This window comes from Drosophila teissieri, chromosome 3R (genome assembly GCF_016746235.2).
Source record: "Drosophila teissieri strain GT53w chromosome 3R, Prin_Dtei_1.1, whole genome shotgun sequence".
NCBI lineage: Eukaryota > Metazoa > Arthropoda > Insecta > Diptera > Drosophilidae > Drosophila > Drosophila teissieri.
In genome coordinates this window covers 6,745,033-6,815,912 of record NC_053032.1, presented here as the reverse complement: position 1 = coordinate 6,815,912, position 70,880 = coordinate 6,745,033, and the positions used below count along the sequence as shown (strand labels likewise).

Genomic DNA, 70,880 nt, shown 5'->3' with positions numbered 1-70,880 from the left:
TCCAATTAAACCCAGGTCTTCGGGTCACTTGACGCAATTACAGGGCTGGACAATCACCGCAAGAGGAATCGCCAGCCACTCGGACCCGACAATAAAGGAGCTTAATTTAAAATTTAAACCCTTTTTGCTGGAGGCGGCGACCGCAACGTTTCCTGCCCTATTCCTTGGTCCCGACCCAGGATGCACTGATGAAAAAATATTTTTTTTCCCTTCCGGCTGCGAGGGTTGGACGGAGAGACATCAAGAAGCAGGAGCAGGAGCAGGAGCAGTAGCAGTGGCCAGGACGACAGCAGGGCAAGTAATTTTTACAAATTATACGCTCACATGCCAACTGCAAAAGGAAAGACAAACAAAAATCGAGGAGGCAAAAAATTATATAAAAAAAGCGAGAAGCAGCAATCGGGCGATATCCTTGGAGAAAAGGCAATAACAAGTCGGTTCGATGATTGGGTCCGCTGCCGGACTCCGACTCGATTGACTGCACCAATAATAACTTCAAACAATGGTCGGCCAAGTAGTCCCCCCTTTCCGAGCTCCTTTTTCACCGGTTCCGCAGTCGCCCATGTTTGTTTAATTTTTGCCACCGCTGCGTCTTGATTCGCTTTTTCATACCCTACTCAAAAGGGGAGAATCTTTTAAAGCGTATAGCAAGTATAGCGGCGGTAAGAAATAGACAAACTAAACATTGTTAACAATTGTTCACTTAAGAATGACAAGTAATCATGTAAAATCATTTTAAATTCGACATACATAAATTCGGCAGAATAGTATAGCAAAGTATTATACAAATAAACTTCGAAAAATACCGAGTTTTATTGGCCTTTGAATTTTTGTTTTGCTTGTCATGTGACTAAACAAAGTTTTCTATAATTTAATTGCAATGAAATGAAAGAGTGTGCACCGTTCGAATGAGTTTGGTTATGACTTTTATTATTTTCTTAAATTTTCTTTTCTACCTCCGCTGATGGCTGATGCCTCCGCTGCAATTGTTCCAATCGGCCGCCAACTGTTCGTTTCCGCTTTTGTTTTTCGCTTGGGCTTTCTTCTACTGAGGCAGCAAACAGGCTTCAAATTGAACGGAAGCTGGCCACGAGTTATGCCCCGCTAGCTGGCTACCCTTCCTCCACCACCACCCACCGCTCAGCTCCTGTCCAAGGACGAAGCGGAGGCATTGTTCCATGTCGTGACTCCTTCGGCTTTCCCAGCATCTTTTGTTGTCCTCCGGCGGGGATGGGTGGTGGAAAAGCTCCGGTACCGCCCTTTTGTCGCTGCGCTTCCGCTAACCTTTTTTGTTCTGCTCCCTTTTTGCCGGCCCAATTTTTCCTGCTGCGCTGCTCAGTTTGATTTGCGCCGATTTCTTTTCATCACAGTGTCCTTTAAAGCCTGATCCGTGCTCTGCCTTTTCCATCAATTTGATTTTGTTAGTTTCCATTTCATTGAATTCTCACATATCCGCATCCGCACTCGCATCCAGCTAGTTGGCGAAATTGTGCCATTAGTTGGCGATGTCCCTGCTTTCCTTTTTTCTTATTACTGTACACATAAACAAGAAACGGTATTTAAGAAAATTCTCCGATTACATACATTTACTAGTTAAATTTGTTATTACGTACATTAATTTGAAAATTTGATTTCACAAAATCGACGAAAATAATGGCCTAAACATAAATATTCATGACATCATTTTTATAAACATAACATAATGTGTAAACTTTTTTCCAGTGCACTCTATACTATTCTATTGCGCCGTCGCCTTTTTTGTTGCTGCATTGTCTGCCGCGTTGTCGTGTTACCCTACTACAAAACAACAAAAGGGTTTCGGCCATAAAATAACCAATTTGCATAGTTTAGTTAGTTGGACGCTTCCGCCTGTGACACTTTTTCAGCGGGCCAGCGGAGGGTTAAGAGGGCGTGGGCGTGGCACGTAACCCGAAGGCGGGTCGGCCTATCCCCGGTTATCCTTTGCTGGCCATAATTGATGACTGTTGGTAACGAACAACAACAGGAAGAGCCAAAGCAATGACGAATTTTAAATTGCTTCTTTTTTCGTGTATAGATTCGAAATGAAAGTTAATGGAAAAGTTGCTATAAAAATTGATTGCATATTCTTGTGTTCAAGTATGCGTTCGTCAGCAAAAATATATTGATTTTAACCAGCTTAATTTAAGTACTTGATTAAGTTTGATTAAGGGCTCACAACCAATTTCAAGTTAATTATGAATTTATAAAGGTAATTTTTTACTTTTTCACAGTCAAGCTTCTAAAAGAATTAACTGTCCAGTTCAGAGTTAGAGTTCAAGGGGTGTAGGGTATAATATCTAAAGTATTGAGCATTTATTCATAGACATTTTACGCGGCTAAACTATAATTTAATTTGTTTTCAGTATTCCTTGCTCTTTTAATTTTTTAAATGGTAAATAGTGATTGTTTTGTGCTTAATAATATAACATAATATAATAATAATATAATATAACTCTTAAGTCCCGTTTCCTCCCGGCTTTACAGAAAGTTACACTATTTAAAGCAGATTGAAGTGGTCTCTTGCTGTGATCAATTTGATTTTAATGCACTGCATTAACATAACTATTGATAATAATGCAATAAAAAAAGGGCATTCAATCACTTTTTTTCGACAAATGATTTGTGATGCGTTAGCGTATTAATAAATAATTTAATCAATAAATTACCTCATGATTAATTGTTATGCAAATGTCACGGTGGTTTATTGAATTGAATGATACAGCCATAATTCCGCACTTTTTATTGCGCCTTTTCAAATGCTTCCTCCTGGGCAGTTCTTAAATTCACGGTTAAGTAAAACCCTCGAAAACTGTTTGGGCGTGACCTGCGGCAGCTGCCAAAGCTTGACTGCAGACCATTCAATTTTTCCACTCTCCCTGAGGTCACTGCCTGCCAACAATTTTCATAATCATTTAACGGTTTCGCGGCTGGAAAATGGGGGCGCGGTGTGGCGGTTCAGGGCCACACTCAATGGCCATTAAGGTTATCGAAGAACGTTCGAAGAGGTCGTACTTGAAATGTGGCTGCAGGCCTCTGCCTCACACTTGGAACTAAATTTAAGTAACACAAATTCACAATAAATAGATGAAGTGATTATTTATTAGATATTCTAGTTATACTCGTATGTTAAGACTTAAATTATAAGACTTAATTTCATATGAAATGAGCTTAACTATTGTTTTGAAAATATGTTTTATATCTACATAAAGTTTTAGTAGTAACATTTGGCTTGGACATAATTTCGTCTTATATATACAACATTTTTTAATTCTTACAGTGTTGAGAAAAAGTAAAAATTTGTGAATAAATTTCGAGCATCGATGGAATTGGTGAAGCCGATCATTTTTAGTGGCATTCTTTAGGTGCGAATTTTTTCGAGTGCAGTTCATCCCTGCCCATCTTTGCCCTTTTTTGGCGCGCACAAACCGCACACTCGACTCAACAAGGTGGCAACTTCCACCTGCTCCTGGCCTAATGCGGCTCGGAGTTGGGGCAACTTGGCCACTTGAGAGCCAGTCGACCAGGAAACGCGGAAATGGCACTGAACATCATCGCCGTCTTGGCCCGGCCAGAAGGTTGAAGAAGTTTAAAGCACTCGAGACACTTTGGCAACTTTCTTCTTGGGTGCAAAATGGGAGGCCCCGAGGGTTTATCAAACTAACGACCTTTGTTGATGAGCGGTCGCCCTGCAGGGGGTTATTGATTTTCCAGCTGGAAAACTGAAACTGACGAGCGACGGGGAACTGCATCTGCATAATTGGCAATGAGTTATGCAGAATCAATGGATCTTTCCCAGGACTGACACATTAGAAGCTCGCCTGCGATAAGCTCGACAAATAAATGGAATGAAACTGCACTTAACGTCAACGCGATTGACAGCTCAGAGGTCGAGGAGCGAGAAGCTGTTTAAACTCTTAAAACGCTTTTCCCGCTATGTTACACACCGAAATCGGCATCAAGAATGGGCTGGGCTTACGTCCTCGGTCCGCAGGACTCCTCGCTCTTTCCCTCAGCTTCCTCGCCCTTTTTATAACAAATTGGATTTTGGAAAAATCGCTCACCTTTCATTTCACCTGGATTAATGGCGCCGAGGCGAGCGATGAGTCTCTGGCGCACACAATGGCGAAGTGTCGACGGCTAAGTGGTGGGTTCCAGCGTGTTACACCTGGCAAAATATCACACTTAACTGGATGACTGGGATTTAAAAGAGGGGGACATCCAAGGATTTTGTTTAGATATGGGACAGCCCTTCAACGGGTTCTTTCTACAATTTGGTCCGAGTAAACTGAGTTCCAAATCACATAATTTGTCAAAGAAAACCATATAAAATATAGTTTGCTTGTAGTTCTAGTTTGGGCAAGGGCACCCTAAGAGTTTGTTAGTATTGAAATCACGGTTAAACTTAACAAACTTAAAATAAAAAGCTCTATAATAAATATTGGCAGAACCCGTTTCCTACTGAAACGATTATCCGAATATTTATATAATCGGCTCCATCGCTGTAACGTATCAAATGTCAGTTTCTCTTAGTGTGACAGGTTCTACCAGCAGGGGATCTGAAAAATGCTTTTCTTCACCTGTTTTTTAGCCAAATGGACTCGCCGGGATTTTGCACGCTGATTGGGCGAGCTGCCAGTTTGGACACCTGTAATACGATGAATAAATTAAGTGGTTAAGTTAAAGTAATTGAAAAGCGATTAAGTTGGATACACTTATTCTGCGTTGATAGCTCAGAACGAAGATTGGATTTCTTTGTCTTCACTGCAGATATTTTTAGGATGCTGAAATGCAGACTGCCATAAGAAAGTCACACTAATCGCAAGACTTAGACATCTGAAAATGGCAAACGAACTCCCATCTAAGTACACAAAAGACGTGGAGTGATTTAAAAGAAATGCGAAAACTCAATAACATAATTGTTGCCGCATTATGTGTCCCCGTTTACTTCACATTTCGCGAGCGTATTTGATTACTCCCACACAAAACTACCACACAATGGCCAATATTTTCGCTGAATATCTTCCGCATTTCGTATATTAGTGCAGTCCATGCTAATGGTCTATAACCCATCCCCTGTCGCTGAACTTCCGTCATTGTTGTCAGCATTATTTGCATATTGTGCGGCAAATGTACTCTCCCCTATTCAGACAATTCCGTTGCAAGTGGATGTCCTGAGTAGAACAAGGATAAGAAAAGAAGCACGGCGAGAAACTTCTATTCCAAATTCGAAATTTCCAGGAAAATCCAGGTTAGAAATACATAAGCCACTTATTTCATTTCTATGCATTTTCAATCACAGTTAGATTCCATGAGAAGCAATAGGTCTCTTACGATAAATTTGTTTGGCATTATCAAAATCAATTTAAAATTTACCTAAATAAAGAGTAAACTGAAATAAAACTTGTACCAAACCCCTTTCTAGAATAACATCCATTACTTCTTTCTGTGCAAAGCAACAAAGGGAGAAATCGCAGGATAAAAAAATATGGGCCAAAAAATATAGCCGACCATTTGGGGGGGGCGGCACTGGCAATATCACACTCCCTTTCTCAAAATTCTTCGGAGTTTTCATTTCGAAGGGGGCTACAATAAACTTTGCCTGCCTTCTTATACTCGTACCCTCTAAAGCAAGTGAAGTGAAATAGAAAAACGCATAAATAAGCAACACAAAAAGCAAAATTTGCCAATAAAAGGGGAAGAAAAAGTTTTCTAAGGGCAGATACCGAAATCGCTTGAGTTGCCATTTAATTTTTACATATTTCTGCTCAATTGTTGCATAATCAAGGCATTAAAAGAAACGCTTACACCATTTAGCCTTTGTTTTCCCACTTTCGCCACGATTGCCCCTTCCCAATTGGCAACATCAAAGTCTGGCATAAATATTTCCCTAACCTTTTGTTTTGTTTGTGTACTCAGTTTTGTGTTACAGGTGATTGCATTTGCCTTCCGTTTGTTTCCCTCTTCTGTTTGTTTAGGTTACAATATATTGGCTTGCTGAGGCCAAGAAAAGATGTAACGGGTTGGGGTTAAGGGAGTGGGGAAAAGGGAAAGTCAGTGCAAAGTTTTCACCGGAAAGGGTTACGCGGATTTGGCAAACAAATATTTGCAGGAAATATGAAAATTTAATGGCTTACGTGATCAATTTAACAACCAGTCTTGGTCAAGCTTAAAGTGTATCGGAAAAAATAAAGGCGCTCAGAAACTTGAAATGGTACTGCCTTAAAATAAACAAGAGAGAACGCTGTAGACGAGTTCCCCGACTATCTGATACCCGTTACTTAGCTAGTGGAAGTGCGAAGTTTTTCAGTTAGTGTGAGCGTGGCAGAACGATTTTAGGCAAATCCAGAGAAAGTTACAAGACTAATAAAAAATCAAAAATATCAAAACATTTTTCAAAAGTGTTCCCGAGATCTCGACGTTCATACGGACAGACGAAAAGACGGACAGACGGACATGGCCAGACGACTCGGCTATTGATCCTGATCAATAATATATTATATATATATTTTCAACGAATATAGTATACCCTACCCGCGTAATAGGTATAGATAAGGTTTACGGGTTCAAATAATTTAATTTATGGTTTATTTTAACTTATATTTTTATATTTAAGAATTATTTAAAAAAAATTGGCAATATGAAAAAATTATAGATATCATACTTTTTTATCTGAAAATATAAACCCATATGCGCTTTTTATTTAGTCTGTTTTGATATTTGCTATATTTGATATGCAACGTAGACAGAAATTCAAATGAAAATTATAGAACTCCTTTTTCTCTATTTTTACAAACTTTAAAAATAAAATCAATTAGCTCGTTTCATGGGATCCTTCTGCAGATTCACATTGAATAGGCACATTTAAGTTGCCATAAATCACCTTGGCTTTCTCCATTTCAAGAATACATACATACATACATATATGTATGGTTTGGCCCACAGATGCAATCGAAATTAAACCCACAACGAAAAGTAAATAAATTTAACAAAATGGAAAGCTGAAATTATTTCCTCAGGTTGTGCAGACACACACCCGAACAATCCAGCACCCAAAACGATAAATTGCTGGCGCAATGTTAGCAATTGCTGTTAGCCATTACGTATCCGCCGCGTTGCACCGAAACAAGCAGCAGTAGCAGCAGTAGCAGCATCGGAAAAAGCACACTTGATTGATGAAAAACCTTTGCGAAATGTCAATCCAACATAATTGAGTCATGTGCTGCCTGTTCCACCCACAAAAAATAAGTGTGCACCGGCAAAGGGAAACGTGAAAAGTGGCAGCTGCAAATAAAAAGTGGCAGAGTGAACGCGTATCAATGTACTTTGAGAGTGCGCCCTGTACCAGCCACACTCGCGTTGGCCAAAACCATCATTACCAGTGCCATACGACGCGACGGCCGCAGCTTAAAGTCACTCAGGTGCAAGGTGGCCAAGGCGAAATTCACATTACATTGCCTTCTGCTTCGTCCAAATGCGCCAGCGATGCTCCTGTGACTCACGGGATTTCGGAGCGGTTTCCCGAAAGAAAACGACAAACGGCGGATGCTATCTTTAGCATAATAGTAATATGTAAGGTAGTTCAATTCAAAATATATAAGTCGTAAGCAATATTTGTATTGATGTGCCAGAACTATATAGGATCCTAAATCGTTAAGTCTGCACTTCAACTTCCAAGCTATTTGCTTATGAATATTTCTTAAATCTTTCAATTACTAATATCTCGAAACAAATATTAAATTACCAAGCACCTGTGAATATTTCATATTATATTGTTTATATCTTTCGCGAATTTGGCGATTATAAAAACTGTTTTCTTTTTGGAGCGGGAATATATATCCATTGAAAGAGTACACGATTGACATTGTGGGACTCAATGTCTTAATGAGAAACTGTGAGTAATATTTAAATAATTTATTTCAAGACAATTTTAGATCCGAGCTCAGCATCACGGTGCCATACCGAGGCAGTAATGGCATGAAAATTAATGCCCGCAAGTAAATGCTGCTGACTACAGTCCCTTGGCGGAGAGCAGAACGATATACTTGACGATGATGATGGCAGGGCGATGGAACCAATGAAGGAAATCCAGGAGAACCCTCCTACTTCTCACGGCCCACCTGCAATAGACCACAGAACAAGTGGCAGCCAAAGTCGTTTCAAGTAAGTGTGACAAAATATAAATCTTTGCCTCCACACACACTCTGTGTGTGAGCGTGGTTGTGTGGATGTAAGGCAAAGTAACCTGAACACATAAGCTGCAGTTGGTCAGGACGGTCGTTAAACTGGACAGCCCTGATGGAGCAGGAGTTGCTGCTGTTGCTGCTGTTGCTGATGCTGCAGCCGAAGGACCACCATCCTGGCGACCGCATCAGCTGCAGCTGTTTACGACCTACGCCAAGAGAGTTCAGCTGAGGGCTCTCATTTGTCGCTGTTCGAGGGGATGTTTTTGGGGCACGGCACTTGTTACGACTCGACCACTTTGCCCTTCAGGGGTGGAAAATTCACCGACTTTGTGGGTTCTAAAAAATAAATATGGGGAAATCTTGGAATTTCGAAAAGCGAAAATCGCAAAGCAAACGGGTGTGATGCCCATTTAGAACACACATTTATAGGGTTATCTTACTTTCTATGTACATATGTTACCTTAATATATTAAGATTTACTAAGGTAATAATATAGTATATATATGGTATATATAGTATAATATATATATACATATATAAATATATGAAATTATATACTTATGTATAAGTATTAATATATCTTAGAGCTGCGTCTGTCTCTATTTTGTACTACTTTTCGTTGACACCAAATTTGCTCTTTTGAGATAACTATTTGTTTGGTAATACTTTTCTGTAAACACATCCTAGCTAGCAGTTACCTCTATTTCTCCTGTTGGCATCAGAGTGCTAAGACCACATCCCGAATGGGAAAGTCCCACTATTAACGAAACTGATTCTCAAAGACCTTTCTCTCGTGTCTGTGCGCATGTGCCTCTCCTCTCCGGTTAATGCGAAAAACGAACCACCCGTGGATGGTTGGAAAATTGGCGCTTTGTCCGGAGGAAAATGTTGCTACTCTCTCCGGGGCTCTCAAAGCACCTATTTCCCGTTTGGCGTGGCATTGCATGAAAGTTAAAAAACCAAGGAGCCAAACACAAACATTCAAAAGCAGAGGAACTGAATGGCTTTCTTGCCAGCGAAACAGGATCTCAGAGCTCACTCTCTCACATGTGCTGGTGACCTGGCCAGGACTTCAAGGCATATGCTTGGCACACAAATACGCGTGAAAACAGCGGAGCCAAGAACAGAAATATGCAACGCAATCCCTTTAGGATTTGGCCAACTGTTTGCGCGCACTCTTGAAAACTTGAATGCACCTTAAATGTGGAAAATGTTGAAAATGTGGAAAATGCGGAAAACGGGGCACAACGCGGGTGGGGGCCCAAAGCTCCCCTCGAACTTTGACAATCTAAGCAGTTTACTGTGTCAATATGTTACGTTTGCTGCTCGTCCCACAGCCAAACTTCGCATAACTTATGCATGCAAATTTCCCCGTTTCACCCGCCTTTCGAAGCCGAAACTGAAAAGGTGAAAGACAAAGGCAACCAAATGCGGTTATTGCAGCGATTATTTTAATGGCTCTTCTCGGTTGTTTGATGCCACAGAACTTAACGTACTTATGCTGTGCATGATTTCTCTGTTTTTGTGGAGCTGCCAATGCAGATGTATTTAACACCTGCAAAGTTTTGACTCCGCAAGTCATTCGTGGTGCATTTGCTGCAGCAGAGTCATTTGTTAGCCTGTTCCAGGGAGTACAAGTTGGTTTCATTGGGCAGAGCGATTTGAAATTCAAATTTTTAAGTTGCCGCAAAATCGAAAAGTTTGGAAAGTCCCATTTAAGTGCTCGATGAGAAAGTTGCCGAACAAAAGTTTCGATGGCGAAATACTTTGCGCCATGCAATTGATATATTTTCGCATCGAAATCGAACCAGGCCAAGGCTTCGCCTTTTTTATTTATCTTAATAAGAACGATTAGTACTCCGAAAAATATTAAATCCAAATTAGATAGTTCTAGAAAAATGTACTTTTTCCACAAAATTAAACACGACACAGCTGGAAAATATGCGCGACACCAGCATTCATAATTCACGCGAAAGTTCAGGCGCAACTACTTATTCTTTTGTTATATTTTTTTTTAATTTACACTAAATATTGCAACGACGTCTGAGAAGATAGCAGCACAACAGGGCGCAGCTGCAGTTCAGCGCTGCCACGCCCCCAGGAAGCCGTCTGAGTTTGCTTATTTTTTATTTGTGGCTAAAAATTGCATTCATGAATAATTCAGTGAAGTGAAAAATTTCGGGCTTTCTTCGCTCCTCTCCCAGCGCTTTTGAAAAAAGAACTCTGCCAAAAAAGAATTCATTTTGTACTTTTTCGGAGCCACTTCCGTTAGTTCCGCTTCCCTTTTCGGCACGTTTTGTAATGTGTGCGGGTTATCAGCATTTTGGGTTAATATTTAATGTAAATGACAGACCGACCACAGTGCGGCTGCGTTGATGAAGCCTCGGACACGGGAGATCCGGATACGGATGCGAGTGCGGACCTGGGGCTGGAGCTCAAAACTGGGAACCCCCGTCCAAAAGTTACTCCTGGCTTCCGTAACATCCAACAACGAGTGCCCAACACTTGCAATGTAAATGAGTCGCCGGGAAGCGGAAACTGCTTATGCAGATCGAATGTACCTAAGAACACTCGGAATATTTCTGTCGCGCGATTTATGTTTCTGTTTTGGCCTGCTCCTCGCTTCTTGAGTGTGCAAAACAATCTACCAACTATTCTATAAATTAAAATTGCAAAAATATTCCGTTTTCTTTGGAGTCTGGGCGAACTTTGTGACATTTTGCATTGCAATATATGACTCGAGTTGCAAATCTTTGACTGTGAAATTTGTTATTTATTTTATCTTTAAGTTCCGCTACGCATATTATTGTCGTAAATAATTTGGGCTCTTATCGATAAATATCGGAATTCTTTCCAACGAATTTCTCCAGACTGTCATATCTGACGAAATAATATTATTAACAGATTTTAGGAGAAATTATGGGACATAATAAAGTTGTATCGAGCCTGTTCCTTTTTTGACAGTCGGTAAAATGTGCGGCTTGTGTTGGCTATTTCCAGATTACTATGATAAGGTGGCCACAGAGTGGTGTATGACATCACTCTGTATCGAAAATATTTTAAAATATGCGCAATTTTTAATACGAAACTCTTACTTAACGAAATATGCGGCTTCCAGGGCGTTCTTTTGGTAATCAATAAGATTTGAAATTTCATTCATCAGCTGGTTGTTATATCTGATAGTATCTTTCTTCAATCGTTCCTTACAGTCAATTTCCCTGAAGTTTTTAAGTCAATTAACATATCAATATAAATGAATTAGGTCTTACATGGGACACTTAAATTTTGTATAGCTGGGATCCTTGGGACAAATATCTGAATCGTCAAACAGCGGCGTATACTTGAAAAATTTAGCGTTCTCGTTGTCATCAAACTCTCCAACATACCGCGCGTCATCTTCGTGACGTTTTACATTCCTGTGCAACATGGCTCGAGTATCGTGAATTGGGATATTAAATTTGGTGGTTTGTCTCCCAAATGCAATCCCCATGGTTGTGGTATAGCGAGTAGAAAATACATTCCTGTACGACTTATTCTCTTCCTTTTCCTCATCCCCCGATTGCCGCACAATAGACATTGCAAAGTCCAAAAAAAAAAACAACGAGTGAATCAGAACAAGTGTGAACTTACTTTTAGTTACTTGCAGTTAAATGAAAAGCCTGCTGTAATATAGACAATCTTAATAAACATGATTTCATTTTTTGTCTTATTTCAATATTTCTTATATCAATATTATTTCATCGTTTTCCTTCTTCAATATTATCTTCTTATTATTATTGTTTATACAATTTTCACCACTCCAATTACTCCAATTTCCCTTAACATACGTATATTATTGAATAATAAATGAGAGTATTTTAGTGCACAAAGGCTATATTTCGGTTCCAGTTCCGATTGCCCACGTGGTTAATTGGTTTCAACATCAAACTTTTAGGCCATACAAAACACTGCTAATGAGACCCAATTCAATTTGATACCTTACGAAACTGAATTATTCACAATGACTAAAGGGAAATACACATGTGAACCAAAAGCCAAAAGCTTATGAATATTTCATGAAATACAAAATCAATAAACTAAAGGGAACCATAATGAAATTATAAACTATCAGGCGCACATCCGCGTCGCCATTTTTTCCGCGATTTATCCATCCTTTAACTTCCAGGGCCACCGCCTCAACTACTATACAGCATCCTTGAAGAACGTACTGCCTTCAGGCTCTACATTCAACATACTTTGTGCGTAAAAATATGTAAAATATTTTACCGAAAACCTTTTCAAAAGATTGCAGAGCTGGCGGAACTGCTCGTGTGTGCATACCTGGCGTATGCGTGATGATATTAAGCGGACCAAAAGTCAATTGTTAATGTGTGGGTGTGCCTGTGGGTCGGCTTGGCATTGATTTTATCCCCAATAATTCCGAAGAAAACCCACAAAGAAAGCATTGAACGTTTTACGCGGTGGAGGCAGAATTGCGTGCGATTTAAAGTTAATTTATTTGGTGTTATGAAATCGTAAGGCACTGTGCCAAAAACGCATATCCACTGTACAGATACAAATGCATATGACTATTTAATGTACGTTAAAATGTAAAACCTTTTTAAACTTTTAATAAAACCTCGTCAAGGCTATAGCCAAGGCTGACATTGGCACCATGTAAATATATATATATTATTGATCAATATTAACTTCCAAAAGATATATGTATATTGCAGGAGGTATATATGTAGTTTTTAACATACCGGATCTGAAAACTTTACAATATATCTGAAATAGGAAAAGTAAAAAACAAAAACAAAAAATCGTGGTCTAAGACGTGCGTTTTGGCTCTGTTAAAGTATATGTCATTAAATGTAATTCCTATAAATCTCAATTCTATTTCGTATTCTGCTTCTGGAAAAATCTGTTCCCCTTTCCCACGCCCCAAATTTATGGCTTCAATCTTTTGGATGGAAATTATATTCGCACTTTTTTCGCCTCTATTCAGAATAGGCTTTATGGCACAAGGACGTGGCGTTTCAAGGACTGAATTTGGATTCGAAGAAGGACTGCTTCCGAAAGTGGTTGGCCACTAAGCTGCATTCCTTTTAGCCGAAAATGGAGCCGCACAACATACTGGCAAACAGCAAAACAGAATAAAGACACCGGAAATAAATCAAATTAAATGAAATGAAAAAGTTCAGGGTTTGGGGTCGACTAAGGAATTCAGCTGCCATTTCTCTTAATGCTGCCTTCCATTTTTACGTTCTCGATCTCCTGGGCCTAAGATTAAATGACGACTCATTTGCAATGGTTTCCTTAAATTCAATAATTTGGATCCATCCATATCTGTAACCAATAGGCTTTTACTAGAATATTTGTGATGATATGAGCGCAGATAAAAAACGTATATATATCGTGACTCAAAATGTGTTACACCGCCATTTAATTGACAGTACTGGGCTAAATATGATTGATAAGCTCAAATTCTACACAAACATTGGCCTTAAATTTAATGCCGTATCATGCACCGTATTTAACACGATAACATGCCTTTTTCTCCAGCACTTATCCTTAAATTGAGCAGGCATAGGGCCAAATGCACCGCCAGGCCGAGGACATGGCTCGATCGAGCACGAGGCCCACTTCCAGTGCAATTCTCCGCCAATAGCCCGGCAATTCATATCCTGGCCCTGCACAAATACAAACACAATCGCAATCGGCACCACCACACACATCCTGCCTGCAACGACAACGAGCTGCCCCGGAGGGCAGAAAACACAGCGCAAAACACACTCGAGAATATTAAACAAAATGTCAATTTGGTGATACATTTTCGGTTTTCGAGCAGAGGGCATTGAAGCCGAGCAGCTCAAGGACCTGTCAAAAAATGGCCAAAAATCAAATCAAATTGCACACTTAAGCTGCAATTGCAGTGGCATCGAGAGAAATCAAAGTCCGCTGGCAGCAGGGAGCCCAATCAAAATGGAAATAGTTTGGCCCGACCATCGAATGACCAGTTTTGGGACCTCCTCGGCCCCCAATCTCCTCGGCCCCCACGAAAAGGAACTCGAACGAAGGCCAAGCCAAGGCGAAGCGGAAATGAAATCAAGCAAATTGAATGCGATGAGTTGGACGTGGGAATACGTGCCAACCGTTGCCATAACAGCCGTGATGATAAAAAACACTCCAGATCAGCGGTAATTGCTGCCGACAAACCCGCATCTATCCGCGATACGAGTGCGAGTATCCACAGGAGGCCGGGGGACACACTAGTGGAGCACTCGCTGCCGCCAGCGTATTTGAGCCTGAGTCCGAATCCGAATCCCAGCTCCAGTCCGAATTCAGCCAAAATCCATAACATAGCCACCAACAATGCGTGCCAAAGCCATGCGAACATTTCAAGACATCCGAGCAACATTTGCCGCCAGGCATACACGTTAAAAACTCAAAGTTAGATCCTTTTCTTATTTTCCTCTTTATTCTATGTGATATAGGATATAGAGATTGACAATTTTAACCGAAATCATATAGAAATATCATATACTTTTCTCGATTCTATGAAATTTAAAAAAGCGCAGTTATATATTTTGAGTGACAATGATTTCTCCAATCGAAGGGATTTCTCCAATCCATATAAGGGTGTTTCGGTATAAAATGAAGGTACTAATTTTGTACCTGTGCACTCCTTAAGCTAAAGTTGCTGCGACACGTCCCCGCGAGGCCTCCTGAACAAATGGTCTTTCCATTCGCCATATCCACTGTCCCACTCCCAACGCCAGTCCCATTCGAAGTCCCATCGGGCAGGATTTGGCCCCGACAATTGACATTTGGCCACCCATCGCAGGCGCCTCCGCTCCTGCGTCCCCATTCATTTGCGTGGGTGGATAGGGGCTCTTGTGGAGGGGAGGGCGTGGGTTCATTGGGTCATTGGGTGATTGTGTGGATGGGTGGCTTGTTGTCGCGTTTTGGCCGCTTCCGCTGCCGTTGCCACCTGCTCTTGTCCATCGCCATTCATCAACATCAGAGCTGAAATTAGAAATGTTTTGCGTTTGGCTTCCGGCAGGACTCGGCCGCAGCACCACTCGCAGGACTCGAAAGCTGCTTGGAGCCACCAGGAGCCAGGAGGCCCGACATCATCGACAGGAACCAAGCTGTCGACATAGTTTCATGCCATTCGGACACCTTTTGGCGATGGAACTGCGCTAATGTCGCGCTGTTACCATTTTCTGATTTGTTTACTTTTCCAATTGAATTCGTGTCCCGAACGGCGCACCATTTCAATTACACTTGACTGCAAAGTGGAAATTTAGAGAGAAAATCTTCATACGTCTGGTATTAAAATACCAGAATCTTTTGAGATCGAAATACTAGACCTTTACTTTTGATTAAATATACATCAATTCATGAAGCTTTGTTGTAATTTGTAAAAAGTTAGTATCTTCAAGTACTAAGTAGGATTAAATTTGGAGTCAAACTTTCTGTGTAGTTTATAGAGTACCCATTTTTCCATCTATCTCCTCATGCATAGTGTATCCTGCAAACTGGGTAAAACATCGCTCTTCACCTGAGGACGTGCGAGAAATTCGGCAATAGATAAGAAGAACCCATTAGATAAGGGTGGGGATCCCTTTGTAGCCGATGGCAAATGTGAAAGCCGCTCGGACTATTTATGGTTTAAAGAGTTTGAGCCAAATTTGTAAGTATGTGTTTTGGGCGAAGACATAAACGTGATTTTCATTAGCCACATCAGAATCGATCAGGGCAATACAGACGTGGTGCCATTTGGACAATGAATACCAGAATTTACTGCGATTTCTCTATTAGGCCAAGTGAGTGCAAATTTTCAGAGGGAGTATTCCCATTCAGGGTGCCTAGGAATCTATACTCAATCGACTGGGCTGATTTTGACGATTACGACTGAGTTTTACGACAAATTGTCTGGATGTGCCTGCATCCAAATATGGGATTTCCTCCCACCTCCGGGGTCAAGGACTCGACCTTGCCTTGGCCCGGCCGACGACGCCAATATAAGAGGCTCTCAAGGACACAATTGAAATGGCTTAAATCTTAGCCAGAAGCTGCGCGACATAAAGCAGCGAAAATTTCAATAAATAAGGCAGGCTTGGTGAGCGATATTGGAGGCAACTTCCTACGAATACCCGATGGTAATCGGAGGCCAGCATGTGGAAACTGTTGCTGCAAACGGCAATAAATAGCGGAAGTAACGTTGTGTGAGCTATGCTCGAATTTATTGCCTTCCACATAAAATACTTGAAATTTTTATGTGCAGCCAGCCAGGTGAATGGTATTGAAGGAGTGTTACTTTCATTTCAAAGGATAATACTTCTCAGGTTGTATGGAGGTATAGACAGTTTCGCTTGAGGACTATGCATTACATTCCATAATCAGCATTGGGAGCCAATCTTGCTAATTGGATTTAAAACTATATTCGATTGGTTTCAGGCAGATTAAATATAATATGATTTTAGTATGTACATTAAATGTTAGATATTATTTTTGTTGTATATAATCCTTAAGTTTTTAACTCAAATGTTTCATTACGCAAAACATTACAATACATTTTGAATCTATGTTTATATGCATTTAGAGAGAGCAAATTAACTTTTTCCTATTGATTTCAAAACGAATTCAAATCCGTACTCCTACAAGTTAAAAACTCACTTTATGCCTGTACATTTGGAAAAAAGCACCAAAAAAGGATCCATTACCCACTTGCCCTCTATTTTAGAAAAATTAAACCTAAAAAGTGAGCATAATATTGCTACTTTTATGGTGAATTTTCTTGAGTTAATAAAAATGTTCTTAATTTTATTGTGTGCTCAACATAGGGCGTCTTTCGTTATTTGTTCATTCCTGCTTTCATTGTTTTAGGGTAGTTGACTTTGAACTAGGACAATATTTTTATTAGATGTAAGTAAAAAAATGTTCATTAGATTTAATTTTATAAATAAATATTTCATAAACTAAAACTTAGGCTTAATATTCATTTTATTATTTAATATTTGTTATTGTTGGAGGAAATTGCAAAAGATGTCAAGATGTTACCATAACTGTAACATATGTATGCATGTACATACAGACAGAATGATATTCCTTTAATTATTTGTTCTTTTTCCCCAGCCGGAAAAACTCAACAGCTTCTCCAACAAAATCGAAAGGAATTTCTCATCGTTTCTTAACGATTTTAGCGTTAGGACGCTGAAATTTCGTTCTAAATGCAATGAATATGTAACCATAAGTTATTATACATATGTAACATACTATTATCTTCACATAAATAACCTTATAATCATTATAGTTTTTTATTTACGTGTTATACGTGATATACACCAAATATAAAAAATACATGTACTTACCAGAAAAAATGTTCCTCCCTTTTCCTTATATAATGTTTTCTGTATGTTACTTGTTACATATCTACTGCTTTCTATGTGTGAAGACAAAACAAGAACAGTTTTAGGGTTTCTTTTTTCTTGGGCGACTATCCAATAATGCAAAAATGCACTCATTTTTCTATGAGTGTGCGATTTGAACATAAAGGTCCAAAGCGTCGGCACTAAAACCAGTAAAATCAGGTGAATGAGTACTTTAAGTCTTTGTTTCGCCGAAACGAATCGAAATGAAACAGCAAACAATGCCGGCTGACAGGCTGGAAAATCGGCAGCCGCCGGTGGCAACAAAAGCTAGATAGCTGGCCCTTTAATAGGATTACAACAACGAAAGCAATTGGGTAAGGGAGCCAAACAACAAAAAGCGCAATGCGAAAGTTAGTGAATCGGAGAGCAACCGCCGCTGCGGTAACTCCTCCCCGTAGCCCTCATCCTCGACGTCCGCCAGCAGTCGTTGTTTTCTGTTACCTGTTGGCCAATTGTACCGACTGCTCCTCCGGTTGCAAGTTTGGTTCGGCTTTGTCATGTCCACAGCCAACTGTCAATGGAGGCACAAAACGCCGGAGTGGGAAGTGGCCGGGAAAGGAGATCCAAAACAATTAAACCTGGCCATCAAAAAGGGGGGCTACATTCCAAAATATTTGGCAAGTTGAAGGACGCGCCCAATTCAATTAATTACCGTTTTCCCCGGACAACTCGTATTATATTTTAATTAAATAAACGCGACTAAATGTTGTCCCTTAATGCTGCAAGTATATTTGCTTTGTTGATTGACAAGTTCTGTTTATTGAATGCAGTTAGTATAAACAAATTTTGTTTGCATTGCCTGCATTTCCGAGACTTTACCATAAGAAGTACGTAGCGCATTAAAAGTTTATCAATTATTTTGTTTTAAGTCCGGCACTTACATGCAAACTTAACCTGATAGTCTACCACTAAAACTACTTAATCTGCCCACGTGCAAGCAAATGTTCAATCTAAGTGGAGCCAATTGGTCAACAACTTGGCCCAGTTGTACTCACTCCAGCTGGCCTTCCTCTAGCTGCTTCGCTTTGTTCGCCTGTGAATTTGAATGCTCCACGGAAACGGATGTGTTGATTGTTAGCTTTGGGGTGGAGTAGACCATCAGGGCTGAGTCCCAGCTTTGTTGGCAGAACAACACTGCTGTTAACTAGGGAACTGAAAAGCTGCACAGTAAAAAACTAAACATGAGAGTGATGAGTGCCACATATGAAAACTATTTCACCAATCTCCCACTAGAATCAGCATTATAAAATAAATACCGCCCTCAACTGATAAGGATTTGATGATAAACATTAATTTTAGATATAACACGATATCTCTGTGCTCTGTGTGGGAACCCATGACTGCTCACTGCTCTATAGTCATTGGTCATTGGTACTACTGAGCTTCGACCATTGGACCCGGGGCAATCAACTGGGCCAGTTGTCATCCGCAGAGGCTGATGACGATAATGAGCTGAGGCCTGATCATGGTTTACTGACACGTAATGACAGCTAAACTTTCCACACTCGACAGTTACATTTTCCAGAACATCGTGGGCTAAGGGAGCGGGAATGGAATCTGCAATTGCCAGGGTGGTCGTCAATAAAATCGCTGTTCAGACGAACTGTGGGGTAACAGAGATGCCTTAGAATTTCAATGTGCCAAATTTTGCTTACTAAGATAGCATTTATGACAAACTTAATAAAATACCTTTTCAAAATAACGGAATATATGTGTATACTTACTTCGATATATTTATTTGTGTATAATGTAATATAAACTCTCTGAAAAAATGGCCAGAGTGTCACCACTTGGCTGATACAGAGGCAACGACAGTGGTAGTAGCAAATGACTCGTGCAGGTCAGCTTTTGTCGGTCGAAACTGTAAATGCGTGACTTTTGGCCATTTAATGATGTTTCAACGTCATTGTGCACAAATAAACAATCATCATCATCCGCACTAGGAGGAGTATAAATAGGAGGACGCCGAGGCAAGGAGGATGAGGCTTTGTCGTGGCTCATTTGATGACACGGCCTTTCAATGGCGCTTGTTATTAATGCGCCTGGTTGCTCCCTCGGCCAACAATAACGCATTTAAAACAACAATAACACAATAAGCGAGTAATAGCCATGAACCGGTCTCAAATCCCAGCTACATGCAAGGACTAACGAGGACGATTAGGCGGCGGCAGGAGCAGTGAACGGTTGCCAAATTTCCGTGGGTAGGAACGTCAGTTGGAGGAACTCCTATCATTTGTATGGCTAAAAAGTTGTTGGCACTAGGTAAGCACATGCAAGGCTTCTCATAGCTCATGAGTGATGTGTATTTGCGTATGTTGTTCCGAAAGGCGAAATTGCAATTCATATTACCCAAGATTCGCATACCACACTTAACTGAACGTAAGCGCAAGCCGTAAGTAGGACAACGCTTAAAAATCATATTTAATAGCGCTGGTATAGATTTAATTAAAATGTAAATTTGATTAAAGAGTTATCGCTTATTTTAATTACAATGCAGTAAGGCAAATAAAAAGCACGTTGACATGTTCATGGCACAAAGGCTTTCCTCTTCCGTGTGCCGCGTGATTTATGCCTTATTTTTGCTAGTAATTCATATTAATAAATAAAATATGCAGCTTCCTGCATACGGTTTATAAATTCAACGACACGGATATCCACAGGACAAGTTTATTGCATTGACAGCGCCGCCTGTCAGCCGGATCCGGACTTCTGCAATCGACTTTCTGATCGGCATCTCTGCGTCCTTCGTAATGCGACCCAGAGTCCGCACTTAATAAATACTTTGGCCCTAACCAAAGGTGCACGCTTCACTAAACGCGCTCAAAAATAGACCCTAAAGAATTGAGGAGTGGGCGCTGAATTTGGCCGAGTCCATTGACTTGGCCTTTGCAGCGGGTGAAGTGAAGTTCGAGACCGGCTTACGGCAGCTGGGTTCTTATTTAAAGTTTTGCTGGCCAGTCATGTGTACGGAGGCGAACTGAAGGAGCAGCCAGTGCAAGTGGTAATGGTAATGGAAGTCCTGCAGGAAGCGGAAGTGTAGGTGGAAGGGGAAGCTGCTCTGCAGTTTGTGTCAGGGCCAACGAGCGCATTTTATTTCTTAATTTTGTTTTCGACTAATACTAATTCGATTTCGCTGTAAGCAAAAGCAGCATCAACACTACACAGAAAACAAATACATATCGTGATCATTCTAGGTTCATTATCTCAAAAGTGGTTTATAAACTGTAGGGTTATAAGGAAGCATGTTTTATAAAAATCACTGTTCTAGAAACATCGTGTTCCCTTTTTTTTGTGCTATACCAGCTTAGTGAGCAACAACGATTATGTTTAACTTTTTTTCTTTTCAGTTTCGTTGACTGCCAATTTGCATTGGCCTGGCCATTAGGATCGGGTCAGTCAGTAAGTTGGAGTTCTTTATTGTTGTGTGATAGTCGGGTACTGACAGACAGACAGACAGTCTGTCAGTCAGTCAGTCAGTCGGTCGGTCGTTCTGTCAGTTGTAGGGTCACCCAGTTGGCCAGTTGGTCTTGGCTCCAACCGACTGTTGTGTGCATCGTGGTCGTTATTAGCCGCCCGTGTCAGCCAGTTTGTCGTACATAATGAAAGACATGGTTTTCGTGTAGCGATAGCTCTTACTTTGCGTATCCCTTTTTTCCACCCGGCGGACTTTTCGTCCTTGTACGTAGTCCTGGGTCCCCTTGTCATTTGAATTTGTGCTGCTGCGTTGCTCCTGTTGTGGATGCTGGCATTGCATACAAATACGTAATTGAAAAATGCACATATCTCCGAGATGCTTATTGACTTTTATTGGACAGCCAAAGGGGTGTGGAGTGCTACGAAAAATGCTTAGCATAAGCCACTTTTCACTCGGTTGGGGCAGTCAATTGCATGGAAATTAAATGCATTAACTTGCCCGGAAGACATCTCAAAGTGCCAGAATTTACCCAATGAGTCAAGGGAGGTTTTGACCAGAATGAAAAACGCCTCAGATTCAGATTTGGAATTTTAGAATGCAAGAGATATTCCATTTTCCACAAGACGTGTGCGGTGTAAAAATGTGAATTATTATTGCCATTGCGTAAATAACAATCATTCCTGTCCGAGTGACCAAGCCGGCCGCCCGAGGGTCGCTCGGCCACTGCTTAGGTATTTTTATTAAAAATTTCTACCCGCCGCCGCGAGCAAATTGCAGCAGAGCCGTTCAAAAGGTTACGACTATGGCTATGGCTATGGCTATGTTCTGCAAACAGCGGACCAGACTCGCCCCTGGCTGGTGGGGACAGCAAAAAGTTTTTGGCCTCCAACTTTTAATTATAAATAATTTTCAACATTTTAAATATGTCGCTGGCACGCAAATCTGTGCAGCAAATGTTAGGAATGTCCAACCGCCAGGAAAAAAATTAGAAATTGCAGCAGAGATGAAATTGTGAAAGCAGACATCGAGAATCGGGCTGAACTGGCTTTATATACATACATGTATGTATGTACATATATATATAGGTTTTGGCAGCGGCTGCCAAATGCAGTTTTTTATGGCTTCGAAACTGCTTAAAATAATTCTTTTTCCTTTTCCCCTTTTTTATGCCCGGGTCAGAGCAATGTGAGAGCGACTCCGACTCCGACTCCAAATCCAAACCCAAATCCGAATCCGACTGCGGTTAAAAGTGCGGAAATACATTGAAATGACAATAAAACTAAAACTCGCCTGGTACGCTGCTACTTCGTTTTTGTGCTGGCTCAGTTTTAAAGTTTATGGCCTGACGGCCAGCATGTGCAGCAACAACGCCGTGGAAGTGTTGGCCAAATGTTTATTTTATTTTATATTTACTCGCACTATATATCAGATCTCGCATTTGGCTTAAACGTGCTGCTAATAGCAGTTTGTACCCATTCTGGTTTTGAGGCGTTCATAGCGTCCTGGAGTGCTTTAATGGATTCGATTGACTTGTAAGCTTACAAACTATTTCGAGTAGAGGTATTCAATGAACCTGTTCTGTGACAATTTGTTTTAAAATCAAGCAAGTTATAGCTATGTATATCCCTTATGAGCAGCATTGAATTATATAATCCAAAGACACAATTATTGAACATGTATAGATAAAATGGGGCTTAATTATTTGAAAAGTGTGTCGGAATATGTATTAAAATTCCATGACAATAGCACATTTATATCTTATAGCAGCGGACTTCAATTTGAGGCATTAAGTAGACCGTATTAATGTGATGGGAGGCACCATCACATTGATCAGATTTAATAACAGCATTTTCCCACCTGACACATGAGCTCGAGCTCTAATCATAAATCTGGAGTATCATCTGAAGTGGGGGAGTAATCCACTGACCTATATCCGGTCATGTTCTGTTTACGGGCTTGTACATCGGGAGTCTGTTTTGGTCTTGTGTTAACCGCAATGAGGACAACAACAACTGAATCAGGTAGGAGCCTGCTTCCCCTGGTGCCACTTCCCCATCCTGGCCACAATGCAAACATGACTTTGCAATTAAGTTATTGTCGGCCAGAAGGAACTATCCGGCAGGCATGGTCCTTGGAGTCTCACTTCGCCTCCTTTAAGCTGCTCGAAGGAGAACCACCCCCAGAAAAAGAAGCTCTCGGTTGATTTATGGCCGCTTGCACTGGCTGCAAAAGGACTTTAAATAACAGCCAGCTCCTTGGCCAGTTATTTAACCCCAAATTGTTGCTTATGCATTTACTGACTAATGGTGCCTGTGGAGTTTATGGTGTAGGAAAGTGAATTTCAAATGGAATTGTTATACAAATTTTTGGCCAATAGGTATGCTGTTCAGCACTGATATAAGATCTGCACATGCATCGGCTGCATATGCGTGTGACGTTTGATTGACACCCCCAAAAATATGCGTCTGTTGATACGATTTAATTGCTGAGGCTTTTTTCTCCCCACCTATGAACCGATTTAAAAAACATTGTATCTCGGCAGGTGGCAACATTGTTGCAGGCCCCAGACAACGTAGACTACCGGTCGTCCAACAAAAATTCCAGTTGCAAAGCCTTTAAATCTACATCCAGCGTAACTGATTTATGTTCGTTATCAACTAATTTAAATATGCATATACTATCAGTTACATTGCACAAACAAAAGGTAAATAAATCTTCGCATATTTCATTAAAGTTTAATACAATTTTATTTGCATTTTAGTTGCGGCACATTTTTCTATTTGCATCTCATCGCCCTGCTTTCTATATTGGGACTGGTTTTATTTATCTGTAATTTTTTTCAGCGCCAATAGGACACACGGCGAGCAAACAAAGGGAGACAAAACATGTGCAATAAAAATGTGAAAAATAAAAGAGCGCAATTCCGTAACTAGCTCTCGTTGCTTGCCGCCCATACAAACATTGTCGTTACGTATACGCGCCGTTGGCAGCCCCTATTGCACAGACATTTGCATGCTCCGCGCGACAGCCCAGCATTTGATATATTAAACTTTCGAACTATAACTCAGCATTTATTGTGAATATTTGATTGTTTTTATTGCCGGCGAAATCAAAAATTGAACAAACTTGTTAGGGACAAAATGGAATAAAAGCAATTTTCCTCTGACATTGCAAAGTTTTTCAGAATATACTGTCATTGAAATCGAAAAATCTCAAGCTGGCAAAGCCACTACCTGAATCATTTGTGCTGGCTGCATTACACATTTATTTACACCTGCTAACTAAAATGTAGGTTTAACAATTCGCACAGGCCGCCCGACCTCAATAAAGTGTTGCAATTCACCCAAAAAAGGTGAAAAAACGCAAAAGCCGAGCGGATATTATTGCGGCTCAATAAAACACTGGATATCGCATTCGCGTTAAATAGGGTTCTAATAAGGGCTGCGTATCAGGTGGATCCGACAGAAAGGGCACTGGCAACCGATTGGATATACATTTGTCAATAACCACACAGGCGAAATGATGCTGGATCGGAACGGAACTGCCCCTTGTCCTGGCCCTCGGCAGATGCTGTGTTTTGCGGTGGGAATGGGCGTGTTAAGTTATTGGACGCCTGTTTTGTGGGCCCAACAACTTGTAAGTGCGGTCGGCAAGGGGTTAAACAATAGTGAGAGGCCCATTGTCGCACCTGCGGCAGGAATCTATTATATTTCAATAATGCCGCGACTATCGCATAAATAAACAACCGCAGCCAGCCAAACACATGGCAGCAACATAAATCTGTTTGTTCATTTCCATTACCATGCTACATCATCTCCAACTGTATCTCTGCATTTTTTCTGCAAAATATGGCAGTGGCGATAATGGCTATGTAAAGCCAATAAACTGACCGGAATCCTCGTGTGAAATTAATACAGAAATGGAATTTCATTCATGAATGTCTCCAAAGTTGTCTTTAATTGGTTTATTTATGTATATTTCCCCAAACTTAAAAATGTATCAAAGCAATTCGCATGGATATGTATGAAATTCTATTGACAGTTTTTGCTGTTTCGGTTGTTTGCCCGACTGAAATAAATTCCACGCCTGAGCAGCCATCGACTGTCGTCACCATGATGATGATGGACATCATGATTATTATCTTCATCATCTTTTTCATTGCTGTCCGAGGCCACAGTGCGTATACTTTATTTTGTTTCGTTACGTGCCGTCTGCATCCAGTCACGGATGACTTGCCACTCTCAAACTTTTTCCAACAATGCTAAGGCGTCCTTGTATGGAAACTCCACTTGTTTAAAAAAAGAAAAGGGTTGCCACAAATATTCAAATTCTTCAACGAGTGAATAATAAAACGAAGAACGACCATAAATAAATGACTGGCATTGGGGAAAAATTAACAGCTATAAAAATATCGTTATAAAAAACCAATAATCGTTGGGTTGTAACGAACTGTTTTTCTTGTTTCGGCTCGCTACGGAATGCAACGGCTAGCTCAGAGATTTTGTTTGTTCGTCCCACCAAATTTATGATTTGTGTGATTGCCCGACCAAGAAGAAGACAGATTCTCAGATTTAATCACTTTTATTTATCGTCACTTGTTGACCAGGATTCGGTGATCCTCGCCGCTGGATGCACGTCGTTGCTCCCTCGTCGTCCTTCCGTCGTACGCCTGCGTCGCTGCCGACGGGGATCCGTACCGGCTCGCCTGGGGCTTAGGATGTTATGGGGCAGGGTGTATCGTCCACGAGCTAAGCTAGTGCTCCACTCCGAACCACCGTGCGACCACTGACTCCACCGTCCCTTCCTGCGTATGCCAGGCACTCGTTGCCCTCGCCGAAGGATAACCTGCGGGCTCGATCGGGGCTTAGGATGTTATGGGGCAGGGTGTATCGTCCACAAGTTAAGCTCGCGCTCTCCTCCGAACCACCGTTGCGACCACTGACTCCACCGTCCCTTTCTGACTACGCTAGGTCCTCGCCGAAGGATAGCCTGCGGGCTTGACCGGGGCTTAGGATGTTATGGGGCAGGGTGTATCGTCCACGAGTTAAGCTAGCGCTTCCCTCCGAACCACCGTTGCGACCACTGACTCCACTGTCCCTTTCTGACCACGCTAGGTCCTTGTGTTCGCTCGTCCTTCGCTGATCTTCACGTGCGGCGATCCACTCTGGATGCCCGCCTGACGCACTTGTGTTCCCGTCGTTTCACTGTCACTCGGTATCGACTCTTCGCGTACTTCTTCGCTTTCCGTATGGCTGTAATGCCCTCGCGTACTTCTTCTTGACTGTCCTTGTGTGGCACTTCCGACCGTCTGATCGCACGCCCGTGTCCGGACAGAGCGCCTCGCGCCCGTACTCTGCGCTTGCGCGTATGACCTACGCGTGTTTAACTGACTGACTGTCCCGAGCTGCGCCGGCGCCGTCCCTTATATCGGCTGCGGGAATCCCGTTATTTCCCGTTTTGCACACGGCTCGCTCGGGTACAAGGTCCAAACATGTCCCGTTAGTTCACGGTGCGTCCTCTTTGTGTCTGTCCAAAGTCCGCACCGTTACCGTATGACCTCTACGCCCTTGGCGGGTTCGAGTCCAAGGTCCAGCGCGGTACCGTTAATTCACGGTCTCTCCGCTTTGCCGGGGTCCAAGGTCCATTATTTCCCGTTCGACCTGACCGCCCTTGGCTCCTCTCGCATTCCAGCCGTCTTCGCTGTTGCTATGCCGATCTCCTACACCCGGATTTGTGGGGAGTTTTAATACTCCTCACATCTCCCCCTTTCTTCGGAAGATTTCAAAAGAATGCTGCTTCCGGCGGTCCTCTGCTTCGGTGTCTCCTTGCATGGGCAACTTCCTCAATCACCTCTCGTCGACCCTGCGCCCTTTGTTCTCAGCCTGGCAGTCGCAGCTTATTAGACCCCGTCGTTCAGCGTCTTGACTTGGCATCTTGAACCTCCTTGCGCCTTCCTGATCGCAGCCTTACGTCTCAGCATATTCGAGCATCTCGACGTGGCATCTTGATCCTCAACCTTCCATCCTCCTCACGTCGACCTGCGCCTCCTTGATCTCAGCCCGGCAGCCTCAGCCTAGTAGACCCTGTCGTTCGACGTCTCGACTCGGCATCTTGATCTTTGCGCCCTCCTCCAGCCTCCTGTGTCTGTTGCCATCCGCTTCTCGTCACCAGCTCCGCATTTAAACTTGCCGCCTCTTCCTCGCTTCGCATCTCTGGCAACTCCACCGATACTCACCATGATCGACCTATCGATGTTGGCGACCGGCGTTGCCATCTCCGACTCCTACCGATATTGTCCCATCGCTGATTGCGCGATCGAGTTATCGATATTGGCGACCGGCGTTGCCACTTCCTGTTCCGATGTTCCGATGTCGTGCCGATTGCTGCCAATAGTGTGGCAGCGTGTTGAAAATCAATTTAATATCCAGTATTTTTTGTTCCCTATCGATCTCACTATCGATCGACCGCTATTATCGTAGCGCCCCCATCCCGATTTTCTCCAGTGTTTTGATGCCCACAGCTGATTTGGTTTGTTTTCATCCAAAGAAGCTTTATGGTGTCATCCTTGCATCCTGATGTTGGGGACCACCGCTGGTACGTCCCTTCTTGTTCCGGGGCTGCTGGCCCTGGACTCCAAGCGCCCTGGAGTCCATACTGCGGCAGCACGTGCCCCCCTCGCTTCCGCACCTGCGGCATCCTCGCGCCGACCTGTTGCCGCGGTTGTTTCCGCACCTTCCTACCAAGGTGGGCTGTGTCGTGACCACCATCCTCCTGTGTGCCAATCCACCCGTTGATTACCTCGGATGCGATGCTCAACGATTCGCTAAGAAAGCCTCCTCCTCCACCGTCGCCTCTACCGCGACGATGCCATCCTGGCCCTCGCCATACGGATTTCCTCGTCCGGATTTCCAGAGCCGGTCTCCCGCACCTTCCGGTTGGTGCTCGTTGCGAGCTGCTCCCCCTGGCCTCCGCCCCGCGCTCGAATTCCTCCTTCTGAACGTCGGTTGGGCGTTACGATACCCTGTATCGTCTTCCCCCTTCCTCTTCTAAGAGACTGTCCTTCAGCTCTGCCTCCAAACCCCGTGCTTCAGGTGTCTTCAACCCGAGGCTCCTCCTCCTCCTTGTTGGCTCCTTGACCAGGATTTCCACGCCGGTCTCCTTCCACGATTTCACCATCTTCCCCTCTGTTCTTTTGGCCAGGACAATCACGGTTGGGCGCCAGATGTAACGAACTGTTTTTCTTGTTTCGGCTCGCTACGGAATGCAACGGCTAGCTCAGAGATTTTGTTTGTTCGTCCCACCAAATTTATGATTTGTGTGATTGCCCGACCAAGAAGAAGACAGATTCTCAGATTTAATCACTTTTATTTATCGTCACTTGTTGACCAGGATTCGGTGATCCTCGCCGCTGGATGCACGTCGTTGCTCCCTCGTCGTCCTTCCGTCGTACGCCTGCGTCGCTGCCGACGGGGATCCGTACCGGCTCGCCTGGGGCTTAGGATGTTATGGGGCAGGGTGTATCGTCCACGAGCTAAGCTAGTGCTCCACTCCGAACCACCGTGCGACCACTGACTCCACCGTCCCTTCCTGCGTATGCCAGGCACTCGTTGCCCTCGCCGAAGGATAACCTGCGGGCTCGATCGGGGCTTAGGATGTTATGGGGCAGGGTGTATCGTCCACAAGTTAAGCTCGCGCTCTCCTCCGAACCACCGTTGCGACCACTGACTCCACCGTCCCTTTCTGACTACGCTAGGTCCTCGCCGAAGGATAGCCTGCGGGCTTGACCGGGGCTTAGGATGTTATGGGGCAGGGTGTATCGTCCACGAGTTAAGCTAGCGCTTCCCTCCGAACCACCGTTGCGACCACTGACTCCACTGTCCCTTTCTGACCACGCTAGGTCCTTGTGTTCGCTCGTCCTTCGCTGATCTTCACGTGCGGCGATCCACTCTGGATGCCCGCCTGACGCACTTGTGTTCCCGTCGTTTCACTGTCACTCGGTATCGACTCTTCGCGTACTTCTTCGCTTTCCGTATGGCTGTAATGCCCTCGCGTACTTCTTCTTGACTGTCCTTGTGTGGCACTTCCGACCGTCTGATCGCACGCCCGTGTCCGGACAGAGCGCCTCGCGCCCGTACTCTGCGCTTGCGCGTATGACCTACGCGTGTTTAACTGACTGACTGTCCCGAGCTGCGCCGGCGCCGTCCCTTATATCGGCTGCGGGAATCCCGTTATTTCCCGTTTTGCACACGGCTCGCTCGGGTACAAGGTCCAAACATGTCCCGTTAGTTCACGGTGCGTCCTCTTTGTGTCTGTCCAAAGTCCGCACCGTTACCGTATGACCTCTACGCCCTTGGCGGGTTCGAGTCCAAGGTCCAGCGCGGTACCGTTAATTCACGGTCTCTCCGCTTTGCCGGGGTCCAAGGTCCATTATTTCCCGTTCGACCTGACCGCCCTTGGCTCCTCTCGCATTCCAGCCGTCTTCGCTGTTGCTATGCCGATCTCCTACACCCGGATTTGTGGGGAGTTTTAATACTCCTCACAGGGTTTTATATTATTTTGTACTCGACCACTTTGTGCTATGAACATTTTGAAAGTTAACATACAACAACATATAGCAACATAAAATTTATTTTATTCCTTTTTAATTAATATACTATTTGTGTTGCCCAATTATTAAACTTCAATGGCAATCACAATAATTAGTGGCAATCAAAGTCAAATGGTGTGATTCAGTATTATATTTAAAATCCGTATCTATAACGGACTTTACACACCCAAAACATGAGTATTTTTTCGCATATAAATACAAATATTACGTTTCATAGCTTTTACTACAAAAAGCCTTGCAAGCTGGTTGGGTCAGCCTTTGTCTATTCAGAAGAGAACTCCACGCAATGTCACGTAGCCTGCTCATGATGTGTGGGCCCACGAAGGCACCATCGGCATTCGGATCTTTAGTGCCCCGTGCACCAATTGGCCGCGTCAAGAAGTCCTTATATGTCCTGCCAGGGGTCCTTGCATGAGCCACGCTCTTGGCTGAGTTATTACTTAGCTTCCATTTCGGCACTGTCTGCGCTTAGACCAAAATACTTGTTATTGTTTATCGTGGAAGTAACAGAACATTATAGCTTTTTATATCACTTACGTTTTACGCCATGTTTGGCACAAAGCAAAGTCATGGGGCGAGTGGGTCTTCCGTATCCTTGGGTAGCTTATGACGGATGGGCCTGATATGCGATACTTGTCCTCCGTTGACCAACTTTTTCTCGCCGCCTTTCTTTTCTTGTCATTACCGCCACACGCACCCCAGAATTTGTCGTCTGTTTCATGCCTTTGTTTTATGCCTTATGTCATATTTCTTGGCATGGCTTTTTAATATCATGTGACTGGCGTTGATGTCGTGGCACGTAAATGTTTTTAATGTCCAATAAAATTATCGTTTCAGATAAAGCTGTTCAGCAAAAACAAAGCACTCGACATGTGTATGAACACACAGGGTACTTAGGTTGCGGAAATGGTGCCATTTCATGACAAGTGTTGATTGCCTTTACTCATGCCACCTACGTTTACAATAAAAAAATATGTTAATTTCGATAAAGATTTGCATTCAAAGATTTTCCTTTTGCATCGTTTTAGGCCTTGTTTTGGTCGAAGCATTTTAATTACGCATTTCGAAGTCAACTTTTTTCATGTTTAGATAGATGGCTTTAAAATTATCCAGGGAATAATTAAAATGATTATTCCCAGTTTTATTAGAACATTAAACAAAAAACATTTTAATAAAACCGGAAAAAAAGCTAACCACTCACTTTGTTTTTGTTACTCAATCCATTAAATTACCTTAAATTCCATTAGGCCTGCAGATATATTGTTTTGGGGGCTCGTGCATTTGGCAAATTGTCTCAGATTTTGACAAAGGACTCTCGAATTTCCGCAACACGCATTTTTCGTTTGTGGAACAAAGTTTCAGCTAAACCGCCAAACTTTTTGTTTCCGTCCCAATTTTTTTCATATATTGCAGTGACCAAGCCCAAAGAGACAAACACACACGCATTACGCATACGCCGCGTCAGCCTAATTGACAAGGGTTGAAAATGCGGCGGCAGCACAACTTTTTTGCTGAAATATGTCAAATGTCATGTTTAAAAAGGGACAAACTTTTTCCTAGTTTCGGCTTAACCCTTTCCGTGTCCGCGCCATATACAAATGGCATACAAATGTTCAAGTGTCCAAGGACTTAAGACTTGCGGATAAGTCTTCCGCCGCATTAAATACTTAGAAAATATATCGTGCAGATTGAAAATATCTTAACCCCAGTTAACCTCAGATTTGTTCCAATCTGCACGAAAACTGTGTTGTCTTGAATGACAATTATAGTTTTGTGAGTAAAATGAATCAAAGTGCAGCAGCGAGGTGCGATTGAAGAAAACGGTCCATATCGCATACGCAATTTGAGCAACTTGCCGGAAATACAGAGGTAAACAATATTTTTCAATTCATTGAACGGAATAAGCTTGTTTCCGATAAGGAAAGCTAGCCAGCGCAATAAAACCCTGGCTAACACGTAAACTCCCATCACTGTGGGGTGGGTGTGAGTTGCGAGTGGTCCACAGACATTGTTGTCCCTGTCTGGCTGTCTATTGGCCTCGTTCGTTTTGACCAACATGAAACATGCCACAACAACTGGCAAAAACAGTTTGGGCAACGTCGCAGAGTTAGGAATTTCTCTGTGCCAATAAGTAGCCAACAGGCCATGCTAGACGAATGTGGGTGGGGGAAATTAAAGCTTTTGATATCGAATTCTAGTTTGCAGTTTCGCATTTGTAGTTCGTACTTTGTATTTGGACCCTGGCTCAGTAATTTTATCTGGCTTTTAGTTTTGGCTCAACTGACAGTTGTCAAGGAATTGAGCTTGCGTCGATTGCGAATCCTTCTCGCCTTCGAATGGATAACTACGCTTCAAATAGTTTGGGTGGCAATGCGATACAGATTCGCTCTTGCGTAAACTTTTTAAATTAGGATCAAGTATTTTTATAGGTCGCTTAGTTATTAATGCCAATACGTTTGTCTTTTATTAGGTAAGTGTAAGCCTGGAACTTGGGTTCAGATGACCTCAAATAATCAAATCTAAGCTTGAACAAAAAAATAGACATTATTGCACTCTAAAATTAATCAATTATAGAGACAGTCCTATTATGGAATGAAAACATAGAAATATATTCTTCATCATATTCATCTTCTTCATATTACACTACACGCTCTCCATATTATCCGAACTACGTTCTTTAATACGATTAAATCTCAGCCTAAATTAATGCAATGAAAATTCAGCTGGCACGCTTATATATTTCGACATGCCAGAGCTATAATTTTCAACAGCTGCCATAAAATCCCAGCGAGTTATGTAATCTGCAGAACAAAAGCTCACTAACCAGCGAAACAAATCAGGATGTCACACACCTGTGTGTCCTTCCCCTTTCTCTCTTCCCTTGGCTCACGCTTGCTCCAGTTGGAGTTCCTCAAATAAGCAAATCACGTTCTTTTTGTTAGCTTAACTCAAAAAAAGGATAAAAACACTAAAAATGTGTGAGTCGATGGTACAAGAGGATAACTTTCAAAGCCCACTGGGCTTATTAAGAAGTTTCATTTAAAAATAAAATTGGAACTTAGTTTATTTTAATTCTATAATATTGCTTATTAAAGCTTCCTAAAGGTACTTTTTCTGTACCGGCCTTATAAAATGTAAGTAACTATTAAACTATAAATAAAATATCCATAAGTTTTGGGATAGAGTAAAAGATAGTTGTTTAAAGCAATATCAGTGGATATGGCCGCAATCCGCTGGCTTCGCAATACTCGTACGTAATAACCGAGTGCGGCAATTGCTGCGTATACTTAACGTGAGCAGATGATGCTGTACGAGTAGGATCCGCGATGTAAACTGGTGGCACTCTATTCTGTAGGGGTGTTGAATTCAACTGATACGACACGTTGCGGAACTCGCAAATTTATCAGTTTAATAATAGTCGGGCAGAAGCAGCAGTTGCCCTTTTAAGTTTCTTTTCCGAAGGGAAAATGGGGAGAGGATTGAATGCCTGCACGTCCAACTCTAGATGTCCAGCAGAATAAGCAACATTTTAAATTCGACTAAAAGCATACAAAAAGAGGGGCATTGAGGATATGGGGCGAAAGTTCGGGCGGGCGGAGCGTATATGTTGCGTTGCACATGTGACAAGTTTTTGTATGTGATGCTGTCGTCGAAAGCGGCAAAAACAGTTCAGCTGGTTTGAGTTTAGTTCAGTTGAGTTTCCAGTTAAGGTGAACTGCCATTTTACAGTTTGTATATCAAACCGGCACAGCAGAGGGTTGGACGAAAGCAAGGACGAAGGACGAAGAAGCTCAAACCCGTAACAAAAAATTGCATTGCATACTGCGCGGGGTCACGGCTTCAAATCGTCGCCGTCACACAAAACCTGGCAAACTTTTTTCTCTCATCACACAGAAAAAAACATAACGACGGTATCATCAGTTTATGTATATATGATTTTATATTAAATATAAACTGTTTAGTACTTGCCGTATATTACATTATATAAATATTGAAGAAACCACACAAGTTTGTGACATAGCATAAAAAACAATACCATTACGAATTATTTACCAGCTAATGGAATATAAAAGTGGTTGGCAGAGTAAAACGGACTTTATTAGTTCGAATTCTTTGATAGCATAGCTAATAACAAATATAATTTTGTTGTGCATTTGGGTGCGCTTTCTTTCTATTTTATTTTTGTGGCTTTTTGTTGCCTTGACGCAACTTCCAAAATGCATTTCACTGCGGCTTTCATTTTCGTGCTTGTTGGACACGCCCACAATGCCACGTTCGTCCTGCCGCCCCCGAAACCCGAATTCCTCGTAACGCCTTTTTCTGCCACAGCATCGCTGGTTATAAATTTAAGTCCTGCGTGGTTTTAATTTTTTCGGGGGGCTTCGCAACTGTTCCTGTTCTCGTTTTCTGTTTGTTCTTACAACACCCCCAATGGAATCTTGAGCTGCAGCCGTGTGCAATTCCCACATGTCCTCGTTGTGTCGCTCCGGGGTCAAACGTGTGCACTCGGTTCAGTTGGGGTTTAAACGGTTAAGTGCTGGCTAAATTGTTTCATTCTTTTCTTGCTTACCTTTGGCCCACCCGGTTTTTGTTTCCCCACCTGAATCGACCCTTTATTCCCAGTCCCGTTTCCATTCTCGTTCCCGATCCCTTTTGTATCTTTTGTTCAAAGCCATCCGTCGGGCGTGCGTGTCTAAGGTTAAATTGCACATGTTGCCATGCGTTTTTCCTGCTGCCTCTGATGGTTTTGTACTTTTGGTTTTAACCTCAAGGTGTTAAGCTGACGTCGAGCTGGCAATTTTTTCAGCTTTTTTCTACAGACTCTATTGATTCTGAAAGAAGCAGGGCAGAGTGCGTAATTGGCAAATGATGTAGTTCCACCTACCCCGTATTGGCAGAAAATGACAGAAAAAAATGTAAAGCAGACAGAAATTCACGTGCGAAGAACACAGTCTAAAACCATTTTGGATTGTCTATATATATTTGCTTTCTTTTAATGCGGATTGAATTATTTTAGACCAAGAGCACTCCGATTTTTAATTTAAAATAAAATAAATTTCTGAGACTCAATTCGCTGGCGATTAACCATTTTGTATGAAGAGTAGGTAACAGGTATAAGACGTAGCATGGCAAAATTATAAATCTTTCAGATCGCAACATTCATAGTTTTATTTATATTTTCCGCGGTCTGGACATTCATACGAACATATTAGCGGACACAGGCAGATTATATAAGATATGTAAACAATACTTTACACACGCTCTAATGTAAAAGGATAGTCTGGTAGTCTTGGTACTCAACTATGACGTTAGCTCTTCTTATATTAAGCTTCTGTCCCAAAGAATTATTACCTAACACCCCTTGTGCTGGACAATTGACTTTTAAATGATGAATTAATAAGACCCATTCGGTTTCCTACAGTCAATTAAACTGCCGCAACACAAAAGCGCCGTTCGAAAAACCAATGGAATGGCGGTGAATAAAAACGCATACCGCATACTGCGTACGCAGCGTTGACAATAGATAGTCGTCCCTTGCCCGCGGGCTCATTGAAACAATGCGCGGCATCAAAGCGCCAAAACAACGCGATATTGCAGGAATAGGAATATAGAAAGGGGAAAATCCAATTGCATGTTGATGAAGCAGCCAAGGGCACAGGAAACTCAGCTCATACCCGAACCATTGTGGATTTTAGCTCAGCGAAATAACACTCGCACGCTCAGAGATGGTGCCATTGCCGTCATAGAACCTACATGGAACTCCTACAGTCGATGGGAGCCGATGGAAGTTGCGTATACGCAACGTGTGGCCCAACAGAGATGGAGGCACATATTGTGTTGTATATATTCTAGGCACTTTGCAACTGCTTCCGAACGCAGAACGGAACTTGAAGAGGACTCAAGATTTCTCGGCTAAAATCGTACACAGCCATCTCAGTGTCGGAACACATTTTCATGTTCCCTTCGTTTCGCTTTGAATCTGTCAATAATTTTAATTAGCAATTTTCTCGGCCAGACCAAAGCAGCTAGGTCGTTTTGACAAATTAATTTCCGTTTCTTTTCTAATTATCTAACGGATGGTTGAGCTTGATTCTTAGTCGAAAAGCGATCCTTGTTGCGTTGCGCAGGACGGGTCTGATTGGCCGTTCTCCAAGCGGAAGAAACGGAATTAGGAAACGGAAAATGTTCGTTGTAGCCATGCTATTACGTGTGGGCTTTTTAGATCTTTTTGGACCAATGCATTGAATATGTGAAATTTCCTTTAACTTGTTTGTTTGTTTGGGACTTATCGGTAGAGCGTTTTTATGGCATTACCACAAAGCATGAGTCCTAGCATGAGTCCTAGCATAAACTGTTAAATTTGTTAATGCAATTCTGATCTTTTTATGTAATTCGTTGCAAAGGCTACAGAGCCATTGTTCATAATGGGTCGTCATACGAGGAGTGACGGGTTCAAATACCTCATCCCACTTATTTGATTGTATGTTATTTTTCTTTCTCAGATTTCCTTTTTTCTCCGATTTTTCATGGTATGTTGCAAAATCTACTGCGACAACTTCGAGCTCATTAAAAATTTTCAACTGAAATATTCTGCCGGAAGCTGAGTCTCTGTGTTTATTCACCCTTAACGGAGCACGTCTGCCGTTTGTGCTTACTTGTTGGTAAACACAGTGCTCCTGGTAAGTACGATTACTTTCGGCTTTAAAAATGGTTTCCTTGTCGACCCACGAACGTTTGAAAAGTTGCGTTTTTACTTCATTTAGGATTAACAGCAATAAATACTTTTAGCAACCACTGTTGGCACCCGCATGGTATGCCGCGTTTCGTATTTTAGTTTTCCACATTTGCTGAAACCTAACTACAGAATTACACGCGGATATATTTAATAAGATGATATACCTCAATTATGAATTATTTAGAACCCGGAATTAAAAGCCCCATCCCACGAATCCTGTTCTCTTTGCAACGTGATTTGTATATATGTAAGTCACATCATTGCAGTGAAAATTAAGCTGCCGGATTTAAATGCCGTGTGTTTAATAGTATTCGTTGCAAGTGGTCGGGACATTGACTAAGGCCAGATAAATAACTAACAAGATAGAACGCTATAGTCGGGTTCCCCGACTATCTGATACCCGTTACTTAGCTGGTAAAAGTGTGAAGAGAAATTACAACACTGACCGTTTTTGGCGGTTTGTGGGCGTTAGAGTGGGCGTGGCAAAAAGTTTTTTGGTATAGAGAGTTAAATTTACAAGACGAACAAAAATGTGAAAAAAAATTCACAACATTTTTCAAAGGTATGGGCGTGGCAGTTTTGGGCGGTTTGCGGGCGTTAGGGTGGGCGTGGCAAAAAGTTGTTCTGCAGATCAATAGAAATTTACAATACTAATAAGAAAATGAAGAAATATCAAAACATTTTTCAAAAGTGTGGGCGTGGCAGTTTTTGGCGGTTTGTGGGCTTTGGAGTGGGCGTGGCAACATGAATAGACAAACTTGCGCTGCGTCTATGTCTCTGGAGTCTGTATGCTTATTCTCAACTTTCTAGCTTGTATAGTTCCTGAGATCTCGACGTTCATACAGACGGACAGACAGACAGACAGACAGACGGACAGACGGACATGGTCAGATCGACTCGACTATTGATCCTGATCAAGAATATATATACTTTATATGGTCGGAAACGCTTCCTTCTGCCTGTTACATACTTTTCGACGAATCTAGTATACCCTTTTACTCTACGAGTAACGGGTATAAAAATACAATGAGTAGAGAATGTTAAAACCGCGCTTTTGTAAAACTAAAAAAATAAAAGAATTAATCAAAGAACTAAAACTTGTTAAACAAGTTTTTTTACTTAAAAGGTATTAGCACTAATACCCATACGCATGGTGTGACTTCTTTCTCTGGTCCTCGTGCCACATCATTACCGCATTTATTGCCACCCTGTGTGCCTGATTGTTTCCTATATTGTCAGATCGAACAATATATCAATGACACGCACAAGAGTTTCGCATGTACATATAAATATATAGATGTGTGGTGTATATCTAGAGAGTTAACAGTTCAGTTCTCCGTAAACATATTTCTTTGAACTATTGCCTTATATGATTGCATTCACTTTTTGTCACAAAAAAACTTACAATCGGTCGCCATCTTAGATGGTTGGCTTTTTGACTGCGTTTCCCTTCCCTCCTTTGTTAACATGACTTGATTTTTATTGCAGATACTAAAGGATTCGCTCCATTTACCTCGAATGCCTTCACATCCACCGCCAAAAGACTCCGAAAATTGCTTTCGCCTTCATTTGGCAGGCAACTTAATTCATTTGATGTATTACTTAAAATGCCGCACCCGCAAAAAATCACACTAAGCTCTCAAGTCGAAAACCCCTAAACTGAATAAGAATACAAACCTGGCTAAGAATAATGGTTTTATTTTTAAAAAAGGGAAAGGGTATGAGTACACGTAAACTTTTTCTAGATTAAAAAAATTATAAATATACTGTTTTTTATGACATTAGTAATCCACTAATGGAATACATCCTCTTATAATATTTTAGATTTTATAGTATTATTTCGCTTGTTACATTAAAATAGAGAGTTTTGCATATATATGAAAGCTCGTAAGAAATTTTATTTAAAATAATTCAATGCAAGTTCACTTTTTGTATGGGGCCAGCGCGCTGCAGCGGCCTTTGCGTTCGTATCATTCGGCAAATAGAAACATACAAGAAATTATTTATTTTAATTTTAATAAATCTAAATATTTGTATATAAGAAGAAAAGCCAATAAAGCTTTTGCAAACAATTCCAGGCGACTATTGTGAAACATATTGTGGTGGCATCTGCAATGATAGAGTCGGTTCAAAGTCAGCCGATTGAGAAGACAGTGATTTTATTGTCACCAATCAATACCAATTGATTATAAGAGACGGAGATTTAGAGGTTAAATGGAAATCTCGAGATCCAAACATTTTCAGTCAAGGGTCCATCGGCAAAGATAGCCGTTTGAGTTTGAATTAATTAATTGTTTATGATACAAGTTACCGGGTAGATTTCATTTTTTGTTAGAAGCCAATTGTTCAACTTTTTATAGCATTTGGAGCTGTATATCAATACGAGGTGAATTGGAAATACTTTACAAGCTTTCTTAGTCTCCATTTGATAAAGTTCAAAAACTGCATTCCCAACAATTGTAATTTTATTTGAGGAATCTTTGGCATAGAATGCCCAAAACTTTGCTAGTCTCTCTATATATTTGATGACTTGGAATTAAACATAAACTTCAGCAGTCTGGGTCTCTTGCAACTTCAGCATCTACCAATTTATGGAGGTGTGACGTTGATTCTTTTTTCAGTTGCCATATATGCATTACCTGGGTATATACTGTTGAATTAAGCATCAATCACCACCCAACCAAACTAAACTATCTTGATGTAAGCTTCAATTAATTTTGTTTAGACATTTCAAATTGATTATACGAATGAAAAGAGTTGGCCCTATGTTTTTGCACTCGTTAACCGATTCACCTAAGCGGTTTTTGAAGTTTTTGGGCAACCGCTTTATTTGGCTGGCTAAGAAAACAAATTTTATTTTTGAACAGTTGTTTCAAAGCATACTTTGCCAAGCTTAACGACTCAAATTCAATTATACACATTTATAAGCATATGAAATGGCTACACTAAAACCTAATATTCGTTAATCAGGATTATGATCTATTTTACATTATTCAAATGGCAGATCGCTGCCTTTACAAATGCGATTGTATATTTCAAACTTATATATCAAACATAACCATCGAAATGCTCCCCAAAAAAATAAGTTTTCTTTATCTACGTTTCAATAATCTGAAAACCCTAATTCTTAAAGTCATACGTTATCTTCAGAAAAATGTTATTGAATAAAACTTTCTGAGAATCCATGGAATAGCGACGATCAATCGAGATTAGTCCTTTCGTTTTTAAGAGATTACGAACCCCCTCACGTTAAAAAGATGCAGTATATCTCGAAAGGATTGTCCAGATGTTTGTGTCTGCTGCTTGTCAACTGATCGACATGGCCACCCATTATTGTCGAATGCAGAGAAGGACTTCTAAGGATGCCGGAACTTTCATGCAGGGTTTCATATGTGGACTTAAGGAATAACATTTCAAGAAAAGATCGCATGTCTACCCCTTGAAACTACTTTTGCTTGACAAAGGTACATTTTATGAAAAGTATGTCTTCAAGTATAATGAACTTTTTCATATGGTTCAGACAACCGCTTGTGGTCTGGTTCGATGATTCGAGAACTAGACAAAGGTTCGATGCCTTTCTGGCCTTCCCCCATAAGGAAGAGGCTCTGCTGGAGAGCATGGTAGACCCATTATCTACCTGCGGGACTGGATGGCAATTGCAAATCTATAAGGGACTCGCTGCGTATCATTCTCCTAATGATTGATCTTTATGAATTCCACCTAGGAACGCCAGGGTTCCGACTGGCCATCCACGATCGGTGCAAACGTCAGATCATGGTTCTCTGTCGAAATATGCGGACCTTCGACAGACTTGACACCGAGCTAAGGACGCAGAAGGCATTTAACACCTATCTTGAAGAGAGGCAATCCGAGCTTTTGGAATAAACCGATTTTTCTAGAATTATTTAAATTAACCCCCAATAAGGCTTTGGATATCCGTGAATATACAAAGCATCTCCTTGTCGTCTCCCACAGTTTATTTTTCCAGATTTATATAGCAGCCTTATGTATTCCGACAGGTTTCCGGGTCAATTGGCTTAGCAGCAAGGACCGCAACCGCAAAAACTGCTGGTGCCGCCGCAGCAAGGTCCACATCCTCCGCAAGGACCACAGCAGGGGCCACACCCACCACAACAGGGGCCGCATCCACCACAAGGACCACATCCGCCGCAGGGACCACAGCAGGGACCCTAAAAACAGATATTAAAAGAAGTCTCTGGAATTACGGGACAGATATATACATACCCCTACCAAAACGTAATTCGGGTTGACATACATGTACATGATTTTGTTTTTTAAGAGATCTTTCACTACCGGAATCCAAAGGAAGCTGAAACCACCGAAAATTTAGGTGCTTACTATTGAAGGTGGAACGGAGAACTGACGAATGTGAGCCACGTCAGTCGGAGCTTCAATGTGACAGCAGTCATGTGAATTTCAAGGCTAATATGATCCAACAAATTATATTACATTTCTTCGACCTCTGCTTTCTAAAACCCATAATCTAGTTAGCTGCTGATATTTTCGACAGATGTCAAATTATTATACCAACTTGTGAATCAAGTTTCTATCATTCTGGTTTTGATTCTCGGCCTGTAATCATCAAAATTCTTTGGTCGTCCTAAGTTATTTCTTTGTTTGGTTCAAAGTAAGTATTTGTTATAGTCTTTACACTAAAAGTTTTCACAAGATTCTTCTTAGAACATTAAGTAAACATCATGTGTTGCGGACCCCTTGGATTCTGCGGACCCTGTAGCCCTTGCGGCGGTCCTTGCGGACCTTGTGGACCCTGTGGTCCTTGCGGTTCCTGCTGTGCTCCTTGTGGATCTTGTTGTGGACCTTGCGGCCCTTGCGGTCCCTGCTGCGGGGGTTGTGGACCATGCGGCCCTTGTGGACCTTGTGGACCTTGTGGACCTTGCTGTGGGCCCTGTAGGCCATATTGCGGGTGCTGAGTAATACCATTTAAAAGAACAGATCCTGTAAACCACAAAGTGTAACTTAGGATTGAAAAATAAAAATTTGAAAATAATTTTGTATTGATTGCGAATCTTATAAATATATTTTATTAATGGTGGAAATGGTCGGTAACACGAAGTGGGAGTTCGAACGAGATATTTTTACCTGTTTCTGGCTTTATGCCACATATATGGCATGGAAAGGCAAAACAAATAAAAGAAATTCTAAACCAAACCAGGTTTGTGGGTATTACAGTGGGTGTGGCCAAAATGTTTTTTAACCTCTCAAATCATATTATTTTACCGAGCAGATTATTAGAGGTTAATTCAAAAAGCTGGACCCACTGTAGATATGTACATAAATATAACTTTAATTCAAAGGAGGCTATGAAAATCTTTCTTGATCTGTCAGACCCATTTAAATGTGGAAGTTCCGAAAATATATCATTCTCATCTCGACCCCCGTCCTACTCGCATCAAAATTTGTGGTGTTGTCCCATATAGGTGTTTTTTGGCTACTAAAGTAAAAAGTTTATTGCTAAGTTAAAAGTACACTATACTAATTTGTTTCTTATTTTTAGACTACTCGAACTAATCATGTGCTGTGGACCTTGTGGATCGTGCTGCGGACCTTGCGGATTTTACTGCTCTCCCTGTGGACCCTGCTGTGGACCTTGTGGACCCCGTTGTGGTCCGTGTGGATCCTGCTGTGGACCCTGTGGACCTTGCTGCGGACCATTTGGCAGTTGTTTCGGAGGCTGTTGGTGCTAGGTGCGCCCTATTTGCTGGCGAATCGATTTGTTGCATCATTCCACAATCACACCATGGTTAGGCTAACACCCAGCAGTTTCAAGTCACAAAAAATATATTGAGATAAAACGCCTTAAGAGTAGAAAGTATTTCATGGTATCAATGGACAAGTGCGGCGGCGCTCATGTCAGTTACTTGTAGTTGGAACAGTCGAAGGGGAGCATTTCGTTGATCAGCATTAGCAGAGCCTGTCCGTCCGTCTGTCACATAGATAAGACATAAGCTAAACGTTTAATATTAAGCATACATTGTATTGGTGCCGACGCAGCCAGTTCCTTTTAGGCCACGAACCGCGATGGGCATTCTGCTAGTCGACGTTCTGTCGTTCCTGTCTTGATCTATTTGATCCTGTCAAATATACTTCTGCTACAACGTCGAGGTATCGTTTTATCTTATTTTTATACCCGTTACACGTAAAGTAAATGGGTGTACTAGATTCGTTGAAAAGTTTGTAACAGGCAGAAGGAAGCGTTTCCGACCAAATAAAGTATATATATTCTTGATCAGGATCAATAGCCCGTCCGCCCGTCTGACCGTCCGTCTGTCCGTCCGTATGAGTTGAGAATTCAGGAACTATATAGAAGCTAGAATGTTGAGTTTCAGCATGCAGACTCCAGTGACATAGACGCAGCGCAAATTTGTTGACCCATGTTGCCACGCCCACTCTAACGCCCACAAAACGCCAAAAACTGTCAGTGTTGAAGTCTCTCCTTCGCACTTCCACTAGCTGAGTAACGGGTATCAGATAGTCGGGGAACTCGACTTTAGCGTTTTCTCTTGCTTTAAATTGCGCATTAAGTCCTTGTAGTCCACTAAAATTAAAATGTATGCTACATCTGTTGAACGTATTTTATAAATTTTGCATTTAATAATTTCGAATCTAGATGGCTGTGAATCTGAATTCTGCTTTCCCATTCAATTTCTGTGTGACGAAATATCAGTTTTCATTTTTCCCTCAACCAAAGAACATCAAAATTACATCTTCTATAAAAGCAATTTTTGGTATTGTAGCTTTTATTTTAATTGTCTTAATTTCAAAACCATGGGTTGTGCACCGGGCGGACCTTGCTGCGGATCTTGCGGACCTTGTGGACCTTGCGCGCCCTGCTGTGGGCCCTGTTGTGGACCTTGCGCGCCCTGCTGTGGGCCCTGTGGACCTCGTTGTTGTCCTTGCGGACCCTGCGGTCCTTGCTGTGGCCCTATGGAAAAACGAAACGGCCTTCAGCGGTGCTGCCCGTTCTAGCTGTGATTCCTGAATAAGCAACAAATTATTGACAAATAAAGGGGAACTATGAAAACAATCAAATTATCATTGTAATTCAGCTTCACAAGCTGAATCTAAAAACGGAGCAGCTGAAGGAGGTGGAGAGAGAGTCCATAGGACAATAGACCAGACTAACACTGCAGCCTGTGGCTGGCAATACATACACACCCGCAATAGTTCCATTGCCATGGACATAAAAGGAGCAGTTGGTTTATGCCAACATGCTCAGGTACTTCATTGGGACAATGCAGTTGGAAAATAAGAGTAGTCCTTTCCTCGCAGCATTTAAATTGGACAACTAGGGGATTTTAATTAGTGTCAAGTACCTTGAGGTAAATGGAGCCAAAAGCGGCGTGGCCGAGGCCAATCAAAGTGATTTTCCCAGCAATGTTACCCATACGCCCCGTGTAGCTGGGGCCAGTCAATTATTAATGGCTGCTCGGCTCGAGTGCAGTCTGCTGACATCTCAATTCATGCTGCAAGTCAGCAGGCCAATTGTTTATTGTGTGCAAGCTGTAGAATGTCAGAAGAATATCTGGGGACTGGGGAACGGGGAACGGATTTTCATCATTCATTTCGCCAGTTCACTTTTTCACTTTCCGCGCTGAACTATGAAGTGAATCAGGCTCTCCCGATGACGCAGTTCAGGGAATTCTCGGATATGTAAGGGACCACGTGAAAGAGCATTTATCATTTAGGCGGCATGCAAATGTATTGCTCATCCTGTTATTCGAGTAGCAGACGAGCAGCATAATCAAGTTCCGAAAGCCGGAAGGGGTCGAATTAGAGTCGCTGTCGAAACGCGTAATCAGTGCTTAATGTAAGTACTTCAGTATGAACAAGTAATTCTAGAACTCGCATATGCCGCAGCCGACTTTTGCAGTACCCAGGGAATACAGGCTCAATCACCGCAGAAATGTTCGTAGCAAGTCATCCTTATTTTTATACCCGTTACTCGTAGAGTAAAAGGGTATACTAGATTCGTTGAAAAGTATGTAACAGGCAGAAGGAAGCGTTTCCGACCATATAAAGTATATATATTCTTGATCAGGATCAATAGCCGAGTCGATCTGGCCATGTCCGTCTGTCCGTCCGTCTGTCTGTCCGTCTGTATGAACGTCGAGATCTCAGGAACTATAAAAGCTAGAAAGTTGAGAATAAGCATACAGACTCCAGAGACATAGACGCAGCGCAAGTCGATTCATGTTGCCACGCCCACTCTAACGCCCACAAACCGCCCAAAACTGCCACGTCCACACTTTTGAAAAATGTTTCGATATTTTTTCATTTTTGTATTAGTCTTGTAAATTTCTAACGATTTGCCAAAAAACTTTTTGCCACGCCCACTGTAACGCCCACAAACCGCCCGAAGCTGCCACGCCCACACTTTTGAAAAATGTTTTGATATTTTTTCATTTTTGTATTAGTCTTGTAATATTCTATCGATTTGCCAAAAACTGTCAGTGTTGACGATTCTCCTTCGCACTTCCACTAGCTGAGTAACGGGTATCAGATAGTCGGGGAACTCAACTATAGCGTTCTCTCTTGTTTGAAGTTAAAACTGTGCGGTTTTGATATTGTGTTCAATACACTACACCAGTTCAATATATGCTACACCAGTGAGTAAAGCCAAATTAAACATACAGATATACACATTTGTAATTATGGTAGTAAGTTGTGTAAAGTTTAAATATAAAGTTGACAAATAGTGCGTAAATCCCAGTTGGCCAGTTTAGTGGACAGTTGAATTGTCCCTCCAAAATTATTTGTTTCCATCAGCGTTGCAAGGCCCGCCCATCGGACCTCGATCGCCAGAAATGTCCGCGATTATGAGCGAAGAAACCAGAACAAGTGCTTCGAGAATGTTGAGAAGGTCTAGTCCGTCCTGCGTCATAGAAAGCGCGATGATTGGGGATGGTCCGCACGTGCGACGACCACGTATCAACAACCCAAGCCAGCCCATTTCGATGGCGGCAGATCAACGGTCTCGAGCATCAACAGCCCGGCGAAATAACTTTCTGAGGAAAATGAGCCTGCAACGGACCCTGGCGTTTTGCAACAGAATAGGGAGCTTTGGAGGCCCTGCGTCCAGATTTGGTTGCCTTTGGCACTCGGACTGCGGGATGAGACGGGAACTGCGGAGCGATGTCCATTGGCCGATGACAGAGAACTTGTTTGAGTTTGCTACTTGTAATAATGAAGAGCTCCACGAAAGGAAATTGTTCACAGATCAACGCCACTGGGGACGGGCTCAACTGCATTTCCAGCATTATCTAGGGATGCGACACCGCCATCCCCACAATCCGAGATCATTCTCCCTGAAATTCGATCTAAGCCCCGGAAACATGAAGTCCATTTACGACGTGCTTTATGGCATGGGTCTCCAAGAGGCCTTGAGGCTGGCCTTCAACGAGGTGCTCCACTTGAACTAGGTGCGGTGGATTTTTGTGTTCCAACTATTGGTAATAAAAATTTAAGCCAATGGAAACTTCATTCTTACTTCCAACTTGCTCCTAAATCGTTCCCACTGGAAACCCGTTAAGAAAATCTCTCTCAGCCGCAGGCTTCTTTTTTTTCCCAAGACCTTCGGCCAAGCAAATCGCAATGTTGTGCATTTATGGAAATCGTATGCCGCAGTGTGTTCGCTAGTACAATAGGAGTGTGTTCCGGGCTTTGCAGGCCAACTTTGTGACGAAAACCAAGCTTAACGAGTCGAATTTTAAATGCGCTTTAATTTAAATAGTTCGACAAGTTCAACAATAGTTCAACAATATGTTTTCGCCTAAGAACTGTACCCGTATTTTCAATTACTACCGTACGATTTCTATTGGGCGAGGATCTAATATCCCCGTCCGATTGGTCGAGTATCCACATATGCCGCAGCTATTGCACAACGCTCCCGAAATAACAAGCGATGAACAGCGCGCCCAGCACGCGTGTATTTGGATCCCGCACTTACACACGCACACACTCAACTGCCGCACACTCGCACCCACAAACACATGCACAAAAGACGCCCTGCGTTCATTCTGCGCCTTATCTGCGGTCGCAAGTGTTGCGCCATCGCAGCCAGAGTGCCTGAAATTATGCTAATTCCTGCGTTTTTATGCAGCCAACATGGAGCAGCAGCGGGAATCTGCATTCTCATGGTCGAACCTCCTCCAGCTCCTCCAACTCCAGCTCCTCCAGCTGCTGCATGTTGGTTGTCGGTCGCCGGTTGTTGCTTGTTGGCTCTTGCCGCGCCGGCTGTGCATTTTGCGGTAGAGGCACTGGCAAAAATAACAGCAACTTGTAGGGAATGCCACACACATATCGATACTAAAGTCAGAAACCACATTTATATTATACAGCGACTATATTCTAGGATTAATTGTGCATAAACTAGCTTTAGGCCCAAGAACGCTTCTTCTCATTCCCGAAATATATTCTCTCTCACTTAATAAGCTGGGCTCAATTTGTCTGTAAAACTTCCCGCAGAATGTGGAAGTACTTTCTGAGTGCATGGGAAGAACGATGAATTTTACAGCATAGAAAGGAAGGCCTGCTGATAACGCAACATTAATAACACCCTCATGGCTGGCGCTTTCTACTTGATGATTGAAAATCCTGGAAACTGCGCCCGCGCCCCAAAGTATGCAACATTCATTTACTTATCAGGCGAGGCGAGGGAGTTGGCTCCTGCAGAGTCCACGCCCTGCAACGTATTTGTGGCACATTTGGGAGCTAAGCAAAAAGTTACCAAAAACAGTCAAGCAGCTGCTGCCTCCTCGCCATTTCCATTGGTAAAGGCATTGGTCTTGTTGTGGCCAGTGTTAACATAAGACTTGTGCAGCGATAAACTCATGGCCCGCCCAGCACATTGTCCATCCGAACATTTGTTAGCCAGCCTCTCTGCTCTGGGCCAGCTACTGGCCGTTTTCGGCCCGACTGGGTCAGATCCTGCTGCATATTCAACGGCTTTTCCATTTCTCTTTGCTCGTCCGGCATTTGTAAATTCTTTAACTGGGCTCTCCAGCGGCTACTTACGGAATGTCCTATTTCGAGTATACGGTTTTTTGTAATGGGTATCATATTTGAAAAGGAATATTCAGTTATTAACGGTACGTATCAGTCCAAGTTGCGAAAACAAATAAAGCTTGTGTAAGAAAATAAGGTAACAGATTGGTCAGAATTGTTCCTTACTAGTAAGGTAGACCTGGTTCCTGAAAGGATTCAATTGACCCTGCTGATCCAGGTATTTTATGGTCGATACATTAGCCAGTTTCATCTCTCCATTGCTGAGATAGTTTGATACACGAGTGTTCCGAGAGTGCTGTTCTTGAAACAAGCATCACTAACATACAGGAGGCAAACATCTCTACGTTTTTCTAAGCAAGTGTTTGATGTTCAACCTGTCCGTGACGAAGGTGACGAATTTGCTAACTTTCACTTCTGTTGCGCAAAATGGTATTTCCACTGAATAAAATTCTGTTCGGAACTCTGAACAACGTTTCAGCAGCCTTATCAGGGACCACCGGGTGATGGGTTAATGAATTCCAACCGTAATTACCCATCCAAGGGGAGTGATTACCCCAAAGAGGGCCGACTGAGCCGATTCGTTATGAGCGCCGAGCAAGGGATCCTTTTAATTATTGTTCATAACTGGCGGGTGCAACTTTATCTTGTTTATATTATGCACGTTTTTTTGCCTTCTCTCGGCCATTTAAATATTTCAACTGCGGTAAAGTTTCGATTGTGTTTGCGGTTTTTTCGCTGAATATTTACCCAATTTATATTGGCCGGCAATTGGTCTTTGTTTTCCATTCTCGCGCTGTATTTCGATTGCATATTTAATTGAATGAGCTCTTCCTGGCCGTTATACCCAATTAGCTGAAGTGTAAAGAATTGTTTTTGGGCTTCTCTAAGGTTGGAAGATGAGCTACCTAGCCAGTACGGGGTTCTTCTTTTTGTTACATATACATACATATATACGTATGTATATGTCACCTATCAACATCAAAATTTCACGAAAGCCCTGCCTATTACAGTTAGTATGTTAGTTATCAATAGCCGAGTACATCCGAGTACATGTCCGTATCTGTCCGTGCGTATGGACGTCGAGATCTATAAAAGCTTGAAAGTTGAGATTAGACATGTATATTCCAGATGTTGCCACGCCCACTCTCACTCCAGCAAACCTCCCAAACCCGCAACGCCCACACTTGTGAAAAATGTTTCGATATTTTTAGATTATTGTGTAGTCTTGCGAACTTCTATCGATATGCCAAAATAGTTTTTGACACGCCCAATCTACGCTCACAAACCGCCCAAGCTCCAACACCCATACTTCTGAAAAATGTTTTTTTTTCATACCCACACTTTTTAAACATTTTTTTTTTTTATTTTTTTTTTGTTGTTGTTGATAGAAATAGTATCAAAATGACCGAAAAATTTCTTCTTCGCACTTCCACTAGCTGAGAAGGGGGTATCTGATAGTCGGGGATCTTGACTAAAGCGTTCTCTCTTGATTTAGACTAAGCTTACTTTAAAATTGTATTATGTTTAATTGTAATGTAGTACGAATGTGTTTTAGTAAAATACCAGCTAGTCCAATCAACATGAATAAAAAGAATCCTGGAAAAAGTAGAACTTTCATTTCGATGCAATGCCTGATGTAATGCCTAAAGCTGATAACCTTTGCGGGGGGCAGACGGGTATCCAACCCCACCCTCATTTCAATGCGTCACCGTCTGTGTCTGCTCCGCTTGTCAAGCATTTTACGCATGAGAAAGTATTTTCAGTGAACAAGTGCGAGGGTTGAGCCGAGCTCCGCAAAAAGTATCCCCAATGCAGAAGTGCACAAGGAAGCCCCATAAAAATAAATCGAATTGAGGCGACGGGAGCTGGAACGGGACTGGGATAGGGATTGGGATCAGGATCGGGACTGTCGGGACTGTCGGGATAACAAACGATGCTCCATGCCAACAGAGTGGGTGGAGTACCGCGGCAAACGCAAGCTGGGTTTGTTTACGGCGCGATACGAATGACACGTGACTGGGAGACACCAGACAAGCACCGGCGGCACCAGACGCTCGCAAAAATTATGAAATTTAGCGCAAGCCGCAGAACTCGAGTTGCAGAAAAAATACGTGCACATGGGTCCCACGCACACAGGGACAGACCCAGCTATATGACAGCTTTACCGTATCGCACCTGCCGCACTCACACACCGGCCAAGGGGAAGGTAAGGCAGAAACTGACGGCCAATGCGCTTAGCACTTTCATTTCGTTTGCTGCAAATTGCTTAACCACAATGCATATGTATGCAAAGCGGTGACGCGCACCATGCACTGAGCGATAAAGCAGGCTAGTTCAGAAAGGGTTCTTCTGTCGAAATTGGAAAAAAAACCAAAGTACGGAAATCAACCACTTGAATTTTACTTCCTAAAAAGGTCATTATCTTCAGACCAACTTTTTTGACCCCTGATTTAATTCTTATAGGTTACCCCTTTTTTGTCTTAACTATCTTTTACATATAAAAGATGAACCAAAAGATGAATCATTTTATACATTTATTGTATTCATTTTGAGTTTTCATCACACATTTTGAAACAGCCCTGCACGATTTTCTACAATTTCTTTCTGCGCAGAGGCGGATGATGGTATTAGCAGTGCGGTTTTTCCTTCAGGCAACTGTTGCAAGGTGCCGCCAGCAGCTGCTCGGCTCAATCTAGCTGCTAACGGTTTAACACTTTGCTGCCTTTTCCCAAGGTTTCCCGGCGGCACAGACACACACATGGGTGCAAGCTTATGGCACTCATTTTCAGTTGCTAGGCGGATAGACAGGCAGGAACCATATGCAAATGAATAACAAAAATATGTTTTCCCCGTTCACATATAAAAAGTTCGAAGTAATTAGTGAATGCTTCATTTATATTGTTTTCGATCTTCAAAAGGGGGAGAAACTTTTTCGCATTTCCGTCCTATTATCAATTTTGATTAATTCGCAATACCTGGAGTATTTCCACATCGGCAGTGTCTATTTAAATAGCTTGGTGTAAATCGTTTCCTTACATCCTCCCCTCTAAGCAGGCAACCATTTTCCTAGCAATCAGTGTTATAAGCTCAAAGTGACTGCCGTATTACGTATACGCAAATGTACTTAAGTGCCTGTAGGCTGATTATGACAATGTTTGCATTTCCTATCCGAACCTTTGTGCTTTTGTGTAAATAGGAATGAAAATTCATTTGATTTTTCCAACTTTTTATGAATGGGGAGCAGATTAAAGCTAAACAAATCGAATCGTAAGCCCCGTTCCCATTCCGTCGAAAACCAGTTGAATGAACTTCAATCAATTTATTGTGTGAATATTGTTCCTTTCCCATGTGGTGCTCAAATAGCTGGTTACTTTCTATGTTAAACTTCATTTATTTTACTGGCAAGCTAAACACAAGTTCCTTGCAATCAATTACAAATTTGTTAGTGAGTTTAGGATCCTTAAACTTGCTTGTGGGCTAACTTTTACGGCACTTAAGGGTACTCCTGACAAATCACCGTAATCGTTCTTGATTATTATTTGGCCAGATGGTCAGTCAATTGCTATTATAGTTGCTTGCCTTGGATTTTGTGATTTATGATTTGTCTTGATATTTTTGTATTTTAAAATGCATTGTATTTCTATAAATCTAGTAGGATACGCGTTAAATTTAACCAGTTAATAATTTAAAGAGTGATATAATGCTAGAGTCAATGTTCAGGGGAAAATCAAATGATATTGAGGAAAGCGGACCTACATATATAGGTAAATAGATATTTATGTATATTTCTTAGTTACCGCTGAAATAGCTAAGGTAATGAAGAATGGCCTAGTGCCCCGCAAGGAAGGGGGACAACCTGTCAGTTGCAGCGGAATTTAAACAGCGCCCAACGCACACGAAATAACTACTGAACTACTGAAAGTATCACAACCACAAAGCCACTGTCACTTCCTGTTTTTTGTTTCCGTGGGCCACAAAGTCAAACGTCGCATATTGAACAACATTTGTCCGTCAGAAGTCCGGCGGCAAAAAGAGCCAATCGAAATCGCTATATGGGCTTGACCCACCCTCCTCATCAACATGGAAGGTACACAATGCCGCTACGCACCGCTTTCTCATTCTTTGGGAATGTTCTGACACGAGGAACGGATGTCAAATGACAAATACCATTTCATTCCTAGAAATATTAAGATGGCCACGATCTGTCGACGGTACAAGTGTCAATTTGATTAATTGACGAGCATGCTGAGACGTTGCAGCGCTTTCGGCCGAGATGCTTTCCCTGATCCTGAAAAAATGTTCCCTCAAGCAAGAAATACATACATACATCTTCTGAATGGTGGCGGTGGCCTTGGCGGAAAACTCAATAAAAAGTTGCATAATATTGTCCCATATGTTTTGGGCACCCTTTTCGGTTGGCTTATACGGAAATGATTTTTTCCGCTTGACCCTATTCTGTTACATATATGAATGTATTTGTTCTGTTTGTGTTTACTTAAGCTTTAAGGTGGCCTGCTGCTTGCGGCTTTTTTTGTTGAATGAGCTCTTTAAAATTAAGAGAAAATTTATGCTTAAATGTTAAGTTGTTGATGAATACGGAAGTGTCAAAAGTATGCAAACTATTTTCGCTAAAGGTAAGTTGGGCATTTAAAATCGAATTTATTCAGGGGTTTCGTATTGGTACGCGTCATTTTCATTGAGTTTTCTATCCGTAAATCATACGTTATTCAGCAGCAGCCACTCAGCTGGCTGGTTCCGCCACTGATATATTGTCATTCATATGTTGTGTCAGCAATTTGTTAGCTTTATGGCTGAAGCCACGCCCCCAGTTGTCGTTCCCAAAACCCAGAAACGGATGATCGGGAAAAAGAACAAGAAACGGAAAAGGAAAGGGAAAATATAAAACTTGCGTACATAAATTGTATTTATGCACTCAGCACTCCACACACTGTATTCAGCTATTTCCCGATTTTATCGTTTTTATATGGCTCTCAAAGAACGCAAGAAGAAAGCTTTAAATCAATACATTCCACATGAAAAGTGAAGTTCTCTAAACAGTAACGTTGTGGGAATGTTGGGTACCTTACTTGTATTTCAGAGTTCAGCGCTACAATTATTTTGCTCATTATTGTAGACATCATATTAAGTAGTTTAAAATACGAACACAGGACTATTACGAGTACGTTTGCCATTTATGCTTGCTTTGACTTTTTAGAAAAAGGCGCACTCAGACTAATTATACCCGTTACTCGTAGAGTAAAAGGGTATACTAGATTCGTTGAAAAGTATGTAACAGGCAGAAGGAAGCGTTTCCGACCATATAAAGTATATATATTCTTGATCAGGATCAGTAGCCGAGTCGATCTGGCCATGTCCGTCTGTCCGTCCGTCTGTCCGTCCGTCCGTCCGTCTGTCCGTCTGTCCGTATGAACGTCGAGATCTCAGAAACTACAAAAGCTAGAAAGTTGAGATTAAACATACGGACTCCAGAGACATAGACGCAGCGCAAGTTTGTTGATTCATGTTGCCACGCCCACTCTAACGCCCGCAAACCGAAAAAAACTGTCAGTGTTGAAGACTCGCCTTCGCACTTCCACTAGCTGAGTAACGGGTATCAGATAGTCGGGGAACTCGACTATAGCGTTCTCTCTTGTTTTATTTTATTATTTGTCTTGCCAATTTCTTGCCAAAATTTTATTACCACGCCTACACTAACGCCCACAAGCCGCCCAAAACTGCCGCGCCCACGCTTTCAAAAAATGTGTTGGTTTTTTTTTTCAGTATACCCGTTACTCGTAGAGTAAAAGGGTAACAGGCAGAAGGAAGCGTTTCCGACCATATAAAGTATATACATATATTATTGATCAGGATCAATAGCCAAGTCGATCTGGCCATGTCCGTCTGTCCGTCCGTATGTTCTTCCGTCTGTCCGTCCGTATGAACGCTGAGATCTCAGGAACTACAAAAGCTAGAAAGTTGAGATTAAGCATACGGACTCCAGAGACATACCCGCAGCGCAAGTTTGTCGATTTTTTTTCATTTTTTTTTAGCCTTGTAAATTTTTCTCGATTTGCAAACAAATTTTTTGCCACTCCCACTCTAACGCCCACAAATCGCCCAACGCTGCCACGCCCACACTTTTAAAAAATGTTTTGATATTTTTTCATTTTTTTGTAAGTAATGTAAATTTCTATCGATCTGCAGAACAACTTTTTGCCACGCCCACTCTAACGTCCACAAAGCGCCAAAAAATGTCAGTGTTGAAGAGCCTCCTTCGCACTTTCAATAGCTGAGTAAAGGGTATCAGATAGTCGGGGAACTCGTCTATAGCGTTCTCTCTTGTTTTTTTTAGAGATGCAAACAATCCTTTGATGATGCAAACCAAGCTGATGACATAATTCAGTAAATTATAGAACGCACCTACAATATCTGTAATAAGTTAAATCAATATGAATATAAACGAGGTTTTAAGAAGGTTAAGGTTGTTCAATTTGTCTGGCTCCTTGAATCAGAGCAGTAAGTTTCATATGCATATGAAGAATGAAGATTAAAACTAATTTTTATGGTGAAGTGGTCCACAAGATATTAGAACACTTGCAAATTATAATGATTTATCTATCTATGATTTATTAACTTTAATTACTTTACTTTAAATGATAGCTTCAAGATTTGCAAACTACAATTCAAAAATGAAGACCTCAAGGATACCAAAGAATACAAAGAGGCGACTAGACTTATTGAGGAACAGGTGGATACAGAACAAAATAATCGGTATTGGAGAAATTTGGAGGAATGTGGAATGCTTTAAGTGCACTTAAGGCAACCTGGGTTTATATTAGGGGTCAGTACATTAAAACGCGTATTATTGAATGTATCTTTTGGTTTGCTTTCAAGACATTCCCCACAAAGCGTATTAATCAAATTGAAATACTTCGAAAATCACTTTTAAGCACTCGTTGACGAATTGTTGAATATTGTTGGAATACAGCATTTGAAAATAAAATAGTTTCGGAATTATGTCCTCAGTTAGATGGAAGCCCTTTGATATCATTTCTACATTATGATGCTTGTGAGAGTTTCTTCCCTGGCTGACCTGGAAAAAGCGAGCGGCCAAGCCGCAAGTTGAAGTAATTTCTACTTAGCCCCAACTAAGTACAGGCAGCATGGAAGTGTTGGAAAAAACACAGAGAGGGGAAACTTCGGAACGCCTCAGAAATTAAAATAAAGTGCCAAGAAAGTGAAAAGCGAGTGGCCCATGCCCTGGGAGCAGCATCTTGAAGTTGGCCAAAGCCAAAGCCAAAGCCCGGCCATCAGCGCCAACTTCCGTTTGGGCCAACACCGCACCGCTGCAACCACTTCTTGTTTCCATTACTTTTTCCATTCTCATTCTCATTCTCGCTCTTAGCCTTGCACATAAAAAAAAGGATTATTTATAGGATAAATTTCATCAATTTGTGACACACGTATAAGCTGCTTGCAATTTCCCGCTAAGAATCTTTAATTAGCCTAATAACTTTTATGGGGGTGTAAAGGACGTTTAGTAGCATTCTTTTATTCGAGTTTTTTCCTCAGTGCAATCTCGGTCTGCGGTCGGCGTGGGAAATTGCTGCCAGTGCGTAGGCGTTGTGTCCACGTCTCTTTTAATAATTTGTAACTCATTTTGCACTCGGGGAACAAAATAACGACAACAACTGCACGGCAGCGGTAGTGGCAAGCGTTTCACCTTTTGAGCTTTTCGCTTCGGCCATGGATAAAACACAAAGTGAAAAGTAACAAGTACAAAGTTCTATGCCAAAAAGTCGCCGAAAAAGGAAACTTTTCTTGGTTTTGAGTAAGGACATTACATTTGGGTTAACAGGCAAATTACGTAATTGAAGTGGCCCAAGAAACTGACGCTCAAGTGTGTAAAAATGCGAAAGCCACGCGTTTTTTTCATTAAAGGTTTTTGCAAAAGTTCCTACATGGCAGGAGGGAATACTACTTATTTATCTTATTTATCGAATTGTTATTGTCAATGTATTTATATCCAGATTTGTTAAGCGATTCATAACCAATTTATGTTAGGACAACAGATGAATTCTTCGAAATCACAACATAAAGGTAATTCAAAATCTTGAACCAACACAGAGATCATTGAACTCAAAGGACTGCTGCCTCTAAGACTGGAGCCCCAATATATATGTTCATACATTGCCTTCGGTACAACTCCACATTGATGTCAGTAAGTTGCAACGCTCTTTAAAATAATTGCATCATTTTCGGGTCGGGAGTCACTTGTATTTCGTTGAGCACCTGCAAACTTGGCCAAATATCTCGGACTTCCTTTTCGTAACCGGCGGGCAAAGGATTGTTCTGGAGGTTCAGTTCAGTTAGGGGAAGAAACTGGAAAACCCGCAACGAATTGACGTTTCCGATATTGTTCTGTTTCAAAGATATGCTCTGAAGTCGTGGAAAGCGCCGCTCCATTAGTGTAAAGGCCCACAGATTGGTCAGGTGATTCCTATCCAAAATCAGAACCTCTAGCTCCGGCATTTCCCTCCCTACAATCCCGAGCACCGTGCTCAAACAGTTAGATTCCGCGAGGGCGCAAAAGCCTCTGTCTAAGCCCTCATCTTTATAAAACAGCGTGAGATCCAAGCCGTGCTCACCCGGATTATACCTATCCAACAGCACTCTTGTCAACCGCAGCCTAAAGAATGTGTTAATCCAGATCTTGGGCATTCGGTCACTGACCTTCAACCAGACCCGATTATCCAGCCATCCACGGCGGCACAACGCACTTGCAACGTCGTAACTGTCCACGAAGAACGTGAAGAGGGCGCCAGAGTCCTCAGCCGTATCATGTTCCCCACCTGTGTGCTTATACCGCGGATTTATCTTCAAGGGGTTCAGAACTCTGCGAATACGCCGCAGCACTCGATTAAATGTCTCTTGACGATCCGTGCTAAATATGAGGACCCGATACCATCCATAGATACTCACGGGCAGCTTCGCAACATACTTGGGCTCGAGATGCGACTTGCCTTTTTCGGATCTCGGAGTAGAGTGGCACAAGGGACCTTCAGTGAAGTTATTTCGAGGTGTAGCAAACATTTTCCATTCAAACACAAATGTGAGATATTTACTTTGACAATGGGAATTTTATGATTATATTTAAGTGACGTATGCGCAAATACTCTAGACACCAAACCCTGTCAACTACCTGTTTATCCCGAGATACCCATTATTCCATTTGTCAACAATATAAGTCCAGAGCCTACTGTGGCTGTGTGTGTACATCTAAACTTAAAATAAACATAAATCTTACTCACGATCGACGGCACCCTAGTTGTAAACATTTCACACAAATTTCAAACTTGTATTCAAAGGGTCCAATGGCCCATTCGTCAGCATAAAAGCTTTGACCAATCCAAATAAATTAAACAAAAGATGCTACCCGGCGACGTATAGATCAGGTCACAGTTTAAACCAATCGAAATCTTCTGACCAAAGTCCATTTTCCATTTGCCACCGATAAAAGCTATAGTTAAAGGAATAATGCATTTTGCAAAATCAGTTACACATTGGGGTTCTAACTAAAAGGAACCTTACTAATAAATTAAAAGAATATACGTATATACATTTTTACTGATTTCCATAATAAACTCTATGTCTTAAGTTGGAAACTTAAAGCGCCACCTATTACTGCCAGATTGCTTAATGAATCATAAGCTCACATGGCGCCAAAAAATTTGACAATGTAAAGAACGTGTGCCAAATAAGTTCTGCTACCAATAGGTAGATGGCGCTTGATGTAAATAAAGCGTAAAATCGACTATTAAGTGAATTGCAATTTTGCAATTGAAGTATTTCGATAGTTGTTATATGGGACTTACTTTATATATGATATATCATATTGCAAAAGTTCCTGTTCCATCCCTATAAGCCCAGCGAAATAGAATAAAATACCGCTATGGTGTTCTTGATTTATAGATTGCATTATACGATATAATTTAAATATCTTACAGATTTTGGGATGCAATTTACTGTCAAAAATCATAAAATGTAGTTATTTAAATTCAAAAACGAGCTTTTTTAGACATAATCTAATGCTCCAGATGTCTCCCCGAACATTATAAAAAAACTTACTATGTGCAAAAAACAAGACCGTCAATAAAATGGGTGTTTAGATTTTAAATTAATAAATTTCTTGAACCATATTGGAATTTAATATGTGAAAGCCTTGATAGAGTAGAAAATCACTAGCATGGCCAGCACACCCTGCGAAATATTGAGTGTGGGCGCAGATGATCGCTTTTTGGGATAGTACACGGTTTTCTTCGAGAGCAGGATGACCTGTGGCTGGCCAGGATTCTGCTGAACTGGGGAAGCAATCGGCGCCGGAGCTGGAGCTGGAGCAGCAGGATGGACGAGCGCGGGGGCAGCAGGATGAACCGCTACAGGGGCGCCAGGAGCGACAGGACCAGCAGCAGGAGCAGGTGGAGCAACAGGAACCACAGGGGCAGCTGGAGCAGTAGGAGCTGGAGCAGCAGCCGGAGCAGCAGGATCAACATGAGCCGGAACAACAAATTGAGATCCGGCAGGGAAAACTGGCGAGGGCTGCGGCATCACAGGAACCTGGGCAACGCTCGGAGCGATCGCTGGTGCCGGCTGGTTGGCCTGCTGCAGCGTGGGACATATCAGGTGCTGAGTCTCCGTGTAGGACTTTGGATTGCTGGGATTGGGTTCGCGAATAGTTTGTGTGTAGCATCCATTGGCGTCGGGTGTGCCAGTTTCGACGACAGTCATCTTTTTGGGATCTGGCTGGGATGCCGGAGCAGGCGCTACAGGAGCACCCGGCGGATAGTGGTGATGCACTACGGCTACAGAAGCAGCAGGAGCGGCAGCGGGAGCCTGATGGGACTTGGCCACAACATTGCCTATGACAGCGCCAGCTAAAGCTCCGCCCAAAAGACCAACACCTACGGATAGTTAATTAGTAAAATGTACAAAATTTAAGAATCTGTTGTAAATGAATTTGAATTGGTAACATTACTTAAGCTTTGAAGATGTCTTTTAACACTTAAAAGTAATAATTTCCTATTGGCTTGACTTGATAGAGTCCACTTATGGTCACATATTAAATTTAAACACAAATTTACATTGAAATTTACATTCCACTGAATCACGTACCAAAGGCCCGCTTACGACCACGTTTTGGATGCGCCTGACCAAATGGCATAAGACTTAAGCCAAGTAATGCCACCAACAGAAGAACTTTAACCAGATTGCGATTAGCCATGGTTAGATAACTGAACACTGGAATCGTCAAGTATATTCGGATAAATCGGCGTCCAGACGTTAACTGATCGTAATAATGTCTCGGTAGACTCACTTGGTCGCTGGCGAAGAATGTTGTTTCGACTTGGCAAATATGTACACAGTTGCTTTGGGAAAGTTAACGAAAATTGTCGAATGGCGTATATTTATTACTCGCTTTAATTTATATTTCTGCGGCACATGAAACGCTCATTAGCACGCTTTGCGTCTTATACATTGATGTATGTATGCATGTGGGAACTCGAAAGTATTTATAAGAGATTCATTTCCTTCGCAAAGTTAAAGTTGGTGGACTTATGTATGGACATAATTGTTCAACATGTTAAACAATGCACTTGTGAATGTCTGAGTCATAAATATGAAAAAAAAGTCTAAAAATTATTTCAACATTTTTAAATCATTTTAATTTTGGTTAATATCAACACCGTCATCTTATTTTAAACATTTAAAAATATATTTTACTCGTTAAATAGATTGAATGGCTTATTGTTGGATTATTCTTCAAAAACGTTTCACTTAAATGTTTTTTGGAAATGCCTTTTGTATTGTTTTGCTGAAGATACTTTCACTCAGCTTAGCTCGCCTTTTTTTTGTCCGCCCGTCATACAAGTCTTAAAAGAATACATAATGGCCAATTCAAAGTGTTCTTATTATCCAGTCTTAAAGTGGTGTGATTTAAGACCGCAACTCGGCAACAAAAACTGAAAATAAAATGGAACATGTAAAGAGGAGCAAACGGTAGTTGCTTAATGAGTGGCAGTGTTTCGACCGCCCTTTCGAATTCCATTTCTGCAATATGTTGGCCAAAATTGAGAGGCGACAGGACCAGCTGGCAACTCGGGGTAAAACTCTGGCATGTGGCACGTGAAGCTCTATTTAATTTTCATAATTTTTCGACCAGCCGTGCAGGACACGCAATTTAGTTTGTGTTAACACTCGAGCCAGGATAGCTTCCCTACTTCGGCTGGCAATTGCTATTGATTAAATCGGCTTAAAGCTTTGACTAATGATGACAGAAGATTTGGCTGGAGAACATGAGGCGCTAGAGCGCATAATTCGTTAGTGGAAGCTGCCGAGTCATGGGGCAACCGTTTCGGTGTCGAAATGACCTGCATCAAATGTTTCGCCATGAGAAATCTCCAGTCATTTGTATTCGGGGGATTTACCGGCAATTTGTGAGACGCGACTTTAATTCGCTTAATAAATATTTTCTTAGTTTCTCGGCGTGCTCAGGTTTAGTCGGTGGAGGTCGAAAAGAGGAAGACGAGGTCTTCTCCTTAAACACAATGAACAATTGTCAATTGCAGGACATTCTCTAGCTTTTGGGGGTGCTACACTTGAGTCCTCTGGCCAACGATAAATCATTCCTTGAACGTCACACTGCAAGAATCGAAATCATACATCAGGACTTCTAAACCCAGCAAATGGGGGATTCTACAAATGTTTTAATCACTCACAAAATAGGGAAAAGTACTCGCTAGAATGTATTTCTTTATCTAGAAAAAAAAAGGATACAACAGATTGGGTTTTTTATCTTATACTCTCGAGATGAGTTGTAGCATTTCTTTCCGTGCTGGATGACGACGAAACCGTCAGAGGCAGGAAATTCCAGGACATGCGGCCAGGAGGCAGTGCAGCTCTTCTTTTTGGCTGATGATGGACATCTTGGGGCCAGGGACCTCTGGAGAAAGTCCTCCCTTCCTTACAGGCATAATGATGCGCAAATCGCTGGCAGTCATCGCAGGCTCATCCTCCGAATCCGCTCGAATCTGGCCTGCTTTGTTTCATGTTGTGGTGGCTTGCTTTTAGTTGCCTCTATTATCCTTAATGCGAGTCACTTTGTTAGAAACGTCAGTGGGCCTGCAAGCGCCATTATCGTCATCGAGCTGGCTGGCGAAAAAATATGAATTGGAAAATGTGCAGACACGCCGCCTGCCGCCTGCCGCCTGCTGCCTGCCACCGAAAATGCACGGGAATAAAGATAAAACATGACAGGCGGTTCACATCCAGTCATTTATAATGGGGCCAGTATGACCGCGACCGCATGTGGCCGCGTCCTTCCATTCCAGCATTTTATCATCCTAGTTCTCCAGATCTGGGGTTGTACTTGGAAGTCCCACTTGGTTGGCCGGCAGGCTCAGAACCTAATGAAATAATTGTTGTGAGCTATTTACAAGCATCTAATTCCGATTCGATGGCGAGCCAATAAAAATATGCCATAATTATCCAGAGCCCAGGCTTTGAACGAGATAAACCAGTCCTAGACGGCACAGGCTGCAATGTTAATGACATAATTTAAAAAGCATTTCATTAATAGCCGATGGTAGGGGCCCAGGGGCCCAGGAGTCTTCGAGGCAATTAAAATGCGCACAAAGAAAGCTTGTTTCTGGCCGAATCGGAAATTTAGATGCTGGACGGTCCAGAATGTTAATGGTAATTAAACCTGAATCGCATCGAATATGGCTAAATAAGATGGAGCGCTGTTTAAAGCAGACTCCATGAAATGGAATTGAATTCAAATTTTAGACTTTTTCAGCTATCAACTCTTGATCAAATATTCACTGTACGCACTTTCAATCCATAATCATTATACTTTACTAATACAATATACAATATACAAGGCAATGCATATAAATGAAAAAAATTGTATGTACCATCTTTTGGCCATTATTCGTATCCGATTTAGAAATTATATTTTTGAACTAAACACCTAGCTTTTCCATAGGTTTAAGACACTAGGCAGTTTAAAAGAAAAGAGATTGCTAAGGTTCTTGGCGCACCCAGAAATTCGTATCTGTCGTCCGCGTTTATCTTGAACTTTGGCATCGTCTCTGCGGCTATTGAAATATGTTTTGTCTATGCAACCCCGATATTCTGGCCATGTCAAATCATTTGTATATAATTCACATCCTTTTGCAATTCGGTCTTTGTGCCCAGTGGAGTGATTTATGGCCTGCTCTTCTTTCTGCCATGGCTGGAAATGTTTCTGTGTAAATATGCCAGCAGCGGGACACATTCCAAATTGGTCCGTGCAAATTGCTGGCCTCAGCACTATTATCCTTTTCGCAGGATGCCGCCGCTGCTCGCTTTTTAGATAATTGCTGACTTCTACCATTTCGGCTGGTGAGTTATTCGATTTCGATACTAAAATTTGATATTCCGGCCACATGCTGTGATTAAATTGTGGATGCCAGCTCCTTCTGCTCCAAGTCATTTCTCCCGGAGCTAGTATTGTAATTGAAAATAGTTTTTAGCACTGATGATAGTGCCCAACTTTGTCAAGAGGCGTGACTGAGATTGCAATTGATAATTCGTGTATTCGAGTTTTAGAGTAAATAAACATTTTCTGTTATATTTTATAAAAGTTTTGAAAAAAACAAGCGAGTGCGAAGGAGGTGTTTCAAATAATAATGCATCGGCAAGATAAATAATAAAAGACAACCGCATTTCTCAAAAGAGTGGACGTGACAGTTTTGTACTGATTGTGGGTACTATATTGGGCGTGACAAAGTTCTGAAAAACTGGCAATAGAATCTGGATGCCTAATATTTATATTCTAGCTCTTACAGTTTCCGAGATCTCCGAAGTCAATGCACACAGGCAGGCGAACGACGGACGGACCAACGAACATGACTCGGTGGTCCTGATCAAGAATATCCATGAATTATAAGATCGTTTAATACTTTTCAGAGACTAGCAAAAAAAAAATGTATTTTCAAAATAGTAAGTAATTTAAAATTATTTAAGAATTTAGGAATTGGGTGGTCACCACAACTAAACCGAAGTGAATAGATTTTATTTTATGCAAAGATTAAATAATGTCGTCAAACAACTTCTGCGGTTCCTATCATATTCCTCAAATTTAATTAGCAAATTTTAATTTGGCATTCCATTCTGAGGCATCGCCTGCTGTGCCATTTATCATAGCAAATGCCCGCAAATTTTAGAAACTATAACCCACGTTTTACGCAACACCCGAGCATGCAAATTTAGTAATTGGAAATCGAGTTGCCGCATTTCGAAACCGCAAAACCCATCGCCCAATAAGTTTCCTCGAGTGACGATACACAAATGGAGGTGGGTGGGACCTGAGCTTGGTCCAGTCCAGACTTCAGTTTAGTTTCTGGTGAGTCTGGTCAGGCCAAAAACTTCAAGACAGGCATGTGCATTTGTCATAAATTAGAAACTGTAACTTCCAGTGCTCGCTTTTTGCAGCCGGTCCAGCGAGCACTTAAATTTATTGCAAATAACTCTTTCCCCTCATAACTTTTGTCAGGGCACACTTTATGCTCCCCAGTTGGGTTGATTTTTTAGCCGAGCAAACTAATCAACGCCCACAATTTGCAATCCGGAAGGTCGTTGCTGGGATGAGGCAATGGCCAACGGCTAAATGAAGTGTGTAAAATTCGAGCGGAGACCCCTTTCAATTACATCTCTATTTTTGTGTGCGTTGACTCAAAAGTAAACACCAACTTGGCTACAATGAAATCGTAGCCGGCCAGAGCAAATAAATCTCTCCCTAAGTGTTGTGGTCATTTAGCAAATGTCCGGCGACGTCCGGCATGCAAATTTGTATGTGTCTTTATGGGGTTGGGGCACCAAGTAAGTCCGCTCCCTTATCGCGGCTAAAGATGGGCCCTCCTGTGATTTATAAAATGTATTAATTAAACTGTCCCACGTCGAGATTGTAGAAATTAGTCGAAAAGTCCAGAGAGGTAATGTTAGGTTAAATGGGCTATGAAAACAACAAGCATAATATAAAAGCTAGAATGTATCTGATTTTTAACTGTCTTAGGGACTTAAAGCTATAGCAATTAAGTACGATAACTCAGAATATTTAATGTAAATATAAAGGCTAGAATGTATCTGATTTTTAACGGTCTTAGGGATTTAAAGCTATTCCAATTAAGTACGATAAATCAGAATATTCAATTTTAACGTAACTTATTTAAAAGATATTGTATATACTTTTTCTTTTCAAATGTTTCAAGAAGTTAACAAATTTTACTGCTGCGAATGAGAATCACTTGGGTGACGTCTACCACTATTCTCCATGCTCCTTGGGAGTCCCATCCCATGTTCCTGCTCAGTTCCTCCTTCTCAACGCCAACATAAACATATAAGTGGTAGTCCTGTCAAAGTCAAAAATAAACGCAGCGACAATAATGATTTATGTGCTCCGAGTCGAAAAGGAAAGGTTCTGATTCTGTGAAAGGAAGCCAAGGACTCAAGCATTTTCGGGGATGGCATCTAGGGAATGGGTGTATCCAAGACATATGAAAATCTGGAGATATGGTAAAGTGTGTCCTTGGAGTTGGAAAAGCGCGACAAATGCGAATATAATTTGCTAGACAGCGAGGCAAATAAAATAATATATTTTCATAGACAAGAACATTTCTTTAATTATTTAACTGGAAAGAGTCATAAATCCTGGTAAATAATAATTCATTTACTTATAATTATACCAATATAATTTGCAACCTATACACCAAATTTTTTTTACGAGTATCTTTCAAATATTCAATAGTTTTCCTTCTGTTGAGTATTGAGCCAAGTTGTTTCAAAGTAGAAAAACTTTCCCCTCCGGGTGTGAAATTGGCAATAACATAGCAATAAAACGATTTACAGATATGGAGCCCTCAAGGATACAGGATAACTTTGAAAGGAACACATTTTCTACCAACCTTCAAAGTAATAAGGGCTAAGAGGGTCTTGATTATCAGGAGGACTTCGCGTTCAATAAATAAGTTGCTTTAACCGTAATTCAATTGGGAGGCATTCTCAAACCTTTGAATTTCAAGAAGTTAAGCACTTATTTGCTTTGCAGACTCTGGCAAAAAGTGCCAGGACCATTACCGAATTTAAATTTGCACAGCAGACCCAATCGACCCCGACCACTCAGCACTACCCCATTCTTTGCCGAGGCTGTGCCAGTTCATAAGCCACAGAAACGCAAACCGCCATAATAAAGGATAATGTCGGCGCATATTAAACAAATGACTTCCGTCCGTCTAGCTCTTGGCAATCCAACTACCCCACAACGTTTACCCAGGGAAAACAAGCGAAAGGATATTGAAATGAGCTGGTGAGCTCGGGAAATGCAAATTCATGCCGAGCGGGAAATGACGTGTGCAAAATTTCACAGGATGATGATGCGGCACATAGCTCTACACTTCAAGTGCTTAATTAAAAACTTTGCCACTTTTGAAAACGAATTAAAGAAGGACAGAAAGTTGGCTTTTCTCCGTTAATTTCTTTGATTTTGGCAAATCTCCGTTGTGACCTGTTGCCCCACAAAACGCAGAAGTTCTCACAGTAATTCCCACCGATCGCCCTCGACCCCCCGCCGCACGTTAATTACGAGAAGAGAGTCTGGTCTGACCAGGCCTAATCGCAGTTTAAGTACACGGTAGTGGTCTCGGCTTAAACGCGAATTACGCCCAATGCCTCGACTTCTGCAGAGCGCTGGACTCATGACCATTTAATGTAAACAATAATTAAAAGCCATGCCGAAGAAAAGACTCTGCAGCCGGTGCCGCATGCAGAGACACCGGGGCTCCTCGCTCCCCACTCCTCACTCCCCACTCCTCACTCCCCACTCCTCACTCCCCGCGGATTTTATGGCTTAATAGCTGCAAAGAGCACGGCTTGATTACAGTGCTGGTTGGCCAGTAGGAGTACCATGAGTCCAAGCCATAACCACGTCGGTGCCATATTAGTCACAGCGGCGGAACAGCCACCGATGTCTAGGTGGGCTGCTCAGCTGGCTGGAGAGTCCGGGGAGCACCTAAGAGGAGGGGCACAGATGGCAAGAGGATAGCCGGAAAAACAGTGGCCGAGATCGCTGATACCCTGTGTTAACATTCGTTGCAAGGATTTCTTATTATGTTTTACTTACACAATTAAGAAGAACCATGTTTAAATTGCACACCTCATTAATGAGAGTAAAAAGTGAAAAAACTTATTGGAAATCCGGAATGTTGGCATATTCTAATTGTAGATACAGACGTGCACAACCAAGTAAAATAATATATCTCTGCAATTAAATAAACTATACATATATTCTGATTTAAAAAACTTACCATTTTGCAAAGTTTTTTTTTAAACACTTAAGTTCTTTTTATAGAGGCAAACACAACATGCCTTTATGTTTGCTGAGACTTTCGTCCAGACTTTAAAAATATTTACAAGTTTAATTAATCAATAAAATGTACATTTTAATATGAATAAATTTTACAAACGTTCAGCTTTAAAAGAAGGGCTATTATAATATAAATTTGCAGTTAATGAATTATGTTTATTTTATTAACCGATTAGGATATTCAGTTATTCAGCCCCCACTTTAAAGGCAACAATTCCCTAAGTAAGGGCTTAAAGAACAGCTTTGTAATGATATCATTACAAAGTCACGAGATTTGGCTTGAATGGATCTTAGATTAGAATTCCTTTTTGGTCTGGTTAAGCTATTCTCAGAAGGTTCGTCGATCCAAGCGCATATTCCTTTGACACTTCCTGGAAGGCGACCAAAAGGGGCCAAGCGTATGACAACAAAAAATTAAATGATAATGTGATTACACAGTATCTCAGCAATAATTTTATTTAGGCAACTTTCCTGCTTACAACCGTACATTTATGAATTTTCCCCTCACACTGCAATATCAATGTCAACTTTGTTGTTGGCTGTTTACATTGCACATTTTCCGAGTCCCTGCTGTTTCGCAAGTCCGTTTATTAAATCACCCCGTTCAACTTGAACTTGCTGTTTTTGTTGCACCAGTGCTAGGGGCGTGGCTCCCCTGGTTAGAGACTTGCGCAGCCGAAAATTTCTCCTCCATCAGGGAGGTGACGTCTATGCAGATTTGCAGACGCTGCAAGGACACTCGTCATCGAAATGTTCACTCTGGGAACGCCCACCAGCACACAAATCGTTCGTGTTGCCTCGCTTCGGGGGTTGAATGGCGACTTATTTGAGAAATTGCATTCTGGGATTGCACTGACTGAAAGAGGGTTTTTGCCCTGCGGAGATACAAAAGTGCCTCTTCTAGCAAATTGGGAGCTTTTATTTTGTTTAGCCAGGCGTGGTTTTGTTGCCTGCATTGGGTTAAATCTGGACTAATATCAATTAGGTGAATATTTAATTGAATTCCTAATCCCATTATTATACCCGTTACTCGTAGAGTAAAAGGGTATACTAGATTCGTTAAAAAGTATGTAACAGGCAGAAGGAAGCGTTTCCGACCATATAAAGTATATATATTCTTGATCAGGATCAATAGCCGAGTCGATCTTGCCATGTCCGTCTGTCCGTCCGTCTGTCCGTCCGTCTGTCCGTCTGTCCGTCTGTCTGTCCGTATGAACGTCGAGATCTCAGGAACTACAAAAGGTAGAAAGTTGAGATTAAGCATACTGCCTCCTGAGACATAGACGCAGCGCAAGTTTGTCGATTCATGTTGCCACGCCCACTCTAACGCCCACAAACCGCGCAAAACTGCCACGCCCACACTTTTGAAAAATGTTTTGATATTTTCTCATTTTTGTATTAGTCTTATAAATTTCTAACGATTTGCCAAACAACTTTTTGCCACGCCCACTTTAACGCCCACAAACCGCCCAAAGCTGCTACGCCCACACCTTTGAAAAATGTTTTGATATTTTTTCATTTTTGTATTAGTCTTATAAATTTCTAACGATTTGTCAAACAACTTTTTGCCACGCCCACTTTAACGCCCACAAACCGCCCAAAGCTGCTACGCCCACACTTTTGAAAAATGTTTTGATATTTTTTCATTTTTGTATTAGTCTTCTAAATTTCTATCGATTTGCTAAAAAAACTTTTTGCCACGCCCACTCTAGCGCCCACAAACCGCCAAAAACTGTCAGTGCTGAAGACTCCTTCGCACTTTCACTAGCTGAGTAACGGGTATCAGTTCTCTCTTGTTTTTCTTTTATTTTCTTAAATCATTTTACACTACAGTGGAGAGTACACTACATGTCCCAACACTTGGATTTATAAATGCCGTCACAAACAGACTTCCAATACCCTAAAGCCAAGTCCCGGATACGTGTATTTTATTATCTCGCCGCACCCTTTCCCCCGCTTTTGGGCCAAGTTAAACATTTATCAAAACTACTTTGTGTACGTGCCCTGCTTCCAACAGATATGGATGTGGATAAGGCGGTCGCATCTCCGACATCTGGAGAAGGAGCCAAGGCTGCCGGTAATAGACACCAGCCCGAAAGTACATGCACCAGTAAGAGTATTTTTCAGACGAAAATATTTTTGCATAAATTACAATAACAGTGGCAGAAGAAGAGGAACAACAATGAACAAGATGTCTACCAGAAACAGCGACCAGCAAACACATTCCTGGCATATAATTTAGTGTCGCTTATGAAGTGAACTTATCTAAGCGGAAATAAAAAGGCTAGCAGTGTACTTTGTAGTGCACTGTCAAAACTTTGAGCCAATGAATTCAATGAACAAGAAAGCAAACGAAAACGCTTTATTAAAAGTAAACTAATTTAGTATAAACCATTATAGTTTGTGACCACATGGCTTAAAAAAGATGTAGAAGGCTTTATGCCTATTAGGGCATACACTAAGACTATGTGTATTTTCTACAAGTGTGGAGCTTGTATCTAGTGGGTGAGGCGTTCGGAACAGGTTGTTGTGAGCCCTCCTCAAACACATATGCAGCGCATAAATTTTCGCGTTGCGGTTAAAAAAGTATCTTAAGTATTTGAGAACCAGCATGGGGTGGCCAGAAAGAGAAAGGGATATTAAGGGAGAGAGAGAGAGAGAGCAGGCGATGGCGTTGAAATTTAAATTCCTAAGAAAGTCGTAAATTATTTTTAGAGGTTTATCAAGTCAGGGTACATTGTGTCTGTGAAAGCGGTTATCCAAAACTTATGTGGGAGAAAATGGAGTGGTCTAGGGGAAAACGGAGACATCTAAAGCCCTGGGGAAAAGTTGCCAGTTAATTGCCTCGAATAACTCATTACAGCTTCCGCTGTGACCCCAGGTTGCACATTCCATGCAGTTCCTTGACAAATGATCTAGCTACCCATCATAGGGGCCCAGAATGCCCTCCTCTAGACCCCTCAAAGTCCCCTCTAAATCTCGGGCGCCTTTCATTCATCAAGTTTTATATTATACACAGAAAAAATTGATCAAGGGTATTTATAAGTTCACTTGGTTTCGGTTGTTAATGTTACATCAAATCTGTGGTCCTAACAAATTGTTCATGCAATACTTTTTTGAAAAACATCATAAAGAATGTATTTATGAAATCAATAGTAGTTTCTTTTTATGTCCTAACAAATGCCTGAAATTCGTTTCTCTGCAGTTGCTGTACAAATATTGTGAGGTGCTGGCTTGTAATTAAGGCGACAAAGAGTCAGAACGGGGCGTGGTCGGCCATCTGGCATGTGCGATGATGTATGGCCTGCATTTAGGCGCTTTGGCAGTGATTGCTACCAACCAAACCAAAGCAACCAGAAGACTAACGACTGAAGACTGCCAACTCGCAACTGCAAACTGCAGGCGCCGAGATGAAAGACAATTCTGTGATTTATTTCACTGGAGGCGCTACTGTCGTCGAAAAGTTGGCCAGGGACGGGCGGCAATAATGTGAATGGATTGCCTGGTCTACGGATTCTTCGGCTAGCGATCTTTGTAGCGGATAATGCGTATGTGCGACCTTGGCTGAAGAAGATGTCAACGAAGCCACTCTAAGCTAGTATTGCCCAAAACAACTTCCTATGCCAAGTCATTAATTTAGAAATTCCATTAAATATTTAAAAACTATTATTCATGGGTCATTGGGGTTTATTTATTTTACTAAATAATAGCCCTTCCTAATTTTGTTTTTAGTGTGATCTTTAAAGAAATGTCTTCAAAGAAATTTAAACACCACACGACGGCAAATTGATTCAAATTCAATGACACATTAAGTGGCGCTCTAAAGACGCTCATTTAAATCACTCGCCCAACTCGTCCTCCGCTGACAATGAGACCCCGACCCCCAAAGCCCAAAGACCCCAAAGTCGAGGGTCTCGACAGACAGACTGGCAGTCGGACGGGTTCTTGGGGCCCTGGCGAGCTGTTTAACATAATCCTGGCCCCGTAAGGGCTGACAAAATGCGTCGGCAATTTGTTTATTGGCGCTGGCTCGTCTTTTGTCGGCAGCGAACATGCCACAAACTACGCGCTTCAAATAAATCACCAAAAATATTTCAACTACACCGGCTTCTTAGAAAGTACACTGAACGAAGTGAAATGGTACGATGGAAGCATATAAACTTTCAATATTTTCAAGAAGAAGGTAAATGTGTTATACATCTCAGGAAATGTCGCATGGATAATGGCACTGGTAAAACATACGAAACTTAAAAGTTGCTAATAGCTTTTAGTATACGCAGGATATTTCTTTGTGTGGATCTGGCTGGGATGGCGGATCGGAGTATTGATGATGGGGTCGCTGCCCACACTGCCGGCATATGTTTTCATGTTCTTGGCCTGTCGGAAGTTTGCAATGTTTGAGCAGGAAGTCCTTGATTGCTTGTGTGACTTCTTTGTTGGTCGGTGGGTTCTGTCTACTGTTATTTTGACTTTAGCCTGACACTTTGACTTTGCCATTGAAAGACATTCATTGTAGCGCATTGTGAGTGAATTGAGCTAATTCATTTGTCAAGTGCCCTGTGAATCATCTGTGCGGTATGTCAATAAACTCAGATGGTGAATACCATCTTTAATGTCCCATTCTGTTGGTGAATCTACAATCTACCATTTCAATGTAAATTCCCTTTATAACCATCGTACATTTGTCATACCTTTGAAGGCGAATAAATCAGCGTGAAATTCTTTTGCTTGTAAAAGGTGGCAGTGGCATTTCTACACCATTGTTTTCCCGTCGTTTTTATTCAGATTACATCCACCTAGTGTCATAGTAACTTTTACCTGGTAACATATGCCTCATAAATTATAAGGAACAGGGAGGGAGAACATTTTTGAGGCCAGTGGAAAATAAATTAAAATAAGGACGAAGGATTAACTGGGGGCACTTTCTATAAATGAGGTTAAGCGTAGAGTACACAGCATTAACATTTTAATTATTCGCATGCACGCTTAAGC

General features: G+C 41.8%; 6 protein-coding genes and 2 long non-coding RNA genes across 11 annotated transcripts; 4 read left to right on the top strand and 4 right to left on the bottom strand.

Moving 5' to 3' along the window:
* Positions 1 to 2,682: 2,682 nt before the first annotated feature.
* LOC122619435 lies at positions 2,683 to 11,871 on the bottom strand. 3 transcript variants are annotated; one of them, XM_043796387.1, is made up of 4 exons: positions 11,591 to 11,689; positions 11,474 to 11,519; positions 11,300 to 11,422; positions 10,955 to 11,247 (listed from the first exon to the last, which is right to left on the bottom strand). In XM_043796387.1, the coding sequence occupies exons 1-4, from the start codon at positions 11,598 to 11,600 to the stop codon at positions 11,112 to 11,114; spliced, it is 315 nt and encodes a 104-aa protein (XP_043652322.1). In that variant the 5' UTR covers positions 11,601 to 11,689; the 3' UTR covers positions 10,955 to 11,111. The 3 variants fall into 3 exon arrangements, with proteins under 3 accessions (XP_043652321.1, XP_043652322.1, XP_043652320.1); XM_043796386.1 differs by lacking the exon at positions 10,955 to 11,247 and adding an exon at positions 2,683 to 3,071 and having other exon boundaries at positions 11,474 to 11,871; XM_043796385.1 differs by having other exon boundaries at positions 11,474 to 11,871.
* Positions 11,872 to 16,109: 4,238 nt separating this feature from the next.
* LOC122621770 lies at positions 16,110 to 16,688 on the top strand. The gene is made up of 2 exons (XR_006326248.1): positions 16,110 to 16,484; positions 16,538 to 16,688. It is a non-coding gene; the product is annotated as an uncharacterized LOC122621770 (long non-coding RNA).
* An 18,596-nt stretch (positions 16,689 to 35,284) lies between these two features.
* On the top strand, positions 35,285 to 40,368 carry LOC122622321. The gene is given in 7 exon segments (XM_043800702.1): positions 35,285 to 35,450; positions 38,743 to 39,036; positions 39,039 to 39,083; positions 39,462 to 39,545; positions 39,548 to 39,623; positions 39,625 to 39,694; positions 39,697 to 40,368. Coding segments are annotated over 7 exon segments (864 nt in total). The 3' UTR covers positions 39,826 to 40,368.
* Positions 40,369 to 40,430: 62 nt separating this feature from the next.
* On the bottom strand, positions 40,431 to 40,945 carry LOC122620089. Its single transcript, XR_006326114.1, has 3 exons — positions 40,931 to 40,945; positions 40,628 to 40,872; positions 40,431 to 40,572 (listed from the first exon to the last, which is right to left on the bottom strand). It is a non-coding gene; the product is annotated as an uncharacterized LOC122620089 (long non-coding RNA).
* LOC122620088 (male-specific sperm protein Mst84Dd-like) lies at positions 40,886 to 43,453 on the top strand. The gene is made up of 3 exons (XM_043797384.1): positions 40,886 to 41,030; positions 41,084 to 41,312; positions 43,225 to 43,453. Exons 2-3 carry the CDS (start codon positions 41,101 to 41,103, stop codon positions 43,388 to 43,390), a joined length of 378 nt encoding a protein of 125 aa, XP_043653319.1. The 5' UTR covers positions 40,886 to 41,030; positions 41,084 to 41,100; the 3' UTR covers positions 43,391 to 43,453.
* Positions 43,454 to 45,071: 1,618 nt separating this feature from the next.
* On the top strand, positions 45,072 to 45,904 carry LOC122621381. The gene has a single exon (XM_043799225.1). The coding sequence runs from the start codon at positions 45,229 to 45,231 to the stop codon at positions 45,841 to 45,843; it is 615 nt and encodes a 204-aa protein (XP_043655160.1). The 5' UTR covers positions 45,072 to 45,228; the 3' UTR covers positions 45,844 to 45,904.
* A 9,555-nt stretch (positions 45,905 to 55,459) lies between these two features.
* LOC122621402 (nuclear RNA export factor 1) lies at positions 55,460 to 56,616 on the bottom strand. Its single transcript, XM_043799252.1, has one exon. The coding sequence runs from the start codon at positions 56,519 to 56,521 to the stop codon at positions 55,667 to 55,669; it is 855 nt and encodes a 284-aa protein (XP_043655187.1). The 5' UTR covers positions 56,522 to 56,616; the 3' UTR covers positions 55,460 to 55,666.
* A 982-nt stretch (positions 56,617 to 57,598) lies between these two features.
* LOC122621186 (predicted GPI-anchored protein 58) lies at positions 57,599 to 58,890 on the bottom strand. Of its 2 annotated transcripts, XM_043798969.1 has the most exons (3): positions 58,803 to 58,890; positions 58,601 to 58,726; positions 57,599 to 58,389 (listed from the first exon to the last, which is right to left on the bottom strand). In XM_043798969.1, coding segments are annotated over exons 1-3 (882 nt in total). In that variant the 5' UTR covers positions 58,804 to 58,890; the 3' UTR covers positions 57,599 to 57,634. The 2 variants fall into 2 exon arrangements, with proteins under 2 accessions (XP_043654904.1, XP_043654905.1); XM_043798970.1 differs by lacking the exon at positions 58,803 to 58,890 and having other exon boundaries at positions 58,601 to 58,796.
* Between the last annotated feature and the right edge of the window lie 11,990 nt (positions 58,891 to 70,880).

What these genes read in the sequence shown, in the direction of transcription:
- LOC122621381 (XM_043799225.1), top strand. Translation starts at nt 45,229, where the DNA reads ATGTCCGCGATTATGAGCGAAGAAACCAGAACAAGTGCTTCGAGAATG.
- LOC122621402 (XM_043799252.1), bottom strand. Translation starts at nt 56,521, where the DNA reads ATGTTTGCTACACCTCGAAATAACTTCACTGAAGGTCCCTTGTGCCAC.
- LOC122619435 (XM_043796385.1), bottom strand. Translation starts at nt 11,781, where the DNA reads ATGTCTATTGTGCGGCAATCGGGGGATGAGGAAAAGGAAGAGAATAAG. An exon ending in ACAAAATTTAAGTGTCCCAT is followed by an intron (nt 11,423 to 11,473) that starts GTAAGACCTAAT and finishes TAAAAACTTCAG; the next exon opens with GGAAATTGACTGTAAGGAAC. An exon ending in GAAGCCGCATATTTCGTTAA is followed by an intron (nt 11,248 to 11,299) that starts GTAAGAGTTTCG and finishes TTTTCGATACAG; the next exon opens with AGTGATGTCATACACCACTC.
- LOC122621186 (XM_043798969.1), bottom strand. An exon ending in TGGTCGTAAGCGGGCCTTTG is followed by an intron (nt 58,390 to 58,600) that starts GTACGTGATTCA and finishes AACTATCCGTAG; the next exon opens with GTGTTGGTCTTTTGGGCGGA.
- LOC122620088 (XM_043797384.1), top strand. Translation starts at nt 41,101, where the DNA reads ATGTGTTGCGGACCCCTTGGATTCTGCGGACCCTGTAGCCCTTGCGGC. An exon ending in GGACCTTGCTGTGGGCCCTG is followed by an intron (nt 41,313 to 43,224) that starts TAGGCCATATTG and finishes TTGCTGCGGATC; the next exon opens with TTGCGGACCTTGTGGACCTT.